The 70,535-nt window shown below is 53.6% G+C and overlaps 8 protein-coding genes across 9 annotated transcripts; 4 read left to right on the forward strand and 4 right to left on the reverse strand.

Moving 5' to 3' along the window:
* Window positions 1-14,314: 14,314 nt before the first annotated feature.
* On the forward strand, window positions 14,315-14,677 carry IUM83_18758 (putative secreted RxLR effector protein; the record flags this gene model as incomplete). The annotated part of the gene is made up of 1 exon (XM_067943770.1): window positions 14,315-14,677. The coding sequence occupies one exon, from the start codon at window positions 14,315-14,317 to the stop codon at window positions 14,675-14,677; it is 363 nt and encodes a 120-aa protein (XP_067792296.1).
* A 1,646-nt stretch (window positions 14,678-16,323) lies between these two features.
* Window positions 16,324-17,169, reverse strand: IUM83_18759 (Isoflavone reductase P3; the record flags this gene model as incomplete). The annotated part of the gene is made up of 1 exon (XM_067943771.1): window positions 16,324-17,169. One exon carries the CDS (start codon window positions 17,167-17,169, stop codon window positions 16,324-16,326), a length of 846 nt encoding a protein of 281 aa, XP_067792295.1.
* Window positions 17,170-19,215: 2,046 nt separating this feature from the next.
* Window positions 19,216-20,061, forward strand: IUM83_18760 (Isoflavone reductase P3; the record flags this gene model as incomplete). Its single annotated transcript, XM_067943772.1, has 1 exon — window positions 19,216-20,061. The coding sequence occupies one exon, from the start codon at window positions 19,216-19,218 to the stop codon at window positions 20,059-20,061; it is 846 nt and encodes a 281-aa protein (XP_067792266.1).
* A 1,156-nt stretch (window positions 20,062-21,217) lies between these two features.
* IUM83_18761 (glutathione-disulfide reductase) lies at window positions 21,218-22,798 on the reverse strand (the record flags this gene model as incomplete). The annotated part of the gene is made up of 2 exons (XM_067943773.1): window positions 21,218-21,227; window positions 21,321-22,798. 2 exons carry the CDS (start codon window positions 22,796-22,798, stop codon window positions 21,218-21,220), a joined length of 1,488 nt encoding a protein of 495 aa, XP_067792318.1.
* An 8,596-nt stretch (window positions 22,799-31,394) lies between these two features.
* IUM83_18762 (Isoflavone reductase P3) lies at window positions 31,395-32,234 on the reverse strand (the record flags this gene model as incomplete). The annotated part of the gene is made up of 1 exon (XM_067943774.1): window positions 31,395-32,234. One exon carries the CDS (start codon window positions 32,232-32,234, stop codon window positions 31,395-31,397), a length of 840 nt encoding a protein of 279 aa, XP_067792265.1.
* Window positions 32,235-32,887: 653 nt separating this feature from the next.
* IUM83_18763 (Isoflavone reductase P3) lies at window positions 32,888-33,725 on the forward strand (the record flags this gene model as incomplete). Of its 2 annotated transcripts, XM_067943775.1 has the most annotated exons (3): window positions 32,888-33,211; window positions 33,270-33,580; window positions 33,654-33,660. In XM_067943775.1, the coding sequence occupies 3 exons, from the start codon at window positions 32,888-32,890 to the stop codon at window positions 33,658-33,660; spliced, it is 642 nt and encodes a 213-aa protein (XP_067792313.1). The 2 variants fall into 2 exon arrangements, with proteins under 2 accessions (XP_067792313.1, XP_067792314.1); XM_067943776.1 differs by having other exon boundaries at window positions 33,270-33,725.
* Window positions 33,726-35,082: 1,357 nt separating this feature from the next.
* IUM83_18764 (e3 ubiquitin-protein ligase) lies at window positions 35,083-35,469 on the forward strand (the record flags this gene model as incomplete). Its single annotated transcript, XM_067943777.1, has 1 exon — window positions 35,083-35,469. The coding sequence occupies one exon, from the start codon at window positions 35,083-35,085 to the stop codon at window positions 35,467-35,469; it is 387 nt and encodes a 128-aa protein (XP_067792269.1).
* A 47-nt stretch (window positions 35,470-35,516) lies between these two features.
* On the reverse strand, window positions 35,517-36,349 carry IUM83_18765 (putative secreted RxLR effector protein; the record flags this gene model as incomplete). The annotated part of the gene is made up of 2 exons (XM_067943778.1): window positions 35,517-35,564; window positions 35,909-36,349. The coding sequence occupies 2 exons, from the start codon at window positions 36,347-36,349 to the stop codon at window positions 35,517-35,519; spliced, it is 489 nt and encodes a 162-aa protein (XP_067792315.1).
* Between the last annotated feature and the right edge of the window lie 34,186 nt (window positions 36,350-70,535).

Below are 70,535 nucleotides of genomic sequence, written 5' to 3' on the forward strand. Positions count from 1 at the left end.
GGCGGCCGACTCCCTCGCGACAGAAGCGTTAGAAGCCAAAGCTGGGAAGGTGGTGTTGAACGCCGAGCGGAAGGCCCAGTTGAAAACGTTGAATTGAATCCAAGAGATGCTGTATCGAGCTGAAGACTCGACGGAGGAAGCCGAGTTAGAACCCAAAGTCGCAGCGGTGACGCGGAGCCAAGCTCGCCGAGTCCGATTCGAGGACGGCCCGGCACCAGTGGAACAAGAAAGGGGTCCACCAGACGAATTCGAGCAAAACAGCAGGCCTCCAAACGAGAGACGGGCGGTGGAAGGCGAAGCCGAGTTCGGAGGAAGACGAGGAACTCCGGTAAGCCCAGCCGAGCTCCCTGCGGAACTCGGCGAAGCCCGGGAACCAAACGCTATGGATATCGACCCAGTGCTCGTACAAGCAGAACGCCGCCAAAGAATCGCCAAAGCGCAAGATGAAGAACTGCGGTGGTCGGACCTCAAGGCTTATCTGCGGGGCGACTACGCCCAGTTAACACTCCGCCGAGCTCACAATGCCGGAAAGGTCGCCGAAGAGTTCGTACTCAGTGAAGACAGCCTTCTGTATCGACAAGACAAGGCAAGAAGACCGAACGAACTTGGCGAACTGGGCTTGTCGCTAAGGTTGGTGGCTCCGACGACCATGATTGACGAGATCTTGCAAAATTGCCACAACTCCGTCGAAGGAGGGCATCAAGGAATCGTCAGGACTTACCATAGAGTGCGGGTGGATTATTACTGGATCGGGTTATATGCTGATGTGGTCAAGCATGTCCAAGCCTGTGAAGACTGTAGCACCAGCAAGAGCAAGCCCCACTTGAAAGGATACTCGCCGGGCAACGTGGTCTCAGATAGACCGTTCCACATCGTGTCCATGGATTTCGTGATCCCACTGCCAAAGACTCGGCGGGGAAACACGGCTTTACTGCTATTCCAAGACCATTTCACTGGATTCGTGATCGCGAAGGCTATGAGCGAGACAGGGGCACTTGAGGTCGCCAAGGCGTTTGAGGAGTGCGTGTTCCGGAGGTTCGGAGCCCCGTCACTGATTCGACACGACCGAGACCCAAGGTTCATGAGTGAAGTCTTCCAGAAGTTCTCAGATATGATGCAGTCGAGATCAAGAGCAACGCTGAGTTACAGGCCACAGGCGAACGGCCAGCAAGAGCGGTCAGTGAAGACCATGATACAGACGGTCCACGTCTACGTGGAAGATCCACTCCAAGCCGACTGGGACGACGTAGCCGAGAAGCTGGTCCATGCTATCAACAACTCAAGAGATTCGACTCGGCGGGAAACACCGTTCTACTTGGTACACGGCTGGGACGCTAGGTCTACACTCAAGGCTATGACGGAGTCCGTCCGCCAGGGTGGAGGCAACTCGGCGGACTCGGCGGGAGCTGTGGAGTGGCGCCGAGAAGCCAACCGACAGAGAGAAGTAGCATTACGACTGGCCGCCGAGTTCCAACTAAGGGAGAAAGCCCGGCAAGCGAGGGAACACAACGAAGCACTCAGCCGAGTCGAAAGGAGAGCAGTCCCTGCTAGTGTTCGAGGTGAAACCCAGCGGTGCGATCCAGAAACCGAGTCAGAACAACTCGGCGGAGAAGACAACTCAGCCGGGCGGACAAGAATAGACGGAGGCATTGAATCCGCCGAGTCCGCCGAGTCCGTCGAGCTCGCTGAACCCATGAAGTCGTTGTTCAAGGAAGGTGACCAAGTGTGGTTGTTCATGGAAAGAGTCAAGCCGGGTCTGACCAAGAAGCTCGCCCACCGATGGCATGGGCCGTTCAGAGTAAAGAAGAAGGTTGAAGAGTTCGCTTACGAGCTAGCGCTTCCTGACAAGAGCGGATACCGGTTCCACCCTGTCGTCCACGTCTCCAGGCTGAAAGCCGTTACTGGACCCGGCGAGAGACCGTCAACTCGGCTGGTAGCCGAGCTCGCCGAGTCGGACCGACTCGACTTCGATGAGGAATTGCTCCCGGAAGACAGCTGGGAACCGGACGAGGACGCTGACAAGTACGAAGTCGAGGCCATTTTAGAAGACGAGTTACCGCTATCTACAAGCACGACCAGGACGCAGAGGATGTTCAGAGTGAAGTGGGTCGGCTACGTTGAGCCAACGTGGGAACCACTGTCAAACCTCTCGTGCGGAGGACTTCTCTTTGACTATCTGCAGCAAAAGAAACGCGAAAACCGTCTGCAAATGGTGCAAGTTGCAGATGAGGCTTAAAAGCTATTGCACCGGAAAAATGATGATCCACCGACTCGGCGAAGACCAGCAGGCCGAGACGAGTTGAAGAAGGTTACTGCGTCAACCTACATGTATTGCATGAATTACGAAATGGAAGTTATGGAGGAAGGAAATCACAAGGAGCCGAGCTGGCACATCAAAGCTGAACATCACCGTGTGCTGACGAAGTAGTCGAGCCCGCAAGCGAAGCAGCCGCGGCCAATAAATTCATGGAACCACTCGCCGAGCTCGCTATGGTAGCCGAGCTAGCAGGAGCAGCCGAGCTGGCAGCCACCGCCGAGTTCACCACCTTCGCCGAGCTCGCCGCCATCACTGGACTTGCTGTCGCAGCCGCGCTTGCCGCTGTAGTCGAGCTCGCTGGGCCGCCAGAACCGGGAGCGGCCGACGCGGAGACACCAACCGAGCCGGGAGGCAGCACCGACTGACTCGTCGAGTCGAGAGGCCCTTCGGGCGACGCTGGCCCGAAGATGGAATACACCTGCGACGGCCCACACAGGTTGGGTGAGCTGAGCAGGGACCCAGAAGGCGGATCGAGGTCCTCCGCCGACCAGCCGAGTTCTTCGGTTTCACACCCTTGGAAGATGTGAATGCCTGACCGGTTGGATGGGACTGGGGCACTCGACGACAACTGGGGCGGGTCCGCCTCATCCAAGTCCACGTCTTCGCCGACCGAGTCCTCCACCAGACGAGGGTCAACCCCCTTCGACGTGAACACCAAGAACTCGACGTTCCGGGATCTGAAGCACGTGTTGAAAGGGTGGGCCGCCGGATCCGTCAACCACCAAGCTCGCCAAGGCTCGCTGCAATCAACTGATTTCGCTGCCTGACACCAATCCTTGTCCGAGGGCACCCAGGAGAGATTCACCAGTGGGTATAACGGAACAGAAGGCTCGAAGAAAAGCTCGGCGTCCACCTCTGGAGCTGCCAATCAGCCGAGTTCCTTCATCACCGCCGAATGTAGCTCGTCGGGCAGGATAGTCATCAAGCTCCGAAGGGCGTCGCTGCGGCGCTTCCGAGCAGCCTTGTACAAGAGCCAGAGCCCGTACGACTCGGCGATCTCCTCGTAGGTCGAGCCGACATTCTGAGACGGGTGAAGACCCATCAGGATACTCGACTCGACGAGCCAGTGATTCCGCTCATACAGCGCCACGAAGTACCGGGTTGGATTGTCGACGACCGAACGCTTGCTGCCAACCGGAGCCGGAATCTCACCGCGAATCTTCACCCAGAGATCCCCCAGTCGCTCCATCAAGTTACTCGGCCTAGCCGAGCTAGCGAGTCGAGATCGCGCCTCCTCGAACACCCGCGGAGAGAAGAGAAAAGGGGTGTCAGGAAGGAGGCGGCGGATGCATTGCGCCGGGTGGCCAGGATCGAAGACGTCCGCGAAAGCTCGGATGCCAGCTGGAGAACACTTGGTGGGAGGCACCCGGGGTTTGCCGGTCGAAGTATCCACGGCAATCTGCCCAGTTTGGTGACCGAGGATCGCGTTCCAACACCGGGCAGATCCAAAGTGCAGGAACCGCAGCTCTTTCAGTTGAGCCAACTGCGGAGAGATCCGGGAGTCCCGCGAGACCGCCTGCGCGGCACGAGTCTGCAACACAGTATACGAAATCCGCAGAGCCAGGGGCAACACCAGGTTGGGGTGCACACCAGTGTCCCCCGCTGTGATCCGGGTCCCTGCTGAGCGAGCTGGAGCCAGCCGGAGACGACCAGCCGAGCTAGCAGACCCAGGAGAACTCGGCGGAGCTGGACGGGAATGACTAGCCGAGCTAGCCGACCCAGGGGAACTCGGCGGAGCCGATTTTTTGCTCCGCTTAGCTGACCGAGAGTCATCCGCCGAGTCGAGAGAAGCTCGACGTTTTGATTTCGTCGACTTGGACCGATGCTTCGACTCGTGCTTGGACTTGTGTTCGTGCTTGTGCCGGCGCCGGTGCTTGTGCTTGTGAACGCGCTTCTTCTTAGACCGTGTGTTTGTTTTCTTGGGATGGGCCGAGTCCGAGTCATCCGACTCGGCGGAGGAGCCCAGTAAGGTCCGACGGGCCGCGCGATACGACTGAGCTTTGCCTGTAGGAGGAGGCAGGGTCTTGGAAACAAGGGAACGGAGCGGGATGTCGTCGGAGTCCGGTGAATCCTGACTCCGCGCTTCCTTCTCCTCTGCATCAGCTTCAGCTTTCTCCTCCCACTCGTCGCTAGCAGCCGGGCTCGACCTAGGAACGACTCCGCCGAGTCCATCGCTCCCACCTCCACCATCATCGGAATCCGAAGACCCGTCCGAGATACTCAGCGGGTGAGCCGACGTCCCAGTGGGGTCAACGGAGTTACCGCTGGACGAGTCCTGGGAGTGCAGTCGACCGAGGACGACGTCGTCGGGAGTGTCCAGTTCATGCAGGAGGTGCGCACTGAGGACCCGAGCAGTGGCCGCCTTAACTCGGGCTGGCCGACCGGAGGGTGAAGTCAGCGCGGCGGAACCAGCAAGCACGGCAGGCCGAGTGGAACTCGACGGAGTACTGGGAGCTTGAGTCAGTACGGTCGACGAAATCGAACTGGATCGGTCGGCCCCACGCACACGAAACCGCGGCGATGACCGGGGAATCGAACAAGATAATAGCCGGCGTGTCGCCGAAGCCAAAGCCGAAGCAGCAGCCGAGCGACCCGTGCTCCCAACCACGAAAGGGCTCGCCGAGCTGGAAGCGGTCATAGAGACCACCGGAGCCGAGGGGCCGACGCGCGTTGGAGTCGCCGAGCTCGGGACTGGAGCGGAGCTCACCGACAAGGCAGCCGCCGTTGCAGGTGGAACCACCTGTCCAGCCGACGGGGTACCAGCATCGGAACCAACCGCCGGTGAAAGTGATGGAGAACCCGAGTATGGAACAAGAGGAACCACTGGCTCGGTGAGATCCGGCTCGTCGAAGTCGATAGCGAAGTCGTTGGCTGAACCAGCTTCACCAAGGTCGCCGGCTCGGACGTCCGCCGAGCTCGAGGAAGAGACACTCGGCAGACCAAGCTCTTGGGTAACTTCGTCGAGCAAGGCAACAGCCTCCTCGTGCCCAGGCTCGCCAGGAAGGGGGCAGGCGTAAGGCTGAGGAGGCGGTACGTGCTCTTTCCGCCGGGGCCCCGCAGCAGTCAGCGACTTGGGATTCGCGAGTCGGCGAAGCCGCTCAGCTGGCGTCAAAGTGTCCAGCCGAGCTCGATGAAGCTGATCCACCGACTTACTCCACCGGAGCCTCGACGAGCGGGTCGACTGAGCTGACCCTGCGGCCGATGCAGATGCAGGCGCCACGGAGGAACTCGGCGGACACACTGGAGAAGATGGGCCAGTCGAGACGCCAAGAAACGACGAGCTCGACGAAACCACCGAAGTCGGCGGAGTCGCTGACGACCCATCTTGGCGAGGATGAATGATCAACTCGACCGATCGAGTCTCTCCGGCGGGGATGTCCATCACCTCCGGGAACCTCGCCGCTAACACCCTACACAAGCGCGCATTCAGCTGCAGCTCGGCGGGGTCGAGCCCTGGTACATCCAGACCGGCACCAGCAGCTGCAGCCATGTGAGGGTCGTGCATGGGCAGAAACCCCTGGCGGGCGATGATCCTCTTCTGGTTCAGAATGACCCGGCGCTGGTCGGCGATGGTGGCCTGAGCGTGACGGAGAGGCTGAGAGTCCCCAGACGAGAGGAGCCGAGCTGACTCGGTGAGCTGCTCGAAGTGTTTTGCCGCCACCCCTTGCAAGGTAGCGTACTCAGCGTCCCGCGCCGAGATGGCGTTAATGAGACGCGCGATCTCGGCGTCGCGCTCTCTGACTTGTGCCCGGAAGGCCTCGGCGTGGGCAAAAGCAGCAGCCACCTTCTTTGATTGGTCCTCGCGGGCAGTCTTGAGGGAGGCCTCGGTCGCAGCCAGAGACTTACGGAGGGAAGTCATAAATGGAGCCAACTTCTTAGCCTCCCGCTCCCAAAGAGCACGTTCGCGCTCGGCGACCTCCAGCTTGTCCCGGAGCTCGGCGTTCTCCACAGCCAGTGAGTCTAAACGCCGAGATAAATGGGTGTTGACGGACTCGGCGGTGCTCAGCTCGACCCGGAGAGCGGCCACGTCGTTCGCGGAACTCGGCGTAGGTTGCTGGCCCTGAAGAACGTCCGTGACCTCGGCAAGAGAAGAAGCGGAGAGGAGAGCACGTCGCCCCGCCGGGTCTATGGCAGGAGGAGGCCGAGTCGAGATGAACGCCAGGAGTCGGGCGAGAGCAGCGTTCTCCTCCTGACGGTTAGCCGACTCGGCCCGCACCAGCGCCTCAAGGGAGCTTAGGCTCGCTTGCTCCGCCGAGTTCGACCGGCCAACACCGGCGGCGCCCGAAGTGGTGTCGCCATGCGAACTCGGCGGACGAGGGGGAGAGGTGCGAGAAGCCGGACCAGACTCCCGGTCGAACTCCAGGGAGTTGGTCAGATCGATGAGCGAGCCATCTCGCTCACCGCTGACCCCTGAAGCCCGGGACGGCCGACCAAGCGACTCGGCGGACCTCACCACACCTAGAGGCGGTCGTGGATTTGGAACACTTGGTGATGAAGCCTGGAGAAAGAGGGAGCAAGCTGGTCAGTACTGGAGAACCGCCAAGTACTAAACGAGGAAGCAACTTACCGAGGAGGCAGTGGGCTCGTCGCGACTCGGCATGACGATGGATGAATGACGAGACCGTTGGGTTTGGAGCCGAAGAGAAAGGTTGACCCAGAGTGATGATCAAGTCCCTCACCACCTCGGCTCGGAACGTGACCGGGGCAGTTGTGGTGTAGGGAACACCAGATTTCGTGGAGCACTCGAAGTTAAGGCAGAAAAGGGTACCAGGACGGCCAGGAAAACGGCGCCGACGGTACTACTCGGCTGGATGGTGCCAGTCCGCCCAGTTCGCAGTACCGAGACGGTCAGGAAAGCAGCACCGACGGTACTACTCGGCTGGATGGTACACTGTGCCAGTCCGCCGAGCTCGCAGTACCAAGACGGCCAGGAAAGCGGCGCTGACGGTACTACTCGGCTGGATGGTACACTGTGCCAGTCCGCCGAGCTCGCCGAGCTCGCAGGCTTCACGAGCGCACCGCGGCCGACTGAGTGGGAATCAAGAGCACCGGAGACCAAGGACGGGTGGCGCTACGCAAGGAGAATACGCAAGTACAGCGGGCCGAGTACGGGGACGCCAGGAGACGCTCATCCGAGTTCAAGGCAGTTTACAGGCCTTGAGCTCGGCTAAACAGAGCCGCCGGCCGCCCAAACGACACGGTGCACGGCCAGAAGGCGCACAAGAGGACCAAGCGTGAGCCCGGCAAGCTCAGCAGCACTCAGCCGAGTCGGCGAGACCTCCCCGTCGAGCTCGCCGGGTTATCCGGACAACTTATCCGGCTCCGCCGAGTTCGAAGCGTCGCTGAGAGGGTGAAGGGTCGGCCGAGATCCGAAACCACTCCATTTCACTTGATATTTGTATAGGACCTTAGGAATAGTGGAGGCGCCCTTTCAGGGCGCCCAGGAGACTTAAGAACAAACAGAGCAGAATTTTCTAGGCCCACAACACGTGCACACTTTCCGGTAAGTCCCTGCACGGGGTCGGATTATGCCTGCCGTCGGTACCCGAGAGGCATAGCTTGTAGGGTACTCGACTGGCAGCGCCAAGAGATTAGGTCGGCCCGGGATTGGGCGTTGGGTGCTCGCCAAGTGCGAAGGAAAAGTCTCGCTAGCTCAGCGAGCCGGTACGCCGGACAGCCCGGGTGCCGTTACTCTTCAAGTCGGGTTGCTTCTGCCCCGGCGGCCTGTAAAAGCGCTAGCGCGCCGCCGTCCATCCTTTGGTGGAGGGCACAGGAGCTTGTGAACGGAGTCCGCTAGCTCGGCGGATCTCCGGAAGAGTGGACCTTGGTTGGCAGGTGTCGGCGAGAGGCGAGACACCCGCTGTCCCGGTTGGGCCGAACCGCGAGGGGACAACCCCTGCGCAGGCCAACAAGCGCCGACCTAACTCGGCGATTGTTGTGGTTTGTGCTGGAGATCCACATCTGACGATATTTGTGTGTTCTGCAACACCACAAGTACAACGGAGACCTTGAAGGTGAACGCAGTGAAGTCCGAACGTACGAGTAACCATTTCATCAGGAAGGGTCGCATCAATGGCAGAGATGTCCGAATTCTGTTGGACACGGGTGCAAGCACGAACATGATTATGCCAGGTTTGGCTAGTAATGTGCTTCTGTCAAGACGACTTCAAGCTCAGCGCTTTGATGGCACGTTAACACCGGCGACGGATGTCAAACACGTGGAAGCGCCAGTGAGCATGGATGGGTACTTCTTTCCAGCGATCGAGTTCGTGGAATGGAAGTTGCCGGAGTCGCACGACGTCATTTTGGGGAAACCGTGGTTTAAGGACTGCAACCCTCAAGTGAATTGGCAAAAGGAGGAGGTTGTCATACCTGACCGGATGCAATTCATCGACGTCGATGCACCGTCGTTCTCGCACAACTTGAAGGAAGGCGAGTATGAGCAGGTGTTTCGGGTAAAGATACAACTTGTGCCCGAAATGGAAGAACTTCCAGAACCGATCGTCAACGTAGTCGGTAAGGAGTTCAAGGATGTGTTTCCGGAGCAATTACCAGACGGATTGCCTCCGATGCGTGAAGTCAACTTTGAAGTGACGTTGAAGAAGGGGGCTCAACCAAGCTCTCGAGCACCGTTCCGCATGTCGAAGATGGAACAGGATGCTTTCGAAGAATTTGTCAAAGACAAGTTGAAGAAAGGATGGATTGAAGTGTCGAACTCGCCGTGGGTTTCGAACATCTTCGCGATCCCGAAGAAGGACCCAGTCACAGGTCAAATGCCGAAAAGGGCTGAATGGTTGCGTAGCGGCAATTTGAAGATTCCGTTGCGTTGGGTGTTCGACTACCGCTATCTCAACAGCGTGACTGTCATTGCCAAGATCCCGTTGCCATTAATCGAGTTGTTGTTCGATAAGATGGTAGGTTGTGTCATCTACACGTTGATCGACCTTGCGCAGGGATATCATCAAATGCTGGTGGTGAAGTCAAGTCGTCCGTACACTGCGTTTCGAACACACACGGAAACGTATCAGTGGTGTGTAGCGCCCATGGGAGTGGCTGGAATGCCAGGGACATGGTCCAGGCTCATGCACAAGCTGTTCGACAAGTACGAATTTGTCGTCGTGTATCTCGATGACATCTGCGTCTTCTCGAAGAGTATGGAGGAGCATGTGGAGCATCTGCGTGCAGTTTGTATGGTACTGCGTCGCGAGAAGCTTTTTGCGCACATGGCAAAGTGTTCATTTGGTCAGTCCGAAGTGGCTTTCCTAGGACATGTTGTCTCGCAGGCAGGAGTAAGCGTTGACCCGCGTAAAACGGAAGCGATAGCCAAGTATCCGACTCCGACGAATCGAAAGGAGTTGTTGAGTTTCTTGGGTTTGGCAGGATATTATCGCAGATTTATCTGTGATTTTGCCGAGATTGCTCGTCCGTTGAGGGATTTGACGAAGGGAGATGCGCCATGGAATTGGACGAAGCCTGTGGAAGAAGCGTATTTGCATCTCAAGCTCGCACTTCAGCAAGCGCCTACGCTGAAGTTGCCGGACTTTGAGCGACCGTTTATCGTGACGACGGACGCGTCAGGACATTGTATTGGTGGAGTTCTGTCACAGAAGTATGATGGAGCAGATCATCCGATTGCCTTCTATTCGAAGAAGTTGGATAAACATGAGCGTGGATGGCCTACGCACGAGAAGGAGCTACTAGCTATCAAAGTGGCAACGGAGAAGTGGAGACACTATCTGTGTGGACGCCCATTCGACGTCTACACGGATAACGCAGCGTGTTCGTGGATGTTGCATCACCCACGAGTGTCACCAAAGATGGCTCGCTTTTTGACGCACTTTTCGCAATACACGTTTACTTTGCATCATGTGCGAGGTAAGATGAACGTTGTAGCGGATGCGCTCTCACGGCCTCCACCGGATGGACTGGAAGACGAAGAGGAGAAAGAAGCACCTCTTCCGGATGTGACGTATACGGTTCATAACTGCGACGACGAATGCGCGAAGAATGCCGCACCAGTTCATGACCACCGTATTAAGTCTGCAGTGTTGCGCAACTTGTCAACGGATGATACTCACCTGTTACTCGACGATGTCAACTTACGGGGGGAGGGTCGCCCGATTGGCGTAGCACAGCAGCAAGTCAACAGCGTCGACTATCATTTTGTAAGTCCGCACTTGGCCCCTGAGACGAAAAGAGCGTTTCAGGAAGGGTACGAATCAGACCCTGCTTTCAAGCAAAGTGGTCTAATGGAGCAGGAAAGGAGAAGTTCGTCAAGCACAATGGGCTTCTGTTTTTCAAACAGACGAAAGGCGAAACTGTCTACCGACTTTGTGTGCCGAAGATAAAAAAGCTTCGCACAAATGTCATGATCGAATTTCATGATGGAAAGACGTCCGCGCATCCTGGAAGTCGACGTACGTACCTGAAAGCAGCGCAATGGTACTACTGGCCGACAATGGACCGCGACGTAAGGGAATACGTTCGCACATGTGAGACTTGTGCACGATGGAAGTCCAGTAGCCAGAAGAAAAAAGGACTACTGATGCCGATACCAGTGCCAAAGGAATGCTGGGAAGTGGTGTCAATGGATTTCATCACGGGTTTGCCAGTGTCGGAAGGGTTTGATGCAATACTAGTTGCAGTGGACAAGTTGTCCAAGCGAGCGAAGTATGCACCAACGTATTCGACAGCTGACGCGAAGGACACGGCTAAAGTGTTCTTTGATGCAGTTGTTCGGCATCACGGATTGCCGAAGGTCATCATCAGTGATCGCGACTCGAAGTTCATCTCGGACTTTTCGAAGTCATTGATGAAGTTGATGGGTATCAAACTCAGACAACTGCGCACCGAGCTCAGGCAGATGGCCAGACAGAGCGCCAAAACCTCGTGCTCGAAGATGCATTGAGATGTATGATCTCGTATCACGGTGACGATTGGGTTAAGCACCTAGGGACTATCGAATATGCGCATTCGACCCTCGTCAACGCGTCTACGAAGTTCGCGCCATTCGAACTTGATACAGGACGTAAGGTGTCAAACATTGTGGCAGAGGAGATGAAAGGCCTGCTGCAATCGGAGAATGATGTGACGCTCGCGGAGTTCGCGAAGAACTTTGCGAAGGAGCGACAGGAGATCGTAGAACGTGCTCAGAAGAATTTGGAAGAAGCTCAAGCAGGACAAAAGGAGTACTACGATCGCAAGCGCAGACAAGTTGTCTTTAAAAGAGGTGACTTAGTGCTGCTCGACACGAAGAACTTACCGCTGAAACCCGTAAACAAGAACACGGAATTGAAGAAAGCGAAATTAGCGGCTAAGAAGGTTGGACCGTTCGTGATTGAACGTATGGTGAACGACAACGTGGCGAAGTTGATACTTCCGCGCACGATGAAACGTCTTAATCCGACATTCAACGTGGAGTTACTGACCCATTACCAAATGAATCGTGAGGATTTTCCAAATCGACCGATTCCGAAGGCTGTACCTCTAATCTTGGACGAGGACACTGGAGAAGAACTCTACATTGTGGAGAAGCTGCTCAAGAAATGAACTAGACGTCGCAAACGTCAATGGCTCGTGAAGTGGCATGGGTTGCCGGAGCATGAGGCAACCTGGGAAAGCGAAGCGCAGATCAAGCACGTTTCGCATTGGCGTCAACTCCTGGATGAGTATCGACTCCGCCAACGCAAAGTCAACCAGGGGGAGATGTCAGGCCCACCTCTGGCCTGCTGAGCAAGCAAGCCAGAGCGATGCGGCGCAAAGGCTCTGGCTTGCTTGCTCGCGGCCAGAGGCTTGAAGTTCCTGTGGCAGCTACCCGAGAGGGTCAGCCGTCACAGTGAACATGCATTTTGTAGGAAAAACATGAAAAAGAAACATGGAACATGCATTTAGTAGAAAAGAAATGAAAAGAAAACAAAAAGACGCAGGGTAGTACATAGTCAAGGAAAACCCCAGAGATACGCAAAGAGAGCCCTGTGCTCGCGTAGGAGCACAGCGAGGCATGCATGTTAGGCTAGCAGTAGCAATTCAGTATTAAATATACCGTCTACCCCGCACATCGACCACAACTACCGCGCTTCTCGACAGGACCAACACTCGCACCCACTTCAACGACAAACACTCTTCGGGCCCAACGCGACACATATCCAAAAGCAAACCTACACCCTGAAGGAAGGTGTCGGTGCGGCCTTTGCCGGCTGCATGGGCACGCTCATTGCCGACTCACGGTATAATCTGGTTTGGGCAGACAAAGAACTGATTTGATCTATGAACGGGCTTTTTGCCATATAGCAAATGCGATCGCAATGCATCACTAGGACATAGCGAGCGACGGAAAGCACTACAGTGCATGTACATATGCAACCACCGAGCCTGTCATGTTCACGGGTATCGCACAAATACGTGAGCTGGCAAAGGTTTTAGCAGGATACAACACATGACTACATGTACGTAAATTATGCTAACGTTATTTACCGAGCTGGAGATTCGCGCTCCCCTATCAAATCGAATTCATACGGAGCCCACGAGCGCACTCGCAGGCTTTTTGCTGCTCGTGCACGTTCCCGTGAGCAATGCTCCTCCTGCTCAGCTCGTGGGATGCTCGGAAAATGTGGTGGAGGCACATATTTTCGGATTTGTTCGCACTCATCACGTCATGGGCAAGCACACGAAACCTATTGTACGCGTATTGGTAAGCCCTGTGCAGTGTGTACTATATATCTGCAATGGCAGCAGCAAACCACTTATGCCGGTATATTTATCTAATGCCTACACAAGATTGTCAATGAATCGTCAACATGTAGCCATTGTTTGCAAGATTGTTTGCACCTTTATACATGTACCATGCATCCATGTCTAAATGTATTGACGGGGCAGTGTATTGTGATCCCCGGTCAAATTTCCTGATTGAGGCGGTTATGTAGCCCAATCGCAAAGGCGCGTACATGCAAATCCATGAAATATTACAGTTCGTTTGTGACCTCATGTTCCAGTGAAAAGGTCATCACTGGGCTACTCTGTGGAATGTGACAGTGAGCAACTCGAGAAATAGGTTAAATTATGCCACTGTGCTTTCTCACTGTAAAATGACAATTGCACAAGGTCTCTACCGGTAATAGAGACCATAAATAACAGCATGCCGGTTACTTGCTACGATGCTTGTAGCGTGGATAGAAGGGTATTGACGCATTTCAAACCACTCACTGTCAACTACTACGGGTAACTCAAGGGAGATGGGGGGGGGGGGGGGGCATTGGGGCGCCTGTTGCAGCTTGCTCTGGCGCAGCGCCATGAGTCGCATATGACCACTACCCTAGACGAGCAGCACTCTGTGCGCGTACGACTTGGTGACGTGTGATTGGCTAATTTTGGCATTCATCCAGCAGTGTAGCGAAGAAGCTGGGACTAGAGACGCGTTCTCACTGCCACCATCTCCAGCTCCAGCTTCATGCTTGCAAATCTGTCATATGTCAGTCCAGATCCGTACCTAGTGGGGGATTTTCTCGGACTTAATCTAATCCTATAGTCAATGCAAGTGTGCCGCGGCGATTGCGCGGCAGTTGATTGAACCAATCGCCCATGAGTAGGCCAACAACAAGCACCTGCAAATCATTGCTGGTCGAGATTTGCTTTCAACGTTTTACTGTGATCCCTTTCAAATGTTTCCCGCGAATCTCTTCGCCTGTACATGTATAATACATTGTATTTTATAATAAGCTTACTTCAAGTATTTTATTGACGTTGTACGATCTGAATGAGCAGATATAGCAGGGAATGCGAAAGAAGAGGTGCGCGTAACGGGGCTGTAAGATACTCATACATGTGTATTCGTTGTGATCCCTATCAAATGTTTCCCGCGAATCGCTTCAAGTACATGTATCGCACTGGATAGTCGCCAGATGGCGGCCAACTGGCCGCCCAGCATGGCCGCCCAAGTCTCATTCCTCAATTTTCTCTACAACCAAACAGACTCGAACAAGAATCCTCAAGAACTCAGCGATGCGCGTGTGCTACCTCGTGATGGTTACTGCCTCGGTGTTTGTTGCCAGCGTTGCCGAAAAATCGGTTGCTATGAACCTCGACCAACCGCAACTTTCGAAGCTGGGCTCTCCCGGCGCAGTCAAAGAAATCAAACCGGAAACCGCGCGATTCCTCAGAAGCATCAAGGCCGACAGAGAAAGCGAGGAGAGGTCGGGGATTCAAGGTGTGGAAAAGATGATCGAGGCCTTGGCCGGCAAGAACAAGCTTCAGGCTTTTCATCACATGCAGTTTGCACACCCGTTCATGCCGATGGACAAACGTACTGCTGTCGTCAAACTGTATCTGGAAAAAGTAGCGAAAAAGGCGGCGGCCAAGCAATAGATAACACACGGTGATGACGAGATGAATTGCTTAACGCGATAATTCGTCAATCCAACCGATCTACTACGGAGCTGAGAGGGATTGGAATTTGTTGCGGGACATGGCCACTGCGCCCGAGGCGCGCTGCGCTGCATCCTCGCCGTATTCGGAACCTGCGGACAAAAGCCGAGGCCCCGCGGTAGCTACCAATACACATCCCACAACAGCCCCGTGAACCGGGACTGGGGGTCCTAACATGCAATTATACATCGAGTTCAAGCACGATGTACCCTACTCCTCAGTGTTGTCGTCATGCTTCCATGGGTTTCGTGCAGCTTCGTGTGGTGTGTTAACTGTGCCTGGTTCTTGCATGTCATACTTCACGCCTCCCTTGGTATCCACGCATTCCCACGCATCCGTGTCTTGGGTCGAGTTCACGTTGCTGGTGTTGAAAACACCCACCCGGAAGTTCTTGCTCCTCGGCGCTTGAGCCGTGCAGAGCCATTATCGGGTCGCGTCTTCTCGTCGTCTTGCCACGGGTGGTACGGCACTACTCGTCGGATTGGAATTTCTTGCTCCTTGGTGCTTCGACCGTTGCGGAGCCACCATCGGCGGTCTGCTCTTCCCTTCTTCTCGTCGTCTTGCGTTTTTGAACTCTTTCTTCTTGGCACTTGCCTTGTGGCTGTTGTCTTGTTCGGAGCGAGCCAGCCTGGTTCGCGTCGGATGGAGGTGTTGTCGGATCGCTGACACAGCGTACTCCCCACAGCTTGCCTACATAGTGGTCCTTGAGCTGTGCCGGCCGCTCTCGATGTTGTAGCCATGGGTCGACGCGCTGCGTCCGATAGCATGTGTCCCCGTCCGTTGAGATTTGCATAGAGTTGATCTGATGAGAAATCTTTCTGCGTTGGAGGGTCGACCGGTTCGGGGCGACCCCTCCCGGACAACCGCCAGCCGAGACTAGCTCCATTGCAGCGGTGTGCACTACGGCTCCAAAACGGTTATCCCCCGAGCTGAGAGGGACTCACGTGCAGGCACACCGCAAACCTAAAGCTGATTTACCATGAAAATGAAAAGAAATAACTGAGGTTCTTCGGGTCTTCGTTCATCTTTCACTATGCACGATGATCGTAAGTATTATACGGAACAGAACAAACACAAGATCGAATGTACTTGCCGGCCTCGACAGCGAGAACTACGTTCGTCTTGACCTAGACCACCGAATCGGATGCACACACCTTACATGCTACGTAGTATTATGTATTCTGCAAGCACAAACTCCAACTAAATTCTTCAGCGTGTATTATACTACAAGCTGTAGAGTCGAGTGTAGTACTTCAGTAGTGTCATATCGAGATCTGCGAATTGGCGTAACTGTGCGTGGTGGTCGCAATCCTCGAGAAGGTCAATGACCGACGCACACCTTCAAACAAATATCACTCCACAGTAGATAATGAGAGGTGTACGCGACAAGAAGAACTGGGATACCCTAACGTTGTTGTAGCATCAGCGTCCACTATATTCAAGGTGCACAATACTCGGTGCTTTGGTCGATGTACCAACAGCAACACTAAATAGAAACCACGCGTGACTAGACTCGACGGTCTGGTTGAGTGCGTGAATATCTGTACGTCAACGCGCATGCACACCTTCTTGCGTGCCCGCAGCGCTTACGCAATGAAGGACTCGTACTTGGCCGGGTTCCAGTCCGGGAAGAACTTGGCGGCCGTGTCCGCCACCTCCTGCTCTGTGCCCGCCACGCCGCGACCCTCCTCGAAGATGGTCGTGAGGAAGGCCACGAAGTCCGTGTTGAAGTTCTTCCTGTTCTCCTCCAAGTCCACGTAGCGCACCTCGATCTTCTTGTTCAGCTTCTTCTCCGCGAGGTCGCGGATCTGCAGCGGCGTGAGGCGCTCGGCCTCGAACGGCAGTCTGGCTCCCTCCAGCGCGCTCGTGGGGGCCGTCGACAGCACGTGCGCCACGAAGCGACCCACGTCCGTGCGCGACGTGATGCTGAAGGCCGTCTCGCCCTTGCCCACGACGTTCATGTAGCCCTCGTCGTAGTGGTAGCCGAGGAAGTAGGGCAGGAACTCGGCGAACAGGCCCGTGTAGAAGAGGGTGAAGGGCAACTCGTGCTGCGTGAGCAGGTCCTGCACCTCCTTCTTGGCCACGTTCGGGCCCTCCGTCACGCGCACGCCGTACTCGGCCGGCACGAAGAGCTGGATGCCCGCCGCCTTGGCCGCCGGCACGATGGCCTTCTGCACGCCCATGTGGTACGGCGACACGGTGCTCACGGCCACCTCGCTGCCGGTCAGCGCCTTCTTCACGGCGGCCTCGTCGTCGTACGAGACCTGCACGAGCGTGGCGCCGCGCGCCTTGAAGGTCTGCAGCTCCGGCTTGCTCTCGTCGCGCGTGAGGATGGTCACGGACACGGCCTCGCCCTTCTTGAGCAGCTCGTCCGCGACGGTGCCGCCGACGCCACCGGCTCCGATGATGGCGAACTTGGTGTAGACCGCCATGGCTGTGGGGTCGGGTGGGGTAGATTGGGGTAGAGTGGGGTGGGGTGGTGGCTCGACTTGCGTCTTGCGGGGACGATTGGATAATGAGGTCGCTGCACGAGCGCGCCTACAGGTCGCGTGTCTCGCGCGTTGGAGGCGCGAGGGCGACTGTGATCATGGCACGCTGTCCGTGCTGCTTGCTGCCCACGTGATCTCCGTCTAGCAGACTGTTACTGTAGTAGCAGTGTGCACGGGAATACCGTAAGTTGGGATCCCGAAAATAAGGCATCGTTCTCGAAAACAAGTGCGTGTGTCTCGAAAAACTGATTTGGGTAGCGACGAGCCGTGATTCGTTCCCGGTACCGTAACGTGGCTCTTGGTGACTTCGACGTGCAGCTTCAACACCCGTAGATAAAGTTAATCGAACGACGCTCGTCGCACCTATCAGAAGCAGAGGCGGTGCTTCGCCGACTACTTTGACATCGACACAGTTGTGGACTGCATCGGTAGCGGCTTTTCATCTCTATACGAGTGTTCGGAATTATATAGCAGTCCCTGAGTCGTCTCAGACTAATTGCGTGCCGTGTTTTCGAGCTTGCCCATTGGCTTCGTGCCCTGTTTATTCAATATCCTCGGACTTCCATGCTTACCTTGCCGTTGCTGGCTTTCTCGCTGGTTTGCTCGATCACGGGTCATTCGGGTGCACAGAGTCTATTTCGCGATACTGGTAAGCGTTCTGCTGAAAGTAGAGAGATCCATACGGCATGTGTGAGATTTCTACACTGTCGGATCGACTGATATCCACGAAGCAGCGTGCGCGGACGACCCCAAAAGTTGCTCGATCTTAGTTACTTAGATGCCTCCCAACCAGTTGAGAAGTGCGTTGTCAAACGAAGAGCAGCATTCCAGCGGCGAGGCGACGAGAAATATCATAGCTGCTTCACATGCCCTCAGTTAAGTAATCCCAAGAGATGAAGGAAGAAGGCTACAGCGCATGCATTGGGTTGTCCGTGCGCGCTGGATCGTGTGGGTTCAGCCGTGTTACTTGGCGAGTAATACTGGCTATGCCATATTGACAAGAACCGAGTGCGCAATCGAAATACATGTCCAAAATATGAACTATCCCATACAATATATTATAGCAGCATGTATTGTGAAAACCGGCGATTTTGTCACTCCGTATAGCTCTGTAAATCAGGGCTGTGAGCAAAAACGATACGTGGTAATTTGTACTGAATAGGAAGTTAATGTGGGTACTAATCTGAGTAAGTCGGCTTAAATCTGGTCAGAACAGTGGTGAGGGAGAGACAGCGGAGACACGATGTATGCCGCGAAGATCACGCCCAAAGTGGCGCCTTGACTGCTTAGTAGAGATAGTATCAGGGCGCAACGTTCTAATATGGAAAGCGCGGCTACGCTCTTCCTCTCTCGCATAGAGGTCATCAAAGCTGCCCTCTGGGTCGATTTCGGCACGGACGCTGGTTCTGCTCGTCCTGTTGATTCCTCCTGTTTTGACTGATATCTTTGCTAGTGTTTGCGTCGCTATTTATTTGTGCCTTCCTCGGAATCATTGGAGTACGACTCTAAAATAGCTTTGACGCGATGCTGCATGCGATTATAATTGGGGATACCCAATTCTAAATAAGGGATGGATCGAAATAAATAAGGGTTCCCGTCTCTAAATAAGGCACTAAATCAGCCGATTTACTATCCGATTAGACATTCTGAGTGCTTTTCACAATATTTCCAACTTCATCGAGCAGAAATCACGAAATGCGTTATGACGCCCCGTCACTAGCACAGCCTTATTTTCGGGATCCCAACTTACGGTATTCCCGTGCACACTGCTACTACAGTAACAGTCTGCTAGACGGAGATCACGTGGGCAGCAAGCAGCACGGACAGCGTGCCATGATCACAGTCGCCCTCGCGCCTCCAACGTGCGAGACACGAGACCTGTAGGCGCGCTCGTGCTGCGACCTCATTATTCAATCGCCCCGCAAGACGCAAGTCGAGCCACCACCCCACCCCACTCTACCCCACTCTACCCCGGTCGACCCCACAGACATGTCGGTCTACACCAAGTTCGCCATCATCGGAGCCGGTGGCGTCGGCGGCACCGTCGCGGACGAGCTGCTCAAGAAGGGCGAGGCCGTGTCCGTGACCATCCTCACGCGCGACGAGAGCAAGCCGGAGCTGCAGACCTTCAAGGCGCGCGGCGCCACGCTCGTGCAGGTCTCGTACGACGACGAGGCCGCCGTGAAGAAGGCGCTGACCGGCAGCGAGGTGGCCGTGAGCACCGTGTCGCCGTACCACATGGGCGTGCAGAAGGCCATCGTGCCGGCGGCCAAGGCGGCGGGCATCCAGCTCTTCGTGCCGGCCGAGTACGGCGTGCGCGTGACGGAGGGCCCGAACGTGGCCAAGAAGGAGGTGCAGGACCTGCTCACGCAGCACGAGTTGCCCTTCACCCTCTTCTACACGGGCCTGTTCGCCGAGTTCCTGCCCTACTTCCTCGGCTACCACTACGACGAGGGCTACATGAACGTCGTGGGCAAGGGCGAGACGGCCTTCAGCATCACGTCGCGCACGGACGTGGGTCGCTTCGTGGCGCACGTGCTGTCGACGGCCCCCACGAGCGCGCTGGAGGGAGCCAGACTGCCGTTCGAGGCCGAGCGCCTCACGCCGCTGCAGATCCGCGACCTCGCGGAGAAGAAGCTGAACAAGAAGATCGAGGTGCGCTACGTGGACTTGGAGGAGAACAGGAAGAACTTCAACACGGACTTCGTGGCCTTCCTCACGACCATCTTCGAGGAGGGTCGCGGCGTGGCGGGCACAGAGCAGGAGGTGGCGGACACGGCCGCCAAGTTCTTCCCGGACTGGAACCCGGCCAAGTACGAGTCCTTCATTGCGTAAGCGCTGCGGGCACGCAAGAAGGTGTGCATGCGCGTTGACGTACAGATGTTCACGCAGTCAACCAGACCGTCGAGTCTAGTCACGCGTGGTTTCTATTTAGTGTTGCTGTTGGTACATCGACCAAAGCACCGAGTATTGTGCACCTTGAATATAGTGGACGCTGATGCTACAGCAACGTTAGGGTATCCCAGTTCTTCTTGTCGCGTACACCTCTCATTATCTACTGTGGAGTGATATTTGTTTGAAGGTGTGCGTCGGTCATTGACCTTCTCGAGGATTGCGACCACCACGCACAGTTACGCCAATTCGCAGATCTCGATATGACACTACTGAAGTACTACACTCGACTCTACAGCTTGTAGTATAATACACGCTGAAGAATTTAGTTGGAGTTTGTGCTTGCAGAATACATAATACTACGTAGCATGTAAGGTGTGTGCATCCGATTCGGTGGTCTAGGTCAAGACGAACGTAGTTCTCGCTGTCGAGGCCGGCAAGTACATTCGATCTTGTGTTTGGTGCACTTGATATGTGAGTTGGGCTGGAGAAGTGCTAAAAAGTTGGGAAACTGTCAAACAAGCGAATTCTTGTACACATCTCCAAAATACTTCATTTTGTGTACGTGTAGTTGGCAATACCATGTATCAGTCGAACGACAACCTTGAGCCCAAAAAACATTTGAAACACTTTTTGGAGTTTTAAAGTGATGCTCGGAACTTCGGGCGTACATTATTCACTTCATGATCATTGATGTTTTCAAAATATCTCATGCAGCATCTACTTCGAATTCAACATATTTTCCTGTGCGCTGAGCACTTGGCCTATGTGTTGGTGCATTGCATCCCAGTACTTTACAGGGGGTTCCATGCCGTGTTCAATGCAATTGCTGCCCTTTTCGGCTCGCTTCATGCACCCTGCGAGCAATTTCGATAACTCCGTGGGCAATACGCAGACCCCTGACCTTTGCTTGCTTTACACACCCTTCTTGTGAACACCGTTTGGCTCCATACAAATTACACTGGTTTCTGGCGTAGGCCATTCGCGTACAGTTGGGATGGAAAAGCAGCCCGCAGCAGCAAGGCAAGTAAGGGATGATAATGATGCGAATGGTAGTGACCCGGCCAGTATGCGGTGCATCATCAAAGTTTGCATCTTATTAGGTTAGCCTCGCGCCAAGCGAGCATCAATGTCAAAGGGCTCAGTCAGCACTACAGCGATGAATATTTTGTCTCGGCCAATTCTGCAGTGAATCTACTTACTGCTTGGGCGTGGGGGCGGAGCGCGCCGGCTCGGGGGACAGCACGATCTTGTCCTTGATCATGCCCCACGGCGCCATGGTCACGAGCTCCTCCGCAGCCGTCGGGTGGATGGCCACGATGTTGTCGAAGTCGGCCTTGGTGGCGTTCATCTTGACCGCGACGCCGAAACCCTGGATCATCTCGTCGGCGCCCTCGCCGGCGACGTGCACACCCACGACAGTCTCCTTCTCGCCCACAGTGACCAGCTTCATGGCCGTCTTGCCCTTGCGCTCCGGGTCGGCCATGGAGTGCAGCAGGTTGACGAACTTGCTAGTGTACACCTTGACGTTCTCCTCGCCGAACTTGGCCACGGCCTCCGGCTCCGTGTAGCCGATCGTGCCGATGGGCGGGTGGCTGAAGATGACGGTCGGGATCTGGTGGTAGTTCAGGCACGCGTCCTTCTCGCCGCCGAAGAGGCGATCGGCCAGACGGCGGCCGGCAGCGATAGCGACGGGGGTGAGCTCCCAGCCCGTCACCGTGGCGTCGCCTATCGCATACACGCCCGGCACGGACGTGTTCTCCTGGGCGTCCACCTCAATGAAGCCGCCCTCGGACAGCTTGATGCCCACGTCCTCGAGGCCGAGGTCCTTGGTGCGCGGCTCGCGCCCGACGGCGTACAGGATGGCGTCGAAGTCGGGGAACTTCTGCTCCTCGCCGTCGATGGTCACGACGAACGTGAGCTTGCCGTCGGCCTGCTTCTCCACGCGCGCGGCGCGCATGTTGCGCACGAACGTGACGCCGGCCTTCTCCATCTCCTCGTTCACGAGGTCGCGCACGATCGGGTCGAACTTGCGCAGCACCTGGTCGAAGCGGCAGAAGAGCGTGGTGTCGCTCTTGAGCACGTTGAAGATGCCGGCCATCTCCACGGCGATGTAGCCGGCGCCCACCACGGCCACCTTCTTGGGCTGCTGCTTCAGCTTGAAGAAGCCGTCGCTGTCGATCACGTGCTCCATGCCGGGCAGGTCCGGCACGCTGGGCACGCCGCCGGGCGCCACCAGCACGTGCTTGCCCGTGAAGACCTGGCCGGCCACCTCCACCTTGTCCTTGGCCACGAGCTTGGCGATGCCCTGCACGTGGTCCACCTGCGCGTTGCCCAGGTTGCGCTCGTAGATGCCGTTGAGGCGCTGGATGTAGGCGTCGCGCTTGGTCTTCATGTTGGCCCAGTCGAAGTCGCCGAACGCGAAGGCCCGCGGCGCCGTGCGGATGCTGTAGTCCTGGTTGCGCGCCAGGTGCTCCACGTGCGCCGCCGCGTTGAACATGACCTTCTTGGGCACGCAGCCGAAGTTCACGCACGTGCCGCCCAGGCCCATGCCGTCGAACTCGCGGCCGCGCTCCACCACCAGCACCTTGGCGGCGTACGTGGCGGCGCGGCGGGCTGAGGCCATGCCGCCGCTGCCGCCGCCGATCACGATGTAGTCGTACACCACGCTCATGCTCATCGTGTGGGGGTTGAGGGGGAGGGGGAGAAGGGGGGGGGGGAGGCGCTGCTTGGTGCTGCTTGGGGGGTCCTTGGTGAGCTCTTGGGAGCTTTTTGGATTGTGTGACGTCAGGCTGAAGATCGGATAGCGGTCGGCGTGGACCACACAGCAGTTGAGAGCCAATCAGCAGCGTGGAAATGCCTCACGTGGGAGATGGTGGGACAACGTCCGGCAACCTGCAAGGCGAAGCGCAGTGTTGACATGCGAGAAAGCAGCACACGTGTATGAATAATATGCGTGTATATTCTTCAGCAGGCGTTAGGTTTGCCACACGTCGCAGACGTGGATTGCGTGACGTTGCGGATGGCTACGTTTCGCTAGAAATTGTCAAAGGCACTTTTGTGACGCCGAGCATGACGGAATCTGCGTTCAGTAGTGTCGCACTACAAGCAGAGCCATGGCCGTCAACACAGCTAGTGGATAGTCGTTGCCGGTAGTCCGCACTGCGCAAATCTTTCGTTGCGTGGATAGTTCTACATATTACAGTATAATACAGCACTGCATGTACGTACTACAGTATTTGATAGATCGACTACTCATCTGCTCTCGCAACAAGAGCTCTAGAGGGAGCCATGACAATAGCGATCTACGCTATGTTGACTTCGAGGAGAAAAACAACGCGGACTTCGTGGTCTTCCTTACGGCTACCTGTGAGGACGATCGCGGTGTGGTGTTCACGTTGTGCTACAAGACACCAACAGATCACGTTTCACGAAGCGCACACAGCGTGATTAATGGCAAAAATCGCGATGGTGTATTGTACAGTGGCGCAGGCCGCTCTCTCACCAACAAACTACGCTACAAACTACGCCCGCAGGTTACGGTAAGCACTCGCCTTCCCAGCAGCTTGCACTGCGGTTTGGTGGCCTTAAGACTCACCGCAGGGCTCACGCCGTTCGAGTAGCCGCCTCCAGTCTTCCCATCGGTGTTAGGTTTAACACCCCCGATACCGACATTAACGCCGGCATCGGCACCCGCCTTGACTCCGGTACCGCCAATATTGGCACCGACTGCGGCACCAGCCTTCGCGTCAACACCACCCACGCCAGCCTTGACCCTGAGGTCGGCATCAGCCTTGATGGCGACACCACCAACACCAGCCTTCACGCCGACACCGGTATCTACCTTCCCGCCTACACCAACACCGACGTTCGCGCCGGCACTGACCCCAGCATCCACCTTGACGTCTGCAACACCAAGACCAGCTTTCACGCCGAGGTCAGCAGCCGCCTTCACGTCAACTCCGGCCACGCCAACCTTGCCACCGACACCATCGATGCTGGCCTTCGCGCCTAGACCAGCATCGGCGTCTTCCTTGAGACCGGTATCTGCCTTCACGCTGATACCACTGACGCCAGCCTTTAGGCCGAGGCCGGCATCTGCGTTCATGTCGCGTTGGGCCCGAAGAGTGTTTGTCGTTGAAGTGGGTGCGAGTGTTGGTCCTGTCGAGAAGCGCGGTAGTTGTGGTCGATGTGCGGGGTAGCCAGTTTATTTAATACTGAATTGCTACTGCTAGTCTAACATGCATGCCTCGCTGTGCTCCTACGCGAGCACAGGGCTCTCTTTGCGTATTTGTGGGGTTTTCCTTGACTATGTGCTACCCTGCGTCTTTTTGTTTTCATTTCATTTCTTTTCTACTAAATGCATGTTCCATGTTTCTTTTTCATGTTTTTCCTACAAAATGCATGTTCACTGTGACGGCTGACCCTCTCGGGTAGCTGTCACAGGAACTTCAAGCCTCTGGCCGCGAGCAGGCCAGAGGTGGGCCTGACATCTCCCCCTGGTTGACTTCGCGTTGGCGGAGTCGATACTCATCCAGGGGTTGACGCCAATGCGAAACGTGCTTGATCTGCGCTTCGCTTTCCCAGGTTGCCTCATGCTCCAGCAACCCATGCCACTTCACGAGCCATTGACGTTTGCGACGTCTAGTTCATTTCTTGAGCAGTTTCTCCACAATGTAGAGTTCTTCTCCAGTGTCCTCGTCCAAGATTAGAGGTACAGCCTTCGGAATCGGTCGATTTGGAAAATCCTCACGATTCATTTGGTAATGGGTCAGTAACTCCACGTTGAATGTCGGATTAAGACGTTTCATCGTGCGCGGAAGTATCAACTTCGCCACGTTGTCGTTCACCATACGTTCAATCACGAACGGTCCAACCTTCTTAGCCGCTAATTTCGCTTTCTTCAATTCCGTGTTCTTGTTTACGGTTTTCAGCGGTAAGTTCTTCGTGTCGAGCAGCACTAAGTCACCTCTTTTAAAGACAACTTGTCTGCGCTTGCGATCGTAGTACTTCTTTTGTCTTGCTTGAGCTTCTTCCAAATTCTTCTGAGCACGTTCTACGATCTCCTGTCGCTCCTTCGCAAAGTTCTTCGCGAACTCCGCGAGCGTCACATCATTCTCCGATTGAAGCCGGTCTTTCATCTCCACAATGTTTGACACCTTACGTCCTGTGTCAAGTTCGAATGGCGCGAACTACGCGTTGACGAGGATCGAATGCGCATATTCGATAGTCCCTAGGTGCTTAACCCAATCGTCACCGTGATACGAGATCATACATCTCAATGCATTTTCGAGCACGAGGTTCTGGCGCTCTGTCTGGCCATCTGCCTGAGCTCTGTGCGCAGTTGTCATGCTGAGTTTGATACCCATCAACTTCATCAATGACTTCCAAAAGTCCGAGATGAACTTCGAGTCGCGATCACTAATGATGACCTTCGGCAATCCGTGATGCCGAACAACTGCATCAAAGAACACTTTAGCCGTGTCCTTCGCGTCAGCTGTCGAATACGTTGGTGCATACTTCGCTCGCTTGGACAACTTGTCCACTGCAACTAGTATTGCATCAAACCCTTCCGACACTGGCAAACCCGTGATGAAATCTATTGACACCACTTCCCAGCATTCCTTTGGTACTGGTATCGGCATCAGTAGTCCTTTTTTCTTCTGACTGCTGGACTTCCATCGTGCACAAGTCTCACATGTGCGAACGTATTCCCTTACGTCGCGGTCCATAGTCGGCCAGTAGTACCCTTGCGCTGCTTTCAGGTACGTACGTCGACTTCCAGGATGCGCGGACGTCTTTCCATCATGAAATTCGATCATGACATTTGTGCGAAGCTCTTTTACCTTCGGCACACAAAGTCGATAGACAGTTTCGCCTTTCGTCTGTTTGAAAAACAGAAGCCCATTGTGCTTGACGAACTTCTCCTTTCCTGCTCCATTAGACCTCTGTTGCTTGAAAGCAGGGTCTAATTCGTATCCTTCCTGAAACGCTCTTTTCGTCTCAGGTGCCAAGTGCTTTAAGGGCGGACTTACAAAATGATAGTCGACGCTGTTGACTTGCTGCTGTGCTACACCAATCGGGCGACCCTCCCCCCGTAAGTCGACATCGTCGAGTAACAGGTGAGTATCATCCGTTGACAAGTTGCGCAACACTGCAGACTTAATACGGTGGTCATGAACTGGTGCGGCATTCTTCGCGCATTCGTCGTCGCAGTCATGAAACGTATACGTCACATCCGGAAGAGGTGCTTCTTTCTCCTCTTCGTCTTCCAGTCCATCCGGTGGAGGCCGTGAGAGCGCATCCACTACAACGTTCATCTTACCTCGCACATGATGCAAAGTAAACGTGTACTGCGAAAAGTGCGTCAAAAAGCGAGCCATCTTGGTGACACTCGTGTGTGATGCAACATCCACGAACACGCTGCGTTATCCGTGTAGACGTCGAATGGGCGTCCACACAGATAGTGTCTCCACTTCTCCGTAGCCACTTTGATAGCTAGTAGCTCCTTCTCATGCGTAGGCCATCCACGCTCATGTTTATCCAACTTCTTCGAATAGAAGGCAATCGGATGATCTGCTCCATCATACTTCTGTGACAGAACTCCACCAATACAATGTCCTGACGCGTCTGTCGTCACGATAAACGGTCGCTCAAAGTCCGGCAACTTCAGCGTCGGCGCTTGCTGAAGTGCGAGCTTGAGATGCAAATACGCGTCCTCCACAGGCTTTGTCCAATTCCATGGGGCATCTCCCTTCGTCAAACCCCTCAACGGACGAGCAATCTCGGCAAAATAACAGATAAATCTGCGATAATATCCTGCCAAACCCAAGAAACTCAACAACTCCTTTCGATTCGTCGGAGTCGGATACTTGGCTATCGCTTCCGTCTTACGCGGATCAACGCTTACTCCTGCCTGCGAGACAACATGTCCTAGGAAAGCCACTTCGGACTGACCAAACGAACACTTTGCCATGTGCGCAAAAAGCTTCTCGCGACGCAGTACCATACAAACTGCACGCAGACGTTCCACATGCTCCTCCATACTCTTCGAGAAGACGCAGATGTCATCGAGATACACGACGACAAATTCGTACTTGTCGAACAGCTTGTGCATGAGCCTGGACCATGTCCCTGGCATTCCAGCCACTCCCATGGGCGCTACACACCACTGATACGTTTCCTTGTGTGTTCGAAACGCAGTGTACGGACGACTTGACTTCACCACCAGCATTTGATGATATCCCTGCGCAAGGTCGATCAACGTGTAGATGACACAACCTACCATCTTATCGAACAACTCCTCGATTAATGGCAACGGGATCTTGGCAATGACAGTCACGCTGTTGAGATAGCGGTAGTCGAACACCCAACGCAACGGAATCTTCAAATTGCCGCTACGCAACCACTCAGCCCTTTTCGGCATTTGACCTGTGACTGGGTCCTTCTTCGGGATAGCGAAGATGTTCGAAACCCACGGCGAGTTCGACACTTCAATCCATCCTTTCTTCAACTTGTCTTTGACAAATTCTTCGAAAGCATCCTGTTCCATCTTCGACATGCGGAACGGTGCACGAGAGCTTGGTTGAGCCCCCTTCTTCAACGTCACTTCAAAGTTGACTTCACGCATCGGAGGCAATCCGTCTGGTAATTGCTCCGGAAACACATCCTTGAACTCCTTACCGACTACGTTGAAGATCGGTTCTGGAATTCCTTCCACTTCGGGCACAAGTTGTATCTTCACCCGAAACACCTGCTCATACTCGCCTTCCTTCAAGTTGTGCGAGAACGACGGTGCATCGACGTCGATGAATTGCATCCGGTCAGGTATGACAACCTCCTCCTTTTGCCAATCCACTTGAGGGTTGTAGTCCTTAAACCACGGTTTCCCCAAAATGACGTCGTGCGACTCCGGCAACTTCCATTCCACGAACTCGATCGCTGGAAAGAAGTACCCATCCATGCTCACTGGCGCTTCCACGTGTTTGACATTGACATCCGTCGCCGGTGTCAACGTGCCATCAAAGCGCTGAGCTTGAAGTCGTCTTGACAGAAGCACATTACTAGCCAAACCTGGCATAATCATGTTCGTGCTTGCACCCGTGTCCAACAGAATTCGGACATCTCTGCCATTGATGCGACCCTTCCTGATGAAAAGGTTACTCGTACGTTCGGACTTCACTGCGTTCACCTTCAAGGTCTCCGTTGTACTTGTTGGTTGCGATCCTTGCTGAACCAACTTCGCTGGCTGCTTCTCATGCAACTCAACTTCCTGCTCTGGCGGCGATCCGCACACACCAGACTCCAATTCCGGTTGCATCGCATGCAAACTCGGTTTTTCAACTGGCTGTAGTCCACACGAGCCAGCATCTTCCGTCATTTCTGACGCTGCAGTGACAGTCTCTTCCACTTGTACACGTGCCTTGTCCACGAATGCCTGCAACTCATCCGCTTGTTCCTGGATGTCAGCCACACTCATAGTCACGCGATCCATGACGAAAGTATCCACCTGTTCGTCATCATCGAGGACCATGTTCATCCTCGGCTTACGCCCTTGATTACTGCCCGAGTTGTTGTACTTCGGCGCATTCCGCTTAGCCATTTGCGTCTGCTGCGGCTGTATCGGACATTGGAGAGCCCGATGGGCGCTACTCCCGCACCGGAAACACAGGTTTCGGCGCATACATTCCTCCTTCGACGGTACCCTTACGTTGTCGATCTCCATCGGCACTGGTCCATCGTTGTTGCTCTTCGATCGTCTGTTGTCGTACGATCGGTACCTCGGTCTGTCGCGTGCTCCATCCGAGCGTCCACGATGCGCGTGAGACCGATCATAGTCGAGCGCTACGGTAATAGCGTCGGTCAACGTTGCACTCTTGCGATACTGGACTTCCTCTCGAATACTTGACGGCAGACCACGCAAGAAGTACATGATCTTGTCCAGTTCGCTCATCTCCTTGACTTGAGTAATCAAGTGCCTGAACTTGCTGATATAATCGGGCAAGTCTCGATACTGACGCTTCTTCAAGTCATTCATCTGGTCCCGAAGACGTTCTTGCAGATCCGGAGGCACGAACTCTTCCTCCAGCATCAAAAAGAAGTCCTCCACACTCTTCACATCGTCCTTCTTGACGATGTGCCACTGCGCGGCTCCATACTTCTGCGATCCCGCTAACACAGCCAAAATGCGTCCACTTACTATCCTTCCAGTCTATGCCCTTAGCTAAAAAGTACTGCTCCACCTGCTCCCGGTATAGTTGGAACGATTCCTTGAGCGTCCCCCCGTAGCTGGGCATTTTTATCCCATCCAGCTTTAGTTGCGACAGCTGCCTTGACTTGCGCAGCTCGTCGATCAATTCTGTCTGCTTCTCCATGGCCGCCAACATACTATGCATTAGTTGAGCCGGATCCGCCATCTTGAACACGCGAAAACTTCGTACTTTGTGTGTTCACCCTTGAAACTTGATACCGGTGGGACCAATCTACTTTTAGGGGCACTGACTAAAAGAAAGTAAAAGAGAAAATCTGTTAAAGAAAATAGCCTACGCTACTTCCTAAAATTGGCCGAGTTATGCGCTGTGGGAGATCTTGGACTTTTTCGATGCCTTTGAAGAGGTCGATGACACGTGAGAGGTCGATGACGCGTGAGAGGTCGAGCGGTGACGGTTGTCGTCCTGGTCTTCGCTTCGCCAAATTTTGCTGTGCCGGGCTACCAAGAACAAAAACTGACTAACCGGCTGCAACACCAAGACCAGCTTTCACGCCGAGGTCAGCAGCCGCCTTCACGTCAACTCCGGCCACGCCAACCTTGCCACCGACACCATCGATGCTGGCCTTCGCGCCTAGACCAGCATCGGCGTCTTCCTTGAGACCGGTATCTGCCTTCACGCTGATACCACTGACGCCAGCCTTTAGGCCGAGGCCGGCATCTGCGTTCATGTCGCGTTGGGCCCGAAGAGTGTTTGTCGTTGAAGTGGGTGCGAGTGTTGGTCCTGTCGAGAAGCGCGGTAGTTGTGGTCGATGTGCGGGGTAGCCAGTTTATTTAATACTGAATTGCTACTGCTAGTCTAACATGCATGCCTCGCTGTGCTCCTACGCGAGCACAGGGCTCTCTTTGCGTATTTGTGGGGTTTTCCTTGACTATGTGCTACCCTGCGTCTTTTTGTTTTCTTTTCATTTCTTTTCTACTAAATGCATGTTCCATGTTTCTTTTTCATGTTTTTCCTACAAAATGCATGTTCACTGTGACGGCTGACCCTCTCGGGTAGCTGCCACAGGAACTTCAAGCCTCTGGCCGCGAGCAGGCCAGAGGTGGGCCTGACAGTTCACGCCAACGCCACCAAGATCGGCCTTCACTCCAAGACCTGCATCCGCCTTGACACCAACGCCACCAACGCCGACGTTTGCGCCAGCATTCACACCGACTCCCTGACTCCGACACCGGCATATACCGTGGCCCCAACACCAGCACTAGGCTGGTTCCCGCCTCCTAGGCCGACACCAGCACCAACTTTAGCACCGGCATTCACACCCACGCCGAGACCGATACCAACACCGGCGCCAGCCATCACTCCAACGTTCATGACGACCGCGTTGCCGCCGTTACCGTTGCCGTTGCCGTAGCTGTCAACCTTCGCATAGGTATGGGTTGCTTCCAGAGAAGCGCCCACCATGCTGCTCGAGAACGCCACTGCAGCGACACAGAGAGCGCAGATCGTCTTGCTAAACATCATCTTGGGTGGTCGAGTGGGTAGAGTGCGTCGGTCTTGAACACGGGTAGCTGGGTGGAGCTGGGTGTGCGGTGGATCCGGAAACGGATAATGGCTCCAAGATACAACTTAGTGTTAGCCGACGAACATCACCACAAAGCATGCCACTGTCGAGAGGATGCCTCTCTACCGGTGACGGACGAGACCGCATCGGCCAGCCAACGAAGGTCACCGGATGACGACCAGTAGGTGAAGGTTGTGGCTGTAGCAGCTGCTGCCAGCAGCCTGCCTCCTATATCGCGCTGTTGATCCAGTACACCTATCGCATAAGAAAGTAACGCGCAGACACTCACGCGACTCACTGCCTCAGTAACTACAGCGCATTGACGAGCAGTGTCATGCAACTAACGAGCAAAGAGCAAAAGAGTGAAGAGTAAATGGCGTGGCCATTCGATTCAACGGCCTAGGTCGGGGTAAACGCTAAGCTTTCGACAGGGTTTTCAATTTTGATACGAAGATAGAACATGACGCCACAGCATTCGTATCGGTTCGCTCTGGGCAATTTGCTCACGTCAGGAAGGCCTCGTACGGAGCCGGGTTCCAGTCCGGGAAAAACTTGGCCACCGTCTCGTTCACCTCCTGCTCCGACCCGGCCACGCCGCGACCGTCCTCGCCCAGGGCCGTCAGGAACGCCGTGAAGTCGGTGTCGAACTTCTTCATGTTCTCTTCGTAGGTGATGTAGCGCACCTCGATCTTCTTGCCCAGCTTCTTCTCCGCCAGCGCGTGGATCTGCAGCGGTGACAGACGCTCGGCCTCGAAAGGCAGCTTGGCATTTTCGAGCGCGCTCTTCGGAGCCGTCGACAGCACGTGCGCCACAAAGCGACCGGCGTCCGTGCGCGATGTGATGCTGTAGGGCGTCTCGCCTTTGCCCACGACGTTCATGTAGCCCTCGTCGAAGTGGTAGTCCATGAAGATCGGCAGGAACTCGGCGAATATGCCCGTGTAGAAGGTGGTGGCCGGCAGCTGCACCTCAGCCAGCAGGTCCTGCACCACCTTCTTGTAGGCGTTGGGGCCCTCGGTGACCTTGACGCCGTACTCGGCGGGTACGAAGAGCTGGATGCCGGCTGCCTTGGCTGCGCGCACAATGGGCGGCTGCACGTCCAGGTGGTAGGGCGACACAGCGCTCACTGCGACTTCGCTGCCAGCCAGCGCCTTCTTCACGACGCCCTCGTCGGTGTACGAGACCTTGAAGAGCTTGGCACCGCGCGCCTTGAGGGCCTGCAGAGCCTCCTGGCTGTCGTCCCGCGTGAGGATGGAGACGGCCGCGCCCTTCTTGAGGAGTTCATCGGCGACGGTGCCGCCGATGCCGCCGGCTCCGATGATGGCGAACTTTGTGTAAGCAGACATGGTAGCTGGTGTGGATGAGGAGGGTCTTGGATGAAGTGGTTGCTTGTGTCCGACAAAGACTTTTCACTTGTGAGGTGAGAGGTGCGCACACTCTGCAGCTAAATGCATAGATAGAGACACTCGAGGCTGGAAAAGGCATGTCCTTGTGGCACCTCGTGCTGAGTGCTGCGTCTGCTGATGGAGTTGACGCACCAGGAACGTGCACTGAGGACGGTATCCGTATTTAACTCCGTAAATAGGGTAATATCCGTAGATAGCTATGATACTTGACGTAGATAGCGATCACACTTCAGTAATAATTTACGTGAGAGATCGAGTAGCGCTTGTGATTGCTTCAAGACGTATCAAATAAGGTAACTCTGGGTTATGCAGAAACTAACTTGGCCATAATGATCGCTATCTACGGATATTTCCCTATTTACGGAGTTAAATACGGATACCGTCCTCAGTGCACGTTCCTGGTGCGTCAACTCCATCAGCAGACGCAGCACTCAGCACGAGGTGCCACAAGGACATGCCTTTTCCAGCCTCGAGTGTCTCTATCTATGCATTTAGCTGCAGAGTGTGCGCACCTCTCACCTCACAAGTGAAAAGTCTTTGTCGGACACAAGCAACCACTTCATCCAAGACCCTCCTCATCCACACCAGCTACCATGTCTGCTTACACAAAGTTCGCCATCATCGGAGCCGGCGGCATCGGCGGCACCGTCGCCGATGAACTCCTCAAGAAGGGCGCGGCCGTCTCCATCCTCACGCGGGACGACAGCCAGGAGGCTCTGCAGGCCCTCAAGGCGCGCGGTGCCAAGCTCTTCAAGGTCTCGTACACCGACGAGGGCGTCGTGAAGAAGGCGCTGGCTGGCAGCGAAGTCGCAGTGAGCGCTGTGTCGCCCTACCACCTGGACGTGCAGCCGCCCATTGTGCGCGCAGCCAAGGCAGCCGGCATCCAGCTCTTCGTACCCGCCGAGTACGGCGTCAAGGTCACCGAGGGCCCCAACGCCTACAAGAAGGTGGTGCAGGACCTGCTGGCTGATGCAGCTGCCGGCCACCACCTTCTACACGGGCATATTCGCCGAGTTCCTGCCGATCTTCATGGACTACCACTTCGACGAGGGCTACATGAACGTCGTGGGCAAAGGCGAGACGCCCTACAGCATCACATCGCGCACGGACGCCGGTCGCTTTGTGGCGCACGTGCTGTCGACGGCTCCGAAGAGCGCGCTCGAAAATGCCAAGCTGCCTTTCGAGGCCGAGCGTCTGTCACCGCTGCAGATCCACGCGCTGGCGGAGAAGAAGCTGGGCAAGAAGATCGAGGTGCGCTACATCACCTACGAAGAGAACATGAAGAAGTTCGACACCGACTTCACGGCGTTCCTGACGGCCCTGGGCGAGGACGGTCGCGGCGTGGCCGGGTCGGAGCAGGAGGTGAACGAGACGGTGGCCAAGTTTTTCCCGGACTGGAACCCGGCTCCGTACGAGGCCTTCCTGACGTGAGCAAATTGCCCAGAGCGAACCGATACGAATGCTGTGGCGTCATGTTCTATCTTCGTATCAAAATTGAAAACCCTGTCGAAAGCTTAGCGTTTACCCCGACCTAGGCCGTTGAATCGAATGGCCACGCCATTTACTCTTCACTCTTTTGCTCTTTGCTCGTTAGTTGCATGACACTGCTCGTCAATGCGCTGTAGTTACTGAGGCAGTGAGTCGCGTGAGTGTCTGCGCGTTACTTTCTTATGCGATAGGTGTACTGGATCAACAGCGCGATATAGGAGGCAGGCTGCTGGCAGCAGCTGCTACAGCCACAACCTTCACCTACTGGTCGTCATCCGGTGACCTTCGTTGGCTGGCCGATGCGGTCTCGTCCGTCACCGGTAGAGAGGCATCCTCTCGACAGTGGCATGCTTTGTGGTGATGTTCGTCGGCTAACACTAAGTTGTATCTTGGAGCCATTATCCGTTTCCGGATCCACCGCACACCCAGCTCCACCCAGCTACCCGTGTTCAAGACCGACGCACTCTACCCACTCGACCACCCAAGATGATGTTTAGCAAGACGATCTGCGCTCTCTGTGTCGCTGCAGTGGCGTTCTCGAGCTGCAGGTGACCAGGACCCTGGTGCGTCGTGGAGTGCTAACTTCGTGAGCTCTCTGCGGCTTAGCACAAACTACCACGACATGCCAACAGATTGGATTGCCGAGAATTACTCAGCTGCTGGCGGGTGAGGAGCTTGTCGACCAGAGCTCGCAAATGGCCATTTTCGGGTTACCCGCACCCGCCCGATCGCTCCTCTTGTTCACCTCGGGTACCCGCACCCGCCCGACAGCACCGCTCGGGTACCCGAACTTTACCCGGCCCATTATATACAAACAGAGCCATTCAAAACAAATTGTACAATATATTGTGAGTTCATCTTTACTCTCAGTCGATGAGATTGCTATTAGATCTCACTACGAGAATATCATCTAGCATCGATGGATTGAGGGAATTCCGCGATTTACACATTACGGTTCCCGCAGTGGAGAAATTTCTTTCCGATACGGCGCTTGACGCCGGAATGCACCGCCTTTGCCACCATGGTAAGCTTCGGATATGCTGGTTTACCTGTGGAGTTCCACCATTGCAATATGTCGAGATTGGTTTTGTCATCTTTACCCAGGGAGCAGCTCCTGCAGGCTGCGCTCGAGCTTCGTGTTCGTCCTACCAGCGCTGCAGTAGCCGACGAATTACAGTCCCGCTACAAGCAACACGGGCATGCTGAGTCGGTTGTTGAAGCCATTCAAGAATTGGTGTCCACAGAGGATAAGGACTCGACTGAACGCGAGGTGCTGATCACGCGTGGAAACTTGCGAGACATGCCGAAGCTGCCTCTTCGACTGGAACCGGACGCACAGCAACACAAGAATCTGTTCCACTTTGCGAACATTCGCCTTGTGAAGCTGGCGTCTTCGTACACAGATCTGCACTCGGAAGTTCTGGGTAAGAGTAAGTGCAAGCAGACGTGGAAAACGGTGGAGAACCCAGCTATCTGCCTCGTGTGTGAACAAGTGCTCTGTGCCGGAAGGGAGTGCTGCCGACGACGCAGTGATGGGATGGGTGCCTGCACACACCACGCCATCACGTGCGGAGCCGGTGTTGGACTCTTCTTCCTCATGCGATCGTCATCAGTGCTGCTCGTGTTCGGACCGCGCATTGCTAAATTAGCCAACTCGTCCGCCAGCTTGTTATATACACGTAGGTGAACTTGTTCATGTGTTGTTGAAACAGTGTAGGCGTTCTACAGCTTGTGCTACCGCAAGGTGTCGCCCATTTTGAACTTGAACTTCTTGTCGCGGAACTGCTCGAACACGGCCAAGTTAAGTATTGTGGTTTAAATAGTGCTGGTCTCTTCAACACAACCTTGTCTGCATTGAGTTGCGGACATGTTGCGCAACACAAGGTGATGTGGAGGGGAGGTTGCTTTTTGCAGAGGTGGTTAATGGTACATTTGTATTAGTACTAGTAACTACGCACTGCTATAGGTTTTCTGACCCGAAAGTGGCAACGCTACTACTTCACGATAAAGGTAGCGCGTCACTCACTGAGATCTGGGCTTGAATCATACCTTTTTTTGAGGAAGCCCCTGCTCATCAACTTGTTGTCGAGAAAACGACCGTATTTTTGCGCTATCGAGAGTCTTACAGGCTTGAAAGCGATAAACTCGTAGTTGTAATCAGCTGCTGTAACTCCCAGCGCCTTGGCATATTCCTCAAATGTGACATGCTTTTTGCTCAATTCTTCGTAGCTGGCCCTACCCTTGACCAATTTATCCACGACAGCCTCCCTCTTCGCAATTCTCGCTAGCTTCCACTTCTGGATGAGCTGACCGGGTTTGGATTTGGCCACCACGGTCTCCACCGTTTGAACGAGCCCAGGTACTCCAATCCTCTCTTCATCAGCTGCGTTGTCAGTCGTCTTGAGGCCACGGAGCGATCGCTTGCTGTTCATGTTCACCTGGGTGGCCTGGTTTACGTCTGAGACGCTCATCGGCTTGATCTCGGACGAAAGCGCGGGGGCCACAAGGGCATCACTGCTCACGAGAAGGGTGAGCGCTGCAACGAGCACGAGAAACCACTTGGTCATGGCGCAGCGTAGTATTCTGGCAGCTGAGGTGAAGAGAGAATGAAAAGGTTTGCTGAGTCCGAGGAAACTTATGGAATGTGCAGTGGCTAGACAACAGAGTTGGGCCCATGGATTAAGTACGAGCGATGCACATCGAAGAATGCTGCAGCAGCTCACTGTACTATATGTACACATGCTTTTTCCGAAGGCACGTGTTGCAGTTCCATACTATTAATAACCGACAACAGTCGCCAACAACACACGAGTTTTTGCCCATTGTTTCACGTAGCTTTGAAGCATACCCAACTCTGCAGCAGACAGTGGTCTTCGCTCGCCATTGTCCTTGAAGTGAGCGTCGTTCTATCAGCACAATCGGCCACAGTTACTGCCCTTTGAGAAAAACAACCGCATCTTGTTTGGAATTCATCCAAGTGTGCGGTAATTATTCTACCGTACTGTGTTCTGTCCTCAAATCTCACACTTGTACCGAATCATAGCATCTATGTAACAGGACATGTTTTAAGCAGGTTTGTGTATGGATCGAAATTTGCTAACAACTTCTGACTTGTTATCTATCTTATAATATATAATTTGCTAACAACTTACGACTTGTTGTTACCTTATAAAATAGCATAATATAAGATAACAACAAGGCGTAAGTTGTTAGCAGATTGGCATATTATAACAGCTCGTACGAGGTCTTACATGAATTGGAACAGATTCTGACAAGCTAGTCATTTTATACACCGGAAGTGTTCTGATTGCTTGTAGCAAGTACATTTAGGGAATGCTTATAACCCGATGTTCAAGGACTCCGCAAACCTCAGACGCATTAGCAGAGGAATAACATATCGCCCGCTGCCCGAGAATGCGCTCTGCTTCCTGCAAAACTAACTGTGAACTCCGCGTGCTGGCTTGTGTTCCGTTTTAGTGCTGATAAGCTATTTTATCAGCCGCCAACGTTAGTATACGATACACGATGACCAGACGCGGGGCGGCTTTTAGATGAAGGCATAGTTTTTCATGCTATGACAAAGTCGTGCTGCGCTCTGGATTTACCTGTTTTTGGTGTACCCAGGAAGAGCTGACAGCTCTTCCGAGCTGCAGGTCACTGTACTGCACATGTCCATGTGTAATATGCGCATAACAAGAGCTGCCTGCGTGAAAAACGGTGCATTGCTGTACATCAAGAGCAGAGTAAAACTAAAGCAAGTGCAACGAAACAAAACGTGCTCAAGCCCCTTTATATTTAGAGTGATGATTCTTTACACGGTGTCTAAATGGTTACAATAGTGCTGCATCAAGAAAGTTTGTGCTGCTTGCCGAGGTGGTGGCGGCACTCAGAACCGTTCTGGGATGCAGAGACCAGCGATAGGGTTAGGGAAAGAAATCTTGTGGATCACTGGCGGTGATCGCAAAATGAGAACTCGGCCCTCTCTCACATATTGCCGTAATCATCTTAACTTATCCATGACAGAAACATTTCCAACACCAGACCGAGAACAAGCACCAACCAGCGCGAACAGCCCTTGAGGGTGGCCAACGACCTCAGCGCTCTCCGCCTCTATATTTTGGCTATGTGTACGTGGCGACCGGCACAGTCTTGCTTATAGAATGACGGATTTACTCAAAGCCCTGGTATTTTTTATTCAAATCTCTTTTTATTTACTCAAACATCACAAAACTAAAACTAACTGTCATAGAAAGAACGAGTTTTAGTTAGGCGAACGAGAGTTACCGTTACGTTATTTATGCATATAGATTGGTCCGGTTAGGTTCCCATTGTCAATCCCAGTTGTTCTCGAGCAAATGGCGCACGGAATCAGTGACTGATGGGCACTGTCGTCCAGCCGCACGTGCTGGGACAGACCTCCTCGGCACTGGCCACGCAGCCTTCGCTTGCATAGACGTTGGAGATCCACCAAGTTCGACTTCGTGCCGCGCTAGGCGCCACACCTGCCGGCCAAGAAGCATGACGCTCATCTAATACTGTAGATGAGCGTCATTCAGATGGTAGTTGATCTAACCCACGCTGCTCTTCATTGCTGTGTTCACTTCGCGGGTGTGCCTGTGCTTGTGGGCCGCAAACGCCTGTACGAGCCCACAATCGGCGCTATCCCCGGGCACTGAGATACGCAGGGAAGGCGGTTCTGGTGTACATCTGCGGTTCGTGGTGCAACTCCAACACGAACGGGTGCACGTATCGGACAAGATCCGCTACTCGGCCCAAAAATGACGGTACCGGCCCAACGTCTTTATTTTCATCGTTAAGGATCACCTACATCCTGAACCTACCGGTGCCGTGTCTGAAAACCGTGTATCTGTCCGAAGCGCTTGAGATGAACCGAAGACAATATCCCTGGGATACCAGCTTGCTAGCTTACTAGCTTCACAAACTTTTAATGGGTCACGAAATGTATTCCCAGTTACAGGGACACATCGAAATCGCAATTAGCGCGAGCCGAGAACATTTCACAACAACACGTTCTGTCCACAACCACGTCGGCAGGCAGATGCTGCGGCTGCGAAGCAGGCGGAGGATATGTCCGATACAGGTGTCCCCGCTGAATCTGCAACTGCCATCGGCTATCTACCGCGGACACAGAGTGTGCAGGAGTCTACCAGTGCACAAGATTTGCCACAGCTGTCTGGTGAGATGTACTGAATTAGTAAGAACATTGCGGGAAAATGTCTCTCTGCGGGAAACATCGAGTTGCTAGATCACGGTACAAAATGAAAGGCCCACAATGAACATAATAATATAATGCATTAGATATTATCTTGCAGGACAGGTGAGAAGGTCATGGCGTGCGAGATGGCGCACAAGAAGACCGGCAACCGATCTTTCAAGAGTCTCTTCACGCGCATTAAGGTCGAGGATAGCATTGATCGGTATATAGTAGGGTTGCAGCAGGAGAAGATCTCAATCTACACAGCCTTAAGTTGGGCGTCACAGGCTTGGAATGCTGTAACTCCGACCACTATCAGGAACTGCTGGATGCATTCTGGCATCGTATCTAGCACAAAATCAGGAGGAATTACCTTAACTAAGTGAAAGAGCACTTCGATGTGCTAACACATGGCGAGTGCCCGCCATTCACTTAGTAGTGTTTGACTAGGTTCGCACACTAGCTACTTTAGATTCGCATCTCACTTGGGAAGCACCAACAATGCCCACGGAACTCCGCACGCAGCCCGGTCGACCACGCCAGCGCAAGCCGCGCACGTGCTGGAAGTGTGCGAAAGTATTCGCAGGACCTGCCAACTTGCGCCGTCACCTTCAAAAGAAAAACAAATGCGACAAGAAGTCGAAAAAGGCACAGCAGAAGGCGTGGAAGGTAGCGAGTCGCCTCAGCAGTCGAGTCCACTACCTAAAGAAAAAGCTCGAGCGCGCCGGCGGGCTCGCTGTTGATGATGCAGCAAAGCGGCTTGGGAAAATCCCGCCGCAGCCCTGGCGTCTGCCAAAGAGCTCGTCAAGGTTAACTTTGCGGACCTCGTAGACCTTTGTTAATCGGCGATTAATAAATTGGTGCACCCACTCTTACCACTGTTATGCTACCATTCAGTTTTGTACCCATACGTGTTACCGAGAGTGTTTGTATCCGGATGACCGGATACGAGAAGGTATAGTATCAGACTAGGATATTGTATGCAAATAGTTAATCTAATATAAAGGCATATGTAGGGCAGTTGTGGAGACCACGTGGCCTCCATCTGCCTGAACTGCGGGGGACGGCACTTCTCTTTCAGCCGCCCTCCCCCAAAGTCCTCCGCGCAACGGATAAACTGGTAGCACTTGTTGGTCCCAGCCCCTTTGAAGCCCATGCCTCTGACGAACGCCCAACTTCGGGCGGAGATCGATAGACTCACCCAAGCGATGGCGGACCGCTCGAAGGTCCCCAGCCATCTGCCCAAGTGCACGGGGAAGCGAGGGGAAGACGTGAGGGAGTGGCTCTTTCAAGTGGAGAACGCGTGCCGAATCAACGGCGTCGCGATCGAAGACGCGAGCACACGCCTTCCAGGCATCGCTGGATCAGCGATGGAGAAGCCGGCATCCGGCTGGTTTCTCCACTGTTCGTCGACGACCCGAAATGAGGAGCACACGTGGGGGATTTTCCGTGAGTATGTGCTCCAACATTTCGAGGCGTCGAACTACCAGTCGGTACTCTGCGAGAGGCTTCAACGCCTCAAGCAAACAGCGGACATCGAGACGTACAAACTGCGAATACTCAGCACTCATCTTCCGCGTGGAAGGTATGAGCGTGCTCGACCAAGTCTTGAACTACGCGAACGGGCTCAAGCCCCGGACGCGCAGCTACGTCAAGCTCCAGAACCCCGAGACGCTGAGTGACGCCATGGATCTGGCGGTCAAGTACGAGGTAACCCACTTCGTGGAAGAGGTGCGCGACCGTCAAGTTCACCAAGCCAAGACGAAGGAGCGGAGCGACAACGATACACGCCAAGACAAGCGCTCGAAAGGGAGGCCCTTCCGCGGGAAAGGCCGCCTTAAGCCGAGATCGAAACCCAGACGCTCGGATGACAAGACGTGTTTCTTCTGCAAGACGCCCGGCCACATCAAGGCCGATTGTTTCGCTTGGAAGAGGGAACAAGCCAAGCAGGGAAACGACAAACCGCGTCAGTGAATGAGGGTCCTAGCGTCGTCGAGAAGGTAGCCGGAACAGTCAAGCTTGATAATATCAGCCTTAACCTTCTGTGCGAAACCCTCTGGTGTGCAAGTCGCGTCCACTGTGCATCGTATCGGGAGAAATCACCGTGAACAACACGCGCATCAAGACACATAGCATGTTGCTCGATAGTGGTGCTACCACCATCTACGTGTCGAGAAGATGGGTCAACGAGCATCGGCTCAAGACCACCAAGTTCGAAGACAAGAACATCCGTGTCAAACTTGGAGATAATCAAATCATCGAAGCTGCACTGGAAGTGTTGCTACTAAACACAGTAATAGCGGGATTAGACAAGGCGTACGAGTGCGTCACCGTCGTCTATGATATCCCCGACGAGTTTGACTGCATCCTAGGAATTCCATTCTTCGAGGATATGCAGCCAAACGTGAACTGGAGAAATCACAAGATCCAAGGAACCACAGTTGAGACTCAGCGAGACAAGCGAGCAAGTGAGGTCGGCGTACCGATCGAAGAAAGTGGACCGGTGAATGCCTCCGGGCTTCGGAGATCTGTCGAGGTGAAAGGCCTGTCGGCGAAAAGACCCGATTCCTGTCGAGGCGTCGCGCTGGAAACGGATGTGAAGTCACCAGCCAACCTTGTTCGTGATGCTGCGTTGAGTAGCGCCCCAAGTGTTGTTTGCGAACAACAAGAAGAAGCTTCAGTCGGCGGAGGTCCGACGCTAGAAGATGGCGAGAGGTCGTCTTCAAATAAGGACGGAGTGCTATTAGAAAGCAACAACGTCCGGGGCAAAGACACCATCGTAGACAAGATGGTCATGATGGGTGTTGTAGATGAAAGCGGTGCGCAGACCAAATTCATCACGCGAAAAAAACTTCGGAAGTTCTTGAGGATCAAGACGAAGACTCCAGAGGAACCGGACTTCATGTTGGTTCTGACGAACGACATGATCAAGAATGTCGCACGCTCGCTGGAACGGCGTGACCAACCCGACAATGTCGGAACAGCGAAGGCGCAACGTTATCTGGAAACAGATTGGGAGAGTTTCCGGTCAAACCCAGCTTTTGACCTGTTGACGGAGTATCAGCACACTGTGTTCCGTCCCGAACTCCCTGAGGGTCTTCCAGAGAAGCGAGAAATCGAGCACCGGATTGACGTGAAAGACCCAAATCTTGCTATGTATCGACAACAGTGGCGGCAGTCGCCTTAGCAACAACGCAAGATCGTGCTCTGGGTTGAAGACATGGTGAAGAAGTAACTCATCAGGCCAAGCATCAGCCCACATGCCGCGCCAACGTTCTGTGTCCGGAAGCCAGTCGGATGGCGGATTGTTCATGACTATCGGTACTTAAATTCCAACACAATTCGCCAAAGTATCCCGATGACAAGGAAAGAAGACATCCTGGACGCAATGGCGGGAGCATACTGGTTTTTGACGATGGATTTGATGTCAGCGTATTATCAAGTCCGCATGCGAGAGGAAAACATCAAGTTCACGGCATTTCAAGCGCCAAACGGACTCTGGGAATATCTTGTGCTACCCATGGGAGTCTGTAATGCGCCAGCAACAATGCATCGCTTGACTTCGAAGATGTTTCGTGGGATGGAGAACACGAAGTCGTTCTACGACGACATTTACATCTTCACGAAGTCGCCGCGGATCGAAGAGCACTTGGGAGCGCTCCGAAAGGCGTTGGACATCTTACGCGACAATAAGCTGTACGTCAAGCTCTCCAAGTGTCTCTTCTGCACAGACGAGATTCCTTGCCTTGGAGATTTCGTCGGACGGAATGGCGTACGCATGGATCCCGACAAGGTACAGACCATCAAGGACTGGCCCGTACCGAGAACGCAAGAGAAGCTTCACAGCTTCCTTGGCTTAACTGGTTACGTTCAGCGCTTCTGCCCTGCCTTCGCTACGCTGACAGCAAGCATGTTCAATCTCCTCAAGAAGAAAACCAAGCGAAATGCGAAGATTCACTTCGACGACGAGCAGTTGAAGAATTTCAAGGAGCTGAAGCGACGACTTTGCAATCCACCGGTATTGCATCTGCCAGACTTCACCTTGCCCATGCATATTCGCACAGACACTAGCAAGTTTGCTGTCGGAGGAGTTTTGTTTCAAGTCGTCGACGGTGTAGAGCGGCCGATCGCTTACACCAGCAGGAAGATGAAGTCAGCAGAGCTGAACTATCCGACGCAGCAGGAACTCTTAGCCATTGTTCATGCTCTTGCTGCTTTCCGGATATACTGCTTGGACAAACCACCGATCGTCGAGACGGATCACAAGAGTCTCGAAGGACTCTTTACTCAAAAGATGGCAATCGTAATCGTCGTCTTGCGCGATGGTATGACATCCTCGCCGAGTACCAGCCCACGTTCTCCTATCTACCAGGCGCGAAGAACGGTATTGCAGATGCCTTGAGCAGACGACCAGACTTGCAGTCAGATACGAAGTTCTTCCATGACTTAAGCGTCACCAGCTTCGACGACACCTCATTTCAGCTGGAGATAACGGAAGTAACGACGGATGGCGATCTGGTCAAGGATATCAAAGCAGAGTACGCGAAAGACCGCGAGATCCGAGCGATCTTGGCAGCAATCAACGATCGTGCAGAATCGGAGAACCACCGGAAATCCAAGCATAAGCGGAAGAAGTACAGGCATTACACCAAAGCAAATGACCCGTTGTAGTATCAATCTCCAGTGGATGATGTTCCTCGGCTCGTAGTCCCGAACTCGCTGAAGCTTCGTCAACGTATCATCGGCGAATGCCACGAGCCCAACTACGGCGGCCACCCCGGTGCACAGCGTACGTATTTAACGCTAGCGCGAAATTGGTACTGGTCCAACATGTTCAAGTCGATCCAAAAGTACATTGCAGACTGTGAGCCATGTCGACGAATCAAGCCGCGGTTGACGAAACCGCCAGGACTGCTAGAACCACTCCGCATCCCAGATGAAAGATGGTGTTCCATCTCCATGGACTTCATCACAGATCTACCACTCACGATGAGTAAAGTAGACTCGATCTGGGTAGTTGTTGACCGCTTGACCAAGAGATGTCACTTCGTGCCGGCCACGAAAACGGTAACAGCAGAAGGTGTAGCTCGCTTGTTCATCGACCACATCTGGCGACATCACGGATTGCCAGCAAGCATCGTATCCGATCGAGATCGCAAGTTCGTGTCTGCCTTCTGGCAGCACGTTTTCAAGTCCATCGGAACGACGCTGAACATGTCCGTAGCTCATCGCGCGCAAGGTGACGGCCAGACCGAAAGAATGAATCGGACGCTGGACGAATACCTTCGCAGTTTTGTCGGGCCTCAGCAGGACGACTGGGATCTTCACCTCGCTAACGCAGAGTTTGCGGTTAACTCGATCGTGAATGCGAGCACGAAGATGTCTCCCTTCGAAGCCGACCTGGGGTATATTCCCTTGAACCCTCTCCAATTGTCCGCGGAGAAACTGAAGGGGATACCCACCAGCAAACGTGGAGCCGAATTCCGAGAGAAACAGGCCGCAATACTCTCGCGATGTCGTGAAGCTCTGGCACAAGCCCAAGAACGAATGAAAGACGTATACGACCACAACACACGAGCAAGAATTCCAAGTCAGCGATCGTGTGTACCAGAGCACGCAGAATTTGGACCCGAAACACACAGGGTTGCCAATTCATCGAAGTTGGGGCCGAAGTGGATTGGACCTTACAGCGTTGTCCACCGCATCCACAACCATGTCTACGAGCTGAACATCCAGTCCGGTAACAAACTCCATCCGGTCTTCAACACGTCGGCATTGAAGCCTTACCACATACCAACTCGACTCTCCAGGCCCAAGGACGTCGTACTCGCGGATGGCAGCATCGGGCAGCTCGTAAACCGGTTACTTGGGAAAAGAACGCGGAAACGACGCACCCAATTTCTTGTGGAGTGGGTGGGTAAAGATGAAGCCCATTGAAAATTTGGGGCAGATCCCAGACTTAATTTCAGCATTTGAGAACCAAAGGAGAAACAACCGTCGAAAACGAAAGAAGCGAACTTGAAACCACGAATCAAGCATTACATCAAAACTGCTGGAAAAACTGCTCCAACTTCAAGCGCTGGGACGCATTCTTCTCACTGCGATTCGGACGCTTGCCATGACGTGATGTTGCTTGCGGGGCAAGAGATAGCAAGTGCATAAACCGCACGCTGTCGAGCCACTCCTGGTCCATGAACTTTTGTACTGTGTAAGGCGGACTTTTGGCTTCATCACATCCGTCAAGGACTTGGATTTCAGTCGGCGACGAAATCACAATGACGATACAATGTTGAAGAATGTCGTCACCAGCGCAAGTCACGTACACTCCAAGTGGAAGAGTCGGCACGAACTTCTTAAAGTGATTGATGTCTGGAATGGAGCCTTTGAGACGCTTGCGAAAGAGAATATCGTAATCAAGAGGTATATCCAGGCCTTGAAGATATTCGTAGAACGCAACGGCATCACCACGACGAACGCCGTACTCCATACTGCGGGTGTGGTGTTCTTCAAAGTCGTCCCACATCTCCAAGGTCACTAGAGACGGTCGTCCCAAATAGGCCAAGGCCATACGCACAGCATCCAAGAAGCAGAGTCCAGACTCGGAAGCTGTTGCTCCGGAGAACGCAACCCGGTGATACTTCATGAAGCACACGGAGGACCCGGATTTTTTCCACTCATCGACTTGTCTGGTAAGCTCTGGGTAGTCCACCAGATTTTCCATCCACACCCAGGATAACTGGTGGGACTTGCCACTCCATTGCACGAGGTAGCAGCGATGAGGGGGATCCCCCACACATCGTGAAGGTGGCGAAGCAGGTACGTCTTATTGCGATCGAAATACTCTCCTGGCTTGTAATAGTTCTTCCACCCAAGATGAGGATTCGTTGCGGGAACCGGTGGTAGCGGCGGGTGCCGCAACGGAGGCTTTCCAGCACGACAGAGCCTCTTCAATCTGCGCTGACCAGACGACGCATCAATCAAACCCGAACAGGAGTCGGCATCAACACTTGTGGGATCAACCATCCCGACAGTTTGTGGCGATTCATGCGAACTTAGCGATGTTTCCTGCGAACTTGGTGAAGATGCATGCGCACCTAGCAACGGCACCACTGAGGACTCCACAGCATGCACCAACTCGTCCATGGCGAGAGTGACATCATCGGGTATGGTCAGAGCAAGGCGCTCAATAGTGTCCGAGGCTGGGAGTTCGTGGCGTTCAACAACGTCGAGACGTTCAGCAACGTCAGAAACAGTGGTCACGGGGCGCACTGTATTATCAGGAACGGTACTCTCCGAAGGCACAGCAACACTGTGAGCGATAGCGACGGTTTCATCTCGATCAGCACGCGCAGCGGCGCGGTCAGCACGCTCGGCATCTTCAGTAGGAGACGTGGCAGGCGGCACAGTAGCCGGCAGCGATGGCAGCGCGGCCACAGAAGGCGCGACAGGGAGCAGCGATTCGACAGACGACGCCAGAGCGGTGGCGCTTGGCTCGGCTGTCGCCTCAGCGAACGCCATTGCAGGCGACGCAGCGGGCGGAGAAGCGCACGACGAGGAGCCCGAGGCCGAAGGCGTGGACCGAGCAGCAGTAGCGGAGGTCTCCATCAGACGCGGAGCCGGCCACAGCACTCTCAGCACCAGAGGACGACCCATCCCCTGACGAATTCCAAGCCACGGCAGCGACGAACTCCAGCGCAGCAGCAACGAACTCCTGGTCACAGCAGCAACGGGTAGACGGCCAATCAGTGACGGGTTGACAGCCAAGCAGCGAGGACCAGCAGTGGAGGTCCAGGCGGCAGCAATGGCGGGGACGGCCAGCGACGACGACCCGCGATGAAGATTCGAGAATGTCTTCTTGGAAGGGGGTGAGTGTATCCGGATGACCGGATACGAGAAGGTATAGTATCAGACTAGGATATTGTATGCAAATAGTTAATCTAATATAAAGGCAGATTTAGGGCAGTTGTGGAGGCCACGTGGCTTCCATCTGCCTGAACTGCAGGGGACAGCACTTCTCTTTCAGCCGCCCTCCCCCAAAGTCCTCCGAGCAACGGATAAAGTGTTCATGCAATTGTGTCCAATTTCCGTTAGACTTTTCGATTCCCAACTGCAACGGGGTGTCCGAAAGGTGTCAGAATCACTGCTAATTCGCTTCAGTATCACCCGGAGTGGAGCTCATCCTGAGCGAAATGAAGAGTGAACAATGAACCGAAAACGCTGTGCTTATCTCTTTATATAGACCTCCTCCCCGAGTGAGACGGTGAAGGCTCAACGGACTCAACTTAGAAACACGCAGTCATTTCTAATTTGCGCTACCCGAGATATGGGTTATTTCTAATTTCGTAGCGAACTTAACTTCTTACTACAGAACCGGACTTAAAGACCAGTCCACTTAGATGCTATGCCGATCCGTAACATTCTCCATTAAAAAGCAGTACATTAGCGTCTATGCGCAAGCTGTGCAGATATTGTAATCTCGCAGTGTTTTTTTTTGTCCCACCTTTGCAGATTCAGCGGGGACACCTGTAGTGGTCAAGTGTGGCGATGTGGGTACGTCACTTCAATCTGGCGCGTTGATACCGTTTACGCTTGGCACGTTGTGAGGGATTATTGGTAATCCCGTTGAGGTCCGCGTCACAGCTAGATGCTGCCATTGACAATATAGCACGAGTTGTCATTTTGAAGCTTCAAAATCTGTGGGTCGTGTGGTTTCCTCGTAGTTGTTTGATCGTTATTTATACTGGTCAAAGATGTTCTTTTTTGAGTTTGAGTTCTCCTACTGCAACTTTTAGAGCCTTCCTCTCGCCCCAGGTAAGGCCTTATAGGCAATATGAAGCTAACTAACATCATCATCTCACTCACAGCTAGCTGGCAAAACTAAACCCCTTCGAGATGCCACCTTCGTTTGCGAAAATATGTACGTAAGCTGCGCGAGTACATGTACTGTCGTGTTTTCTCAATAATCAGTGTCTTTCAAAACAGGGTAATCCTGTAGCAGATGTTTTAGTCGTGGATATCATGTTTAGAAGAACAAGGCGCCATCGTTTCCATTAACCGACAACTAAAACATCTCCTGGTTACTTTTTAATACAGCAGGCGCATGGTCCTCTTGTGCTGTGGCGACCTGATGCTTCTCTTGCAGACTCTTGTCGTTGTGCTTTCGTTGCCTGGTGCGCAGTACCGTGGATGAGCTGTTATTGATCTGAGAGCCAGAAATGTTTTGAGTGCCAGAATCTGACATTTCGCCCTTTAAGTACAGTGTTGTAGAGGATCAACCAGTTTATTTATTAACAAGGTTGCTGCACTTTGGCCGGGAGACCATATTTTTACTTGACTTTTTTTCCTTGGAGGATAAGATCTGTGCGATTAGCAGCCTCAGACAAACTAAGGGTACTGTTAGTAGTAGTGCCCACCCAAATCTGAAAACTGCATAACTTTTTTGTGTAGCACTTTAGAACACCCCTCATAAACGGTTGGATGTCGGTTGTCTACGCCCAAAGTTTGATCGGATTTGACGAAGGATAAAGGTTGCATTCATCTTTTAAAAATGGTGCCTAGAAAGGAGGCAGAAAAAAAGAAGCACACCAGTTGTGCCGTCCTTCCCCGTACAAACTTCAAGTGAACCGGGGCGATTGTTATTACAGACTGATCAAGAATTCGACCGAGCATGGGTTGGCGCCGTGCCACGTAAAACAGGCCGGACAAAGCTCTAGAGCTTCATAAACGTTCTGATCCGGCGCTGAGCTTGTCGTATCCTCGATATTGAGGCGCTGTCCTTGGTGACCACTCCGGGTTCTACGGATGGTAAACCGGTCCTGGCGAGAAGCGCCCATGTTCTCGCGTGTATATGTGGTCGACACGAACTGTGTCACACAAACCGATGCGAAGACTCGAAGACCCGAAGCTTGAGGGCACAGTGGCGGGTGCCCGTCGAATACTTGAGAGGAAGATTGGAAGTTGAAAAGTGATTGATTGAATCGTTAGTTTGGCGTCGGCTCATTGCCGCCGCACAACCAGTAGCCTGGACACGCAAACAAGTATCCCGGTCCCATCCTAACGTCTATCAATCTCAGATCCTAATTCTATCCTGATCTACCAATGAGAATCTACAAATCCAAAGCGTAGCTTGATCCAAATATGCGACTCGCGTCCCATAATCAAAAGTTCGGCTCGAAAACTTGATTCTTGCACATCTCAAGGATTTTTAGCCAATGAGGTCGCATGAAACGCCATGTTTATGCGTCCCATAATTATGCTTATTCTTGATATTGACCAGTAGGATAGCATGTAACGAATATAAACCATGCCATGTTTTATTACGCTGTACAGCGTAAACAGAAAGGTATGCATTAGCAATTGACGTGGGAGTCCTCTGCCATCTCATTGGCAGACGGACGTCCACGTCACATGACCTCCCTTCCAATAAGACCCCGCTAATTCGATGCTGGCTTTCTCTTCTTCTTCGTTTCCCAGTACCTGTCAATGATACCTGGAATCTGATTCAGGTTCTCTACTGGTTCCCACGTTGCTTCTTCGCGTGATTGACCAAGCCACTAAATCCGGTATTGGAGTTTCTTCTTGTTGTTACGATGGCCAATGGCTTCGCGCACAAGTTGACCTTCCGTACCGTCACTCAAAATCCCTTTATTCACACTTTGGCTCCGTTATTCATCACTGCGATATGGCTTGAGCAATGATGTGTGAAATACGGGATGCAACTTGACACCCTTTGATAACTTCAGCTCGTATGAGTCACGATGAATTTGTTTCACAACCGGGTAAGGTCCAATAAACCACGGTGTGAGCTTCTTTGACTGTGCGAAGCCTTTATGACGAATGTCCAAGTTTCGTCCATCTAGGAGTACTATATCTCCAGGTTTGAAGTCTTGAGCAAGCCTGTTCTTGTCGTAGTAAGACTTCATACGAGTTTGGGCTTCACTCATTGCATCTTGTGCCATCTTCAAAATTGCATCTTGCTTGAGCAGAAATTCTTGCGCCGATTTGTGCAACTGTTCAAATTCCGGGTCACTAGCCACATCATCTGGCATATAGGGCACATAACCCAGATCAGCCTCAAACGGTGCCATACCGATTGAGGAATGAACACGTCTATTGTACGCGAATTCAGCGAGATGCAAATATTCATCCCAGTCATTTTGGAATGGGTTCACAACACCCCGAAGATAGTCTTCAATAAACCGATTAGTACGTTCGGTCTGACCATCAGTCTGTGGGCGAAAGGCAGACGACAGATTGTGCGTCGTCTCCAAAGTCTTGATCACTTCTTGCCAGAACTTGGACGTAAATTTGGAGTCTCTGTCTGAAATGATCGATTTCGGCACACCATGGTCTTTCACATAATTGACCAGCAGTCTCTTCTGCTGTCGCATTCGTATTGGTTGCGATGAACTTCGCACGCTTCGTCAACCGGTCCACAATAACCATAATGGCATTTTTTCCGGTTTCCGTGCTCGGCAGTGCAATCATAAAGTCCATCGACACATCAACCCATCTACCTCCTGGAATCTCCAAAGGCTGTAGTAGTCCGGGCGGCTTCGTTTGGCGTGCCTTATTTCGCTGACAACGTTCAGACGTGTTGACATAGCGTTGAATGTATTTCGACATCTTGGGCCAGTAATATTTTTTCTGGACACCCAAGTATGTCTTAAAGTATCCGGGGTGACCTGCCGTGACCACATCGTGGTTTTCACAAATAACACGGTTCTTCAGATCTTCATTATCCGGAATTACCAGTCGAGCATTTTCATCATCTCTCGTTTGGTAAAATAGCAATTCATTCTTCACAGAGTAGCGTGGTACCTCTTTACCACTAAAAATACTCTGCAACAACTCCTGAACTCTCCGGTTGGTAGAGTACAGTTGTTTGGCCGAGTGCGTCACAGTCGCACTTGGCGTTTAGATACTACTAACAATTTCACGGTTTCGAGCAGCTTCGATGAGCTCACTGATACTAACCTGAGCGGCTTTATGCTCAAAGAGTGGGTTACGGGACATTGCATCCGACACTTGGTCACTTTCTCCTGGAATCCACTTGAACTGCGGTTGGAATTCGGCTAGCTCGTGAAACCAGCGCGCAACACGACGATTAGTTGTCTTTTGGGTCACTATAGTCTCGATGCTCTTGTGGTCTGTCTCCACGGTAAATGGGCGATCGAGAAGGTAAACTCTCCACACGCGAAGGGCATGCATGATAGCCAGTAACTCCTGCTCACGAACAGGGTAGTTGAGTTCCGCTGGTTTCATTTTGCGTCCTGTGTATGCAATCGGATGATCCAAGCCTCCCTCGTTTTGAAACAAGACTCCCCCTATCGAAAAATTCGAGGCATCCATACGAATACCGAACGGTTTGTCGAAATCAGGAAGTTGTCGTACAGGAGGGTGGAGAGACGGCGTTTGAGTTCATGGAAGCATTCCAACTGATGCTCAGACAAGTGTAACCTTTCCTTTGGTCGTAAACCCGTAGTACTTTCGTGCACTGGGCCTGCAAATTGTGCGAAGTCGGCGCAAAAACGCGAGACGTAGACCGTCGTACCTAAGAAGCTTTCCCTTTGTTTCTTGGTACGTGGAATCGGCCAGTCGCTGATTACGCGCACTTTGTCAGGGACCATTCGAACACCATGACGACCCACAAAGTCACCGAGACAGGGGATCTCTTCGACGCAGAACTGACACTTCGACAATTTTACGTACAATTGCTGTTCTTGACACCGTTGAAGCACTCTGTCCAACGCGTCGACATGCACCTGCACGTCCTTGTCTTGCGTAAAAACGTAGATGTCGCAAAATAGATGCGCATCACATCGCGCAAGTTACTGAACACTCGCTGTAGCAGCCTGTTAAATGTGCCCGGACTTCCGCTCAAACCCATCAGGTTTACAAGATACTTAAACATCCCATCGGGCGTCGAAAAAGCAGTGAATGGAATATCAGATTTACGAAGTTTAACCTGATAGTATCCCCACAAGAGGTCCATGCAGGAAACCAGCAACTACCGCCCATCGCATTAAATGTGTCCTCCTTTCTCGGCATCGGTATCGCTGGCAAAATGGTGGCACTATTGAGTTGACGATAATCGTGCACAATGCACCAACCCACGGGATTCTCGACGCAGCACGTCGGAGCGCTGAATGCAGAGGTGCTAGGTCGAATAATACCCGCCTGCGCCATCTCTTTTGTCCAATCCTGGATCACCGTTCGCTGATCCGGGTTTTGGCGCCATTGTTTCACCGAAATCCGTTGTGTTCCCGGCTGGAGTTGAATTTCGTGTTCAATCCCTTCGCGGACAGGGGGGTACTTGGCAGCTCAGTGCGAAGCACAGTATCGCGATACTTGAGCAAGACTTCATATGCGAGGTTGTTCACCAGTGCCTCCCATCCTTGTTGCTTAAAACGCTCAGCCTTTTCTGAGTCGTGTGGATTGACCACAAACACAGCTTCGATAACCCTCCCTTTGCGGAGTCCCTTCAGAAATTGCTTCGTTGTGATCAGTTTTGTTCCACCGAACGCACCCTTGTGACCATGCCGACGGTAGTAATGGAAGATTTCGCGGTTCTGGTTTGCGTTCTTGAAACGACGGCCTCCGATCATACGCGTTCGAGGTCTGTTAGGTACCACCAATTGATGAGCTTGGGGTTCCTTAGTCCTTGTACGCGGGCGCCATAGTAAACGTTCCCAATCGATGTCCGGGTTATCCTCCCGAAGCCACTTCATTCCGAGGAGCACATTCTTATCCTCCGGGACAGGCATGACCGTAAACGTTTCACATGTCACCGGAAATCTGGAATCTGCGACATCATTTCGACAGTACGTCTCGGTCTTTGCACTGTTTGGTTGTATCCTAGACGAACTGGCATCATGTCGTCAGGATGCTCCTTGATGTCCAGCCGAAGTCATACAGCTAGATCTTCAGTGACACCGTTGAGGCTGCTTCCATTGTCGACGAATATTGAGACGTCAGTCGCTGCCTCCTCCTGATTGTAAGCTAAAGCTTTCACTTCCAAAATGGCGTAGAATGATCCGCCAACATAGTGATTGATTTCCTTGGTGGACTTGCATTGCGGCTTGATATGACCGACTTGTCCACAATTATGACAAGTGGCTGACTTTCGCCAATCCTCTTTTGGTCCACTTTTCGGTGACAGCTTTCGCTCCGGCGGCTTGCTTGTATTGTTAGCCGCTGGTTTCACAGATGATGACGCTTTTCAAGAAGGCTGGTGATTCGTCGTGGTCTTTGCCGAGAGTCCTCCGTAGCGAGCAAACTCGAAATTCGTTGCAATCTCAATTACTTCATGCAAGAATCTTGGACTAAGCTCCTTCACCTTTTTCGCTGTCTCCGGCAGAAGTCCGTTCTGAAAGTAGAACCGCTTCTCCATCTCCGAAATCTCCAACTCGGATTGAGACATCAGATCCTGAAACGATGACACATATTCATGGATGGTCCCGTGTTGTTTCACCTGAAACTATCGCTCACGTAGATTGTATTCAAAGTCGTTGGGACGCAAGCATTCACGTAGCTTCGCCTTAAACAATTGCCATGTTTTGGGATCTCCTGCCGCTTCACAATCTGACGAAAAAGCGCGATACCAGTTTAGCACAGATTTACCTAAACTGCTGGATATCATGGTAACAAAATCGGACGTATCGGCCTCCATCAATCCGCGCTTGTTATCGTAATATTCCTCCATGGCAAAGATCCATAGTTCCAAATCTTCACCGAATTTCCCTTCATACATGGGAGAACCCTTCTTCCGTCGTTCACCTTGCGATGCGAGCAAGTGTTCAAAACGATTATTGGCTTGCTGCATTTGCATCTGAAATTGCGTTTGCATCTGCGACTGATACATTTGCTGTTGTTGCGTTAACCAGATCATTAACTGTTGCATTGACATTGAGTCAGGTGCAACGCTTGCAGTTCCGGCGGGTGGGACTTCGTGGCGAGCTTCCTGCGGCGTTGCCGCCTCCATTTGAGCCGTCCGTGGCACTTGGCGTTGCCGCGGATTAGGCGATTCACTCTCAGCTGCCCTACTCCTTGTCATAGTCATTACGGGTAGGACAGATGGACTTTTCGGTGAGTGATCCGTAAAATACGGCGAAATAAAACGGAAAAGGAATTAAAAGCTCAAAAAGTGTTTTACAACTTAGTGTTGCTGCGATTTCTGGCGAATAAGGCTGTTAAGCTTCGCAGCAAGATTGTTAAGTTGGCGATCAACCTGGGACTCGATGCTCCCGTCCTTGACCCAGAAAATCTTTTTGCGAAACTTGCCCAAAACCCGCTTAGCTGTTTTGACCTGACGGAGAAGATCCACTTGAAGTTTAGCGAAACTCTCCGCCTCGGCTGGCGAGAAGAAAAGACTGGTGTCAATCGCCGTAACAGGTGGAGGAGCAGGAGTGGACGTCGGTGATACTTTGACGTCACTCGCTTTCAGATGCTTCCTCTTACTGCTTTGGTTGTGACCCTTCTTGTAGCAGGCCATAGACCGACTCCAAAGATCGAAAAAGAGGCAAGGGACTACCACCGGGTAACCAAGGACTGTTATACTTCTACAAAGTTCCGCTTTCGCAGACACAATGCAGGCGCCCTGGTGCTAAACCGGCTTCAAGTGAAAGCCCAGCACACAGCGAAGGTTAGGTACAATCCGATCTAGGCGGAGGCAAAGCCCCTACGTGGTATTTCCACCGGCCACACGGAGTGATAATGTACCCACTTCTTCGAAGTGTGCTCCTCAAAAGCTGCACGTTCGCAACCTAGAGCTTCCCCACGATGTGGATGGCTCCAATAGTCACAGGTAAAACTCGCTTCCCACGATGTGGCCACGAGTAAACCTTTCGTGAACTTGAACAGAAGCTTGACACGGCAAGTGCTACTATGTCACACAAACCTATGCGAAGACCCGAAGACCCAAAGCTTGAGGGCACAGTGGCGGGCGCCCGTCGAATACTTGAGAGGAAGATTGGAAGTTGAAAAGTGATTGATTGAATCGTTAGTTTGGCGTCGGCTCATTGCCGCCGCACAACCAGTAGCCTGGACACGCAAACAAGTATCCCGGTCCCATCCTAACGTCTATCAATCTCAGATCCTAATTCTATCCTGATCTACCAATGAGAATCTACAAATCCAAAGCGTAGCTTGATCCAAATATGCGACTCGCGTCCCATAATCAAAAGTTCGGCTCGAAAACGTGATTCTTGCACATCTCAAGGATTTTTAGCCAATGAGGTCGCATGAAACGCCATGTTTATGCGTCCCATAATTATGCTTATTCTTGATATTGACCAGTAGGATAGCATGTAACGAATATAAACCATGCCATGTTTTATTACGCTGTACAGCGTAAACAGAAAGGTATGCATTAGCAATCGACGTGGGAGTCCTCTGCCATCTCATTGGCAGACGGACGTCCACGTCACAAACTGCATGCGGGTGTTGCATGCACCAGGGGTATTGGGCTTGGGTACCTCCAATTGTCGCTTGCCAAAGCGACGCCAGCGACCGAATGCATTGCCCCCGCTCTTCCTGCTGGAGTTGTTACTCGAAGTAGGCGGTGCAGCTTCTCGGCGCGAGTTTGGTTGGAGACTTGCTCTTCTTCGGAAATCGGCACTTGGTTGGAGATTTGGATTTCGCCATTGTGAAATTTGGCGGTAAGTAGAAGCCGACGGAGGTCGTTGAATGACACGTCTTGGCCTAGAAGAGCACGGTCAATACGCTGTCCGTGCCTAGTCGACGCGGGCAGAAATCTTCCGGCCATCTATTCGGTCCACAGTATTTTTGGTAAGCTAGATTCCTTATCCTAAGAGTTACTATGGAAGTTGAAGTTGAAAGCATGCCGTGTGAGGTTGCCACGACTGGCGGCACTATTGCTACCGGTACCCTTATCTGACTTATCTGCAACAAATGTTCAGAAATACTTAGTAGCCCTCTGTGGTGCCGCTGTGCCTCAAGGTGAACGCTTGTGAACCTGCTGTGTTATTAAATCTAGTGGCGATGAAAGATCGAGAGTTGACACTGCTGGCACTCCAACTGAACTCGTTCGCGTTCGACTTGGTCTCCAAGTAGCATGAGTTGGCAACAGGACCAGATGCAGACTACGCCGTTGAGCTTGGTGTACGTGGCATGGCAACCGTTACAAGTCCTCGATCTGGAATTTCACATGAGGTTAACACGCGAGTAAGTTTTAGTTTTCAGTTTGGGTTTGGTGAAGGTTTTGTTGTATTCATCTAGTATGCTATTCTATACTAACCCTGTCAATGGCTGTCGAACAGACTAATACATGCAATTGCATCTTCATGAAGACCTGTTTGCTGCCACGTCGTCATGTGATGTATGTCCGGAGCACACGCAACTTCGAAACAGTGATCCCACCCGTGCGCTGTTCTCCTACGAGATGGATTGTCCAGGGTTATGAAAACAACATCGACATTGTTGACATTCCATGCGGCGGTTTCAAACAAGGCACTTGCTGTGGTGGGTCTAACTTGACTCACTACTTTAGCTTACACGTCGCGCTACGTGTATGAGGAAGCGTAAGTACTTAGTAATTACTTGAGTTAATTATACGTGAGTACACAAGTATAATATAAATCAAATAAAGACTCCAAGTGACTTAGATTAGGTAAAATGAGAACTATATTGTTTGTGAATTGATCTTCCTCCTAAATCTGCTAAAACTGTTTATCATTTATGAAAGGGGTTGACAGCGGCTGGCTGTCAGAGCCCCGCCAATATGCACGTCTCTAATTGGTAGAAAGATGCTGCTTTCTACCAATAGGATCTTTGGGTAGGTGTGGACCACTCATTGTGGTGGCCCACTTCAATGTATCGATTGGTGTGACTTACACCAAGATGAGGAAGTATCTAAAACTTTTAGCAGATATCTTATCTGTTAAAAAATCACAAGTGGCTACAAGCCACTTGTGAAACTGAGCGTAAGCAATTACGTGGGAAGAGAGGGCGAGCCTCTCCTCTGGTGGCTTGTCGAGCTCGACACAGCCATAGCGGCTCGACGCATCATCGACCCGCTGTCGAAGGTCGCGTTCGCCATGTCCTGCCTTGGCGGACGCGCAAGGAGTTGCGCGTATGGGCGCCGACTCTCCGATCCTACGTGCTTCAGCACGTACGAAGTGTTCAAAGAGGAGCTCAAACAAGCGTTTGAGCCCCCGCAAAACGAGTTCCGGTCGAGGGCGGAGTTCCTCGACCTTCAGCAGGGTAAGCATGACGTCCATGCTTACGCGCAGCGCGCACGATATTTGATATCAAACATCGTGACTAACCCGATTGACGAGGCGACCAAGGTCGTCACGTTCATGAAAGGACTTAGAGATGGGCCCGTGAAGACCTATCTCTTCCGAGAGTACCGAGTACTCTCGAAGCTGCAATCACCCTTGCCATGCAAGAAGAGTTTAGCCTGCGGCAGGCTAAACTCCATGTAAATGTACCGAGGCCGCAACCGCGCCCGGTAGCGAGGACGGGAGGTCCGGAGCCAATGGACCTCTCGAACGCAACAACTGCTGGTTACCAGCAGCAGGGAGGTAACGTGCGATGCTTCCGTTGCGGAAGGATCGGTCACTTTGCACGGGAATGCACAGCTCCCATGCCCCCTGGAGGTGGCCGTCGTGGCGATGCTAGGCATCGCCGCGGACCAACAAAAAACGCGAACATCCAGTAGGCGCGGGGCGCCCTACTGGTAATGCAGTCGCGCGTGCCGACATCGGGCCCGCGACACTGAGGACTGCAGCCCCCAGTGAGACTAGCTATCGCTGCAAGAAACAAGATGACAGGCCGAACCTAGTCATCTTGGAGGTTTATTCGAAGAGAGCGAGGGACTCTCTTCGAGCTTTGGTAGATTCAGGCGCGTCGAACAACTTTGTTCGACTACGAAGCCTGTCGAGACTTGACTTCGAGGAGGTTAATGTACCTCGAAGTCTTCTGGAGGTACGACTGGTGCCATCGTGAAGACTGAGAAGCGCGTCGTGAACGTGCGCTTCTCGTACAAACAACAAGTGTTTGTCGAACACTTTATCGTCCTGGACCTGGACGATAAGTTCGACGTGGTAATGGGCATGCCGTGGTTTGCACGGCATGATCCGGTAATAGACTGGAAGAAGCGCACGCTCGTGCGCTTCGGACGCGACAGCGGAACAGAGAGCGATGGCCCTGTTACCGCAGCGCACGCACCAACAGGTGCGCGCGGCTCACCAGTCGAGACAGCGCTTAATGCTGCTGTCCCGGAGTGCCCAAGAAGTGCGCGAGGGCGCGCACAAGTGAGACCCACGTCGGCAATGCTGCCGACGTCTGAAGAAAAAGATGTGCTGGTTCCGGGAACCAACACCCACGTTCAAGCGTGTAAAGGGACAGTCCCTGACCCGAAGAGGTCAGGTCGACAACGACGCGTCGGCTCCGGGAGCCGACGCACCCTCGGTCATGAGGGGCTCCGCCAATGAATGGCGTCGAGGTGACGAAGGCATGTCAACTCCGGGCGTTGACGCTGCAAACAGTGCGGACGGTTGCAAACGTACCGCACTGACGCAATTTGCATGCTGTCGTGCAGCCGGGCTGCACGACGAAGCGCCATGCGATCAAGCCGGGCTTGATATCGCGCGCCCGCAGACAGGGTCCGCCGGTGAACAACTGTCCACGCCCGGCCTTGGACCAGAAGAACAACTGTGCGGAGCCGGGCTCCGCACAACAGGAAGACAGCGCATGCGGAGAACGCTGCGCAAGTCTCGGTCCGGGACCGAGACGCCACAAGAACCGTCTGCTGGGCAGACTGAGGCGGTGACGCCGGATGTCGAGACGCTAAGCGTCTTGATGCGCACCGATACTGGATTCCAGTATCGTGAGATGGAACTCGCTAATCCTCCGACGACGGCGGCGGAGTTGACTTCGCTTCCAGTCATGAGCTGGAAGCGCTTCACACGCGACTTGCACGATGGACTCATCGAGCAGGTCTGCGTTCTTCGAATAGCGAAATAACGGAGTGCGAGAGCGAAGAGCTGAGGCAGCTCTTCATGGGAAGTACCACTGAGAGTGAAGCCACTCTCAGTGCGAAGACGAAGCGAGAGCGCTTCGAGGAACAAGGTTGGGACTCGTTAAAGTCGAGTCCTTATTACGAATTGTTGAGGAAGTACAAAGACGTACTCCCGGAAGAGATTCCTGCGGAGCTTCCGCAGGATAAGGGCATTCAGCACGAGATTGATCTCGTGTCGGGCACGAAGTACTGCGTCACGCGGCAGTGGCCACTGCCGCGAGAGCAAGTAAAAGCGATCGACGACTTCTTTGAAAGTCGTCGCAAAGCAGGACAAGTGCGGGAATCAAAGTCCCCGCACAGTGCTCCGACGTTCTGTGTCAAGAAGCCACAGGGCGGATGGCGCATCGTTCATGCGTATAACAAGCTGAACGATGCGACGGTACCGGCGCAGACACCGAGACCGCGAAAAGATGTTATCATCGATTCGATGGCCGGGAGCACCGTTTACAGTGCTCTCGACTTGCGAGACGGATTCTATCGGATCCGAATGCGTGAGAGCAATATCCCTCTCACGGCAGTGAGCACGCCAAGCGGCATGCTCTGGGAATGGCTAGTGATGCCACAGGGGCTTAAGAGCGCCCCTGCGACTTTCAACAGGTGCGTGACGCACTTGTTGCGCTCGGTGCGCGATTTCGCACCGAGCTACTTCGATGATGTGTTCATCCACAGCCGGGCTGTGGACGGGAAGACCGACGTAGAGATACACAGGGTGCATCTCCGGAAGCTAGTTGATCTTATGCGAAAGCATAAGCTCTACCTGAAGAAGTGTATCTTCGAGGCGACCGAGATACCCGTCCTCGGGTGTCTCGTAGGGAAAAATGGTGTTCGCCCTGACCTGGAAAAGGTCAGAGTGATCAATGAATGGCCAACGCCTTCAAGTGTCAAGGAACTGAGGCAGTTCCTTGGCTTGGCCACGTACTTGTGCAAGTACGTGGAGGATTACGCGGGCAAGATCCGCCCGCTGTCACAGTTTCTTAAGAAGGAAGCTGTGTGGAATTGGACAACCGATTGCCAATAGGCATTCGATGCAGTCAAGCGGGGCTTGACTGAGGCACCTATCTTGGCAGTGGCTGACAAAGATCGTCCATTTCACGTCGTATGCGACGCATCTGACTTCGCGATCGGATGCGCGCTGATGCAGCACGATCACGAGGGCCGTGATCGTGTCGTCTATTACCAGTCGCGTCAGCTGAAAGCAGCTGAGCGTAATTATCCGGTACATGACAAGGAATTCCTTGCCATGAAATATGCACTCGCAAAGTTCCGAGTGTATCGACTTGGAAGTAGACCATTTGTGGTCTACACCGACCATGCATCACTGCGCACCGCAGTGAAGTCACCACACATATCACAGGGAATGGTGAGATGGCTCTCATTCTTTGCAGAATATAACTTCCGGGTCGAATACAAACCCGGAAGATTGAATGTGGTGGCCGACGCGTTATCACGTCGGCCGGATTATGCAGAAGCTGCTGACGTCAATGCCATTTACGCCATGCGAACGAGCACACCCACGTCGTCTCTGTTGGACGACGTGAAGGCCGCGTACGCGCACGACGCGGACGCGAAACGCTTGCTGGCCTATGGCACAACACCTTCTGACAAGGCTCGTCAGAAGTTGCCAAAGCACCTTCGTGCGCGTGCACACCGATATCGGGTGCAGGACGGACTGCTTCTTTATAATGCAGTCGACGACAACGCGGACCGCGTTGTCGTGCCAAATGACCATGACCTGCGCCTCAGGATCATGTACGAATATAATGATGCCCCGACTGCGGGACATCTCGGACGTGAGAAGACTTACGTCCTTCTTACGCGCAACTTCTACTGGCACCACCAGTATAAGTGGGTGCGCAAGTACATCCGTGCTTGCGAGGTATGCTAACGCATAAAGCCTGCGCCATTCGCGCATGCTCCGTTACAATCACTACCGACTCCGTCGGAGTGTTGGAAGTCCATGTCTTTGGACTTCATCTTTGGTCTTCCCCCGGATAGCGGAGGGAATACCAGTGTTGTGGTCTTCGTCGACCGCTTCGGCAAGATGGTACATCTTGCAGCCGTGCCAGCAGAAGTGACCGCGAAGCAGACGGCCCGTCTGTTCGTCGACATGGTGTTCAAACACCATGGCATGCCGACCGACATTGTGTCGGACCGAGACCCACGCTTCACAGCGAACCTGTGGCAAGAAGTGTTTACGCTTCTTGGGAGCCAGCTTTCAATGTCGACTGCGGATCATCCGCAGACGGACGGTCAAACCGAGCGCGTGAATCGCGTGCTCATCGACATTTTGAAGAGCTACGCTCACTCGTTCCAATACTGGAGCGAGTGTTTATCGATGGCAGAGTTTGCCATCAACAACTCAGTGCATGCCTTGACCGGGCATACACCGTTTTATGTGAATGCCATGCGGCATCCACGTCTACCGAGTTTACTCGGAGTGATGGCTCCCACTTTAAGTGGGGAGTATCTACGACTGCAATACAGCAGCCGCAGAAAACCGCTGACACTTGCATAGTGTCAGCTGCAACAACGAACGAAACGCATGAGTCTGCGCAGGGCGCACGCAGACTCCTCCAACAACAAGGACAACGACCACGGGTCTGCGCAGGGCGCAGACACCGCGAAGAACCACGCAGAGACCGGGCATCCAGCGGAGAGCGAGCTGAATGACTCCAGCTCGGATGCAACCAACTTCCTTTCCAAAAGACAAGCCGTAATCCGGTTTGTCCAGGATGCAATAGCAGCTTCTGTTGATCAACAGAAGCTGAACGCAGACAATGTGGGCAGAGGCAACACAAATGAATTCACAGTTAGTTCATTAGTTTTGTTAACTACTCAAAACCTGCCTAAACGTGCCGTTTCGGATTTCGGAGCAAGTAAGCTTGCTCCGCGCTTCATCGGGCCGTTCACTGTGTTGGCACGGCACGGCAACGCTTACACGCTAGACATACCGTCTAGCATGCGCTTCCATCCGACCTTTTACGTCGGACGGCTGAAGCCATACCTGCAGCACGAGCCATCTAGCTCGGCTGACCCGAAGCCGAGGCAGAAACGGAAGCCTTGGCCTCGGCGACGAGCAGCCTCTCCTCCAGCGCGCGGACGCGCCGGAGCAACCCCTTCATCTGCGTCCTCAATTCGACCTGAATATTCGAGGCGGTCTGCGAGACCGCCGCGACTTGGGCCTTCTGGTTCGCCAGCTCCTGCTTCAGGGCGGCGAACTCAGCGCCCTGCAGACGCTCCGCGGCGGTCACCCGGTCGTGGAGAGACGCATACTGATCAGCCCGGGGCTGATCATACCCGGGGCGTGTTCCCACCCCCCGCCACCGCCCATCCGTGACGCCCGCGGCTCAACCCGCTGGATTGTTGAGCGGATTGTTGACCATAGTATCCCGAAAACGAACCCTCAAGGGGCTCGTTTTCGTATTCGTTGGAGAGGATTTCCTCCCCATCAAGATACATGGGAGCCGCGGAACGTCTTGCTGGAGGACGTTCCGGAAATGGTGAGGGCGTACGAAGAGCAGTACGCGCTGGCGCAGCGGAAGTAGTGCGAGCGCTGCGGTGATCGCCAGCGCCCGAACCCTCACGTGCTAAGAATTTAGCACGGAGCTCTTTGAGACTCTCGGGCACACGGAATGACGTGTACCCGTTCAGGTCGCGGTCGCTCAAGCGGACCGCGCCTGGGAAGCACTTCGCTCACTGAAAGCCCTCGGGCACAGCGCACGGCACATTAGCCTCCTCCGCAGCAACGTGGAGTTGTTCCAACTTTCCACGCTTCCAGTATGTCTCGAACCGATCACGCGCTTGCTTAATCCGATCACGGTAAGCACTCGGCTTCTTGTTGAAGTTCTCAACAAAGGCGTTCCAGCTTTGACAAAGTGCCTGCCACTCGGGCACTTTGCTGTGAGAAGATGTCTTCTTGCTTTGAAACCATCGGAGTCTTTGATGGCGCTGCATACGTACAGCGGCACCTCATTCGGAGGTACCGAGTTCCCAAACCGGTCCGCGATCTCGGACGCGGACGGCATCCATGGATCGCGCGCTGCAGGCGCAGCGCGCGGAGAGCCTCGAGCTTTTGAATCACGCGCTGCAGCAGCAGCGCGCGGAGTACTGAGAGCCCCAGCGGAAGCGAGTGGGGTATCGCTCTCAGTTCGCGAACGTTTCGAACTCGAAGCGTCCGATTCGTCCCCTTCACGCGGGCGAATGTTCTTGGCATGAGGGTTGAGCGATTCGCTCGACACTGAGTCTTTACGCTTTGAGGGCGAGTCCTCCTCGCCCTCCATTTCTTCATCGTCGTCGTCGAAGTCGACGATGTCGCCATACTTCGCCTTTTGGCGTTCGAAGTAGTCGTCGATGGGGAGATGACTCCCCATCGGCTTTGAAGTCTTCTTCTCTTGAGGCGCGCTCATCGTTGAATGAGCTCGAGTTTCTTCTCCAAACGCGGAGAATTGACGAATGGTCAATTCCGAAGATTGACGTGCGGAGACCCCGCGCGTCTAACCTTAAGGGGGAGATGGTGTAACGGAGTTACACACACAAGTGGCTACAAGCCACTTATGATTTTTTAACAGACAAGATATCTGTTAAAAGTTTTAGATACTTCCTCATCTTGGTGTAATTCACACCAATCGATACATTGAAGTGGGCCACCACAATGAGTGGTCCACACCTACCCAAAGATCCTATTGGTGGAAAGCAGCATCTTTCTACCAATTAGAGACGTGCATATTGGCGGGGCTCTGACAGCCAGCCGCTGTCAACCCCTTTCATAGATGATAAATAGTTTTTAGCCGATTTAGGAGGAAGATCAATTTACAAACAATACAGTTCTCATTTTACCTTAAACTATCTACTTGGAGTCTTATCTGATTTAAATTATATGTGTGTATTCAAATGTAATTAACCTAAGTAATTACTAAGTACTTATACACGTAGCGCAACGTGTAAGCCAAAATAGTGAGTCAAGTAAGATCCACTACACAAGCACTTTGTCAAAGTTGGAATGCTTTTGTTGAGAACTTCATCAAGAAGCCGAGTGCTTACCGTGATCGGATTAAGCAAGCGCGTGATCGGTTCGAGACATACTCGAAGCGTGGAAAGTTGGAACAACTCCACGTTGCTGCGGAGGAGGCTAATGTGCCGTGCGCTGTGCCCGAGGGCTTTCAGTGAGCGAAGTGCTTCCCAGGCGCGGTCCGCTTGAGCGACCGCGACCTGAACGGGTACACGTCATTCCGTGTGCCCGAGAGTCTCAAAGAGCTCCGTGCTAAATTCTTAGCACGTGAGGGTTCGGGCGCTGGCGATCACCGCAGCGCTCGCACTACTTCCGCTGCGCCAGCGCGTACTGCTCTTCGTACGCCCTCACCATTTCCGGAACGTCCTCCAGCAAGACGTTCCGCGGCTCCCATGTATCTTGATGGGGAGGAAATCCTCTCCAACGAATACGAAAACGAGCCCCTTGAGGGTTCGTTTTCGGGATACTATGGTCAACAATCCGCTCAACAATCCAGCGGGTTGAGCCGCGGGCGTCACGGATGGGCGGTGGCGGGGGGTGGGAACACGCCCCGGGTATGATCAGCCCCGGGCTGATCAGTATGCGTCTCTCCACGACCGGGTGACCGCCGCGGAGCGTCTGCAGGGCGCTGAGTTCGCCGCCCTGAAGCAGGAGCTGGCGAACCAGAAGGCCCAAGTCGCGGCGGTCTCGCAGACCGCCTCGAATATTCAGGTCGAATTGAGGACGCAGACGAAAGGGTTGCTCCGGCGCGTCCGCGCGCTGGAGGAGAGGCTGCTCGTCGCCGAGGCCAAGGCTTCCGTTTCTGCCTCGGCTTCGGGTCAGCCGAGCTAGATGGCTCGTGCTGCAGGTATGGCTTCAGCCGTCCGACGTAAAAGGTCGGATGGAAGCGCATGCTAGACGGTATGTCTAGCGTGTAAGCGTTGCCGTGCCGTGCCAACACAGTGAACGGCCCGATGAAGCGCGGAGCAAGCTTACTTGCTCCGAAATCCGAAACGGCACGTTTAGGCAGGTTTTGAGTAGTTAACAAAACTAATGAACTAACTGTGAATTCATTTGTGTTGCCTCTGCCCACATTGTCTGCGTTCAGCTTCTGTTGATCAACAGAAGCTGCTATTGCATCCTGGACAAACCGGATTACGGCTTGTCTTTTGGAAAGGAAGTTGGTTGCATCCGAGCTGGAGTCATTCAGCTCGCTCTCCGCTGGATGCCCGGTCTCTGCGTGGTTCTTCGCGGTGTCTGCGCCCTGCGCAGACCCGTGGTCGTTGTCCTTGTTGTTGGAGGAGTCTGCGTGCGCCCTGCGCAGACTCATGCGTTTCGTTCGTTGTTGCAGCTGACACTATGCAAGTGTCAGCGGTTTTCTGCGGCTGCTGTATTGCAGTCGTAGATACTCCCCCACTTAAAGTGGGAGCCATCACTCCGAGTAAACTCGGTAGACGTGGATGCCGCATGGCATTCACATAAAACGGTGTATGCCCGGTCAAGGCATGCACTGAGTTGTTGATGGCAAACTCTGCCATCGATAAACACTCGCTCCAGTATTGGAACGAGTGAGCGTAGCTCTTCAAAATGTCGATGAGCACGCGATTCACGCGCTCGGTTTGACCGTCCGTCTGCGGATGATCCGCAGTCGACATTGAAAGCTGGCTCCCAAGAAGCGTAAACACTTCTTGCCACAGGTTCGCTGTGAAGCGTGGGTCTCGGTCCGACACAATGTCGGTCGGCATGCCATGGTGTTTGAACACCATGTCGACGAACAGACGGGCCGTCTGCTTCGCGGTCACTTCTGCTGGCACGGCTGCAAGATGTACCATCTTGCCGAAGCGGTCGACGAAGACCACAACACTGGTATTCCCTCCGCTATCCGGGGGAAGACCAAAGATGAAGTCCAAAGACATGGACTTCCAACACTCCGACGGAGTCGGTAGTGATTGTAACGGAGCATGCGCGAATGGCGCAGGCTTTATGCGTTAGCATACCTCGCAAGCACGGATGTACTTGCGCACCCACTTATACTGGTGGTGCCAGTAGAAGTTGCGCGTAAGAAGGACGTAAGTCTTCTCACGTCCGAGATGTCCCGCAGTCGGGGCATCATTATATTCGTACATGATCCTGAGGCGCAGGTCATGGTCATTTGGCACGACAACGCGGTCCGCGTTGTCGTCGACTGCATTATAAAGAAGCAGTCCGTCCTGCACCCGATATCGGTGTGCACGCGCACGAAGGTGCTTTGGCAACTTCTGACGAGCCTTGTCAGAAGGTGTTGTGCCATAGGCCAGCAAGCGTTTCGCGTCCGCGTCGTGCGCGTACGCGGCCTTCACGTCGTCCAACAGAGACGACGTGGGTGTGCTCGTTCGCATGGCGTAAATGGCATTGACGTCAGCAGCTTCTGCATAATCCGGCCGACGTGATAACGCGTCGGCCACCACATTCAATCTTCCGGGTTTGTATTCGACCCGGAAGTTATATTCTGCAAAGAATGAGAGCCATCTCACCATTCCCTGTGATATGTGTGGTGACTTCACTGCGGTGCGCAGTGATGCATGGTCGGTGTAGACCACAAATGGTCTACTTCCAAGTCGATACACTCGGAACTTTGCGAGTGCATATTTCATGGCAAGGAATTCCTTGTCATGTACCGGATAATTACGCTCAGCTGCTTTCAGCTGACGCGACTGGTAATAGACGACACGATCACGGCCCTCGTGATCGTGCTGCATCAGCGCGCATCCGATCGCGAAGTCAGATGCGTCGCATACGACGTGAAATGGACGATCTTTGTCAGCCACTGCCAAGATAGGTGCCTCAGTCAAGCCCCGCTTGACTGCATCGAATGCCTTATTGGCAATCGGTTGTCCAATTCCACACAGCTTCCTTCTTAAGAAACTGTGACAGCGGGCGGATCTTGCCCGCGTAATCCTCCACGTACTTGCACAAGTACGTGGCCAAGCCAAGGAACTGCCTCAGTTCCTTGACACTTGAAGGCGTTGGCCATTCATTGATCACTCTGACCTTTTCCAGGTCAGGGCGAACACCATTTTTCCCTACGAGACACCCGAGGACGGGTATCTCGGTCGCCTCGAAGATACACTTCTTCAGGTAGAGCTTATGCTTTCGCATAAGATCAACTAGCTTCCGGAGATGCACCCTGTGTATCTCTACGTCGAGTCTTCCCGTCCACAGCCCGGCTGTGGATGAACACATCATCGAAGTAGCTCGGTGCGAAATCGCGCACCGAGCGCAACAAGTGCGTCACGCACCTGTTGAAAGTCGCAGGGGCGCTCTTAAGCCCCTGTGGCATCACTAGCCATTCCCAGAGCATGCCGCGTGGCGTGCTCACTGCCGTGAGAGGGATATTGCTCTCACGCATTCGGATCCGATAGAATCCGTCTCGCAAGTCGAGAGCACTGTAAACGGTGCTCCCGGCCATCGAATCGATGATAACATCTTTTCGCGGTCTCGGTGTCTGCGCCGGTACCGTCGCATCGTTCAGCTTGTTATACGCATGAACGATGCGCCATCCGCCCTGTGGCTTCTTGACACAGAACGTCGGAGCACTGTGCGGGGACTTTGATTCCCGCACTTGTCCTGCTTTGCGACGACTTTCAAAGAAGTCGTCGATCGCTTTTACTTGCTCTCGCGGCAGTGGCCACTGCCGCGTGACGCAGTACTTCGTGCCCGACACGAGATCAATCTCGTGCTGAATGCCCTTATCCTGCGGAAGCTCCGCAGGAATCTCTTCCGGGAGTACGTCTTTGTACTTCCTCAACAATTCGTAATATGGACTCGACTTTAACGAGTCCCAACCTTGTTCCTCGAAGCGCTCTCGCTTCGTCTTCGCACTGAGAGTGGCTTCACTCTCAGTGGTACTTCCCATGAAGAGCTGCCTCAGCTCTTCGCTCGCACTCCGTTATTTCGCTATTCGAAGAACGCAGACCTGCTCGATGAGTCCATCGTGCAAGTCGCGTGTGAAGCGCTTCCAGCTCATGACTGGAAGCGAAGTCAACTCCGCCGCCGTCGTCGGAGGATTAGCGAGTTCCATCTCACGATACTGGAATCCAGTATCGGTGCGCATCAAGACGCTTAGCGTCTCGACATCCGGCGTCACCGCCTCAGTCTGCCCAGCAGACGGTTCTTGTGGCGTCTCGGTCCCGGACCGAGACTTGCGCAGCGTTCTCCGCATGCGCTGTCTTCCTGTTGTGCGGAGCCCGGCTCCGCACAGTTGTTCTTCTGGTCCAAGGCCGGACGTGGACAGTTGTTCACCGGCGGACCCTGTCTGCGGGCGCGCGATATCAAGCCCGGCTTGATCGCAGGGCGCTTCGTCGTGCAGCCCGGCTGCACGACAGCATGCAAATTGCGTCAGTGCGGTACGTTTGTAACCGTCCGCACTGTTTGCAGCGTCAACGCCCGGAGTTGACATGCCTTCGTCACCTCGACGCCATTCATTGACGGAGCCCCTCATGACCGAGGGTGCGTCGGCTCCCGGAGCCGACGCGTCGTTGTCGACCTGACCTCTTCGGGTCAGGGACTGTCCCTTACACGCTTGAACGTGGGTGTTGGTTCCCGGAACCAGCACATCTTTTTCTTCAGACGTCGGCAGCATTGTCGACGTGGGTCTCACTTGTGCGCGCCCTCGCGCACTTCTTGGGCACTCCGGGACAGCAGCATTAAGCGCTGTCTCGACTGGTGAGCCGCGCGCACCTGTTGGTGCGTGCGCTGCGGTAACAGGGCCATCGCTCTCTGTTCCGCTGTCGCGTCCGAAGCGCACGAGCGTGCGCTTCTTCCAGTCTATTACCGGATCATGCCGTGCAAACCACGGCATGCCCATTACCACGTCGAACTTATCGTCCAGGTCCAGGACGATAAAGTGTTCGACAAACACTTGTTGTTTGTACGAGAAGCGCACGTTCACGACGCGCTTCTCAGTCTTCACGATGGCACCTGTCGTACCTCCAGAAGACTTCGAGGTACATTAACCTCCTCGAAGTCAAGTCTCGACAGGCTTCGTAGTCGAACAAAGTTGTTCGACGCGCCTGAATCTACCAAAGCTCGAAGAGAGTCCCTCGCTCTCTTCGAACAAACCTTCAAGATGACTAGGTTCGGCCTGTCATCTTGTTTCTTGCAGCGATAGCTAGTCTCACTGGGGGCTGCAGTCCTCAGTGTCGCGGGCCCGATGTCGGCACGCGCGACTGCATTACCAGTAGGGCGCCCCGCGCCTACTGGATGTTCGCGTTTTTTGTTAGTCCGCGGCGATGCCTAGCATCGCCACGACGGCCACCTCCAGGGGGCATGGGAGCTGTGCACTCCCGTGCAAAGTGACCGATCCTTCCGCAACGGAAGCATCGCACGTTACCATTGGTTCTGGACCTCCCGTCCTCGCTACCGGGCGCGGTTGCGGCCTCGGTACATTTACATGGAGTTTAGCCTGCCGCAGGCTAAACTCTTCTTGCATGGCAAGGGTGATTGCAGCTTCGAGAGTACTCGGTACTCTCGGAAGAGATAGGTCTTCACGGGCCCATCTCTAAGTCCTTTCATGAACGTGACGACCTTGGTTGCCTCGTCAATCGGGTTAGTCACGATGTTTGATATCAAATATCGTGCGCGCTGCGCGTAAGCATGGACGTCATGCTTACCCTGCTGAAGGTCGAGGAACTCCGCCCTCGACCGGAACTCGTTTTGCGGGGGCTCAAACGCTTGTTTGAGCTCCTCTTTGAACACTTCGTACGTGCTGAAGCACGTAGGATCGGAGAGTCGGCGTCCATACGCCCAACCCCTTGCGCGTCCGCCAAGGCAGGACATGGCGAACGCGACCTTCGACAGCGGGTCGACGATGCGTCGAGCCGCTATGGCTGTGTCGAGCTCGACAAGCCATCGGAGGAGAGGCTCGCCCTCTCTTCCCACGTAATTGCTTACGCTCAACTTCAATGGTTGCGCACGCGGTGTCGTCCCTGACGACGCCGTCACTGAGGAAGCAGCATCACGCTGCTCCTTCACGATGAACCCCAGAGCAACACCATATTGCTCCGTCGGCGATAGCGTACGCCGCATCGTAGCTATCACCGCTTCTCCAATGACTGTTGACAGTCGTTGGAGGACTTCCCACTCTGGGTCAGACAGGTGGGGGCAGTCAGTGCGTGCAACATGCGTTGCAGGCGTGTTGGAGCTCTCCATGGGCACCTCCGTGCTCATGGGGTTCTCGGCTTCGCGTTCGTACACCTCGTACGAACGTCAAGCAGTCGGTCGTTGGAGGGACTACAAAGTGCTACCAGGTGTGGTGGGTCTAACTTGACTCACTACTTTAGCTTACACGTCGCGCCACGTGTATGAGGAAGCGTAAGTAGTTAGTAATTGCTTAGGTTAATTATATTTGAATACACACATATAATTTCACTTAGACAAGACTCCAAGTAACTAATTTAAGGTAAAATGAGAACTGTATTGTTTGTGACTTGATCTTCCTCCTAAATCGGCTAAAAACTGTTTATCATC

Source organism: Phytophthora cinnamomi (assembly GCF_018691715.1).
Source record: "Phytophthora cinnamomi strain GKB4 chromosome Unknown Contig36, whole genome shotgun sequence".
Lineage (NCBI taxonomy): Eukaryota > Oomycota > Peronosporomycetes > Peronosporales > Peronosporaceae > Phytophthora > Phytophthora cinnamomi.